The sequence below is a fragment of the Amphiura filiformis genome, chromosome 4 (genome assembly GCF_039555335.1).
Source record: "Amphiura filiformis chromosome 4, Afil_fr2py, whole genome shotgun sequence".
In the NCBI taxonomy this organism is placed as follows: Eukaryota; Metazoa; Echinodermata; class Ophiuroidea; order Amphilepidida; family Amphiuridae; genus Amphiura; species Amphiura filiformis.
The window spans coordinates 16,034,505-16,106,593 of NC_092631.1; the positions used below are offsets into that span (position 1 = coordinate 16,034,505).

The 72,089-nt window shown below is 37.0% G+C and overlaps 3 protein-coding genes and 2 non-coding genes across 5 annotated transcripts; all 5 read left to right on the forward strand.

Moving 5' to 3' along the window:
• The first annotated feature begins 313 nt into the window (after window positions 1-313).
• LOC140150609 (carbohydrate sulfotransferase 15-like) lies at window positions 314-14,877 on the forward strand. Its single transcript, XM_072172659.1, has 8 exons — window positions 314-365; window positions 5,065-5,619; window positions 6,312-6,522; window positions 8,905-8,991; window positions 9,508-9,652; window positions 11,171-11,318; window positions 12,823-12,970; window positions 13,771-14,877. The coding sequence occupies exons 1-8, from the start codon at window positions 354-356 to the stop codon at window positions 13,974-13,976; spliced, it is 1,512 nt and encodes a 503-aa protein (XP_072028760.1). The 5' UTR covers window positions 314-353; the 3' UTR covers window positions 13,977-14,877.
• Window positions 14,878-23,504: 8,627 nt separating this feature from the next.
• On the forward strand, window positions 23,505-23,577 carry Trnak-uuu (transfer RNA lysine (anticodon UUU)). The gene has a single exon. It is a non-coding gene; the product is annotated as a tRNA-Lys (tRNA).
• A 1,683-nt stretch (window positions 23,578-25,260) lies between these two features.
• On the forward strand, window positions 25,261-25,333 carry Trnak-uuu (transfer RNA lysine (anticodon UUU)). The gene has a single exon. It is a non-coding gene; the product is annotated as a tRNA-Lys (tRNA).
• Window positions 25,334-27,926: 2,593 nt separating this feature from the next.
• LOC140150610 (uncharacterized) lies at window positions 27,927-37,284 on the forward strand. The gene is made up of 3 exons (XM_072172660.1): window positions 27,927-28,497; window positions 29,784-29,980; window positions 35,694-37,284. The coding sequence occupies exons 1-3, from the start codon at window positions 28,345-28,347 to the stop codon at window positions 36,697-36,699; spliced, it is 1,356 nt and encodes a 451-aa protein (XP_072028761.1). The 5' UTR covers window positions 27,927-28,344; the 3' UTR covers window positions 36,700-37,284.
• A 12,790-nt stretch (window positions 37,285-50,074) lies between these two features.
• On the forward strand, window positions 50,075-60,181 carry LOC140150611 (uncharacterized). The gene is made up of 7 exons (XM_072172661.1): window positions 50,075-50,776; window positions 52,897-53,087; window positions 54,933-55,127; window positions 55,719-55,824; window positions 56,251-56,447; window positions 58,277-58,358; window positions 58,504-60,181. The coding sequence occupies exons 1-7, from the start codon at window positions 50,443-50,445 to the stop codon at window positions 60,036-60,038; spliced, it is 2,640 nt and encodes an 879-aa protein (XP_072028762.1). The 5' UTR covers window positions 50,075-50,442; the 3' UTR covers window positions 60,039-60,181.
• The last annotated feature ends 11,908 nt before the right edge of the window (window positions 60,182-72,089 follow it).

Here is a 72,089-nt window from a genome sequence, read left to right on the forward strand (position 1 = left end):
TGTATTTGTTCATCTGTGTATGGAGAGGATTAGCGCCATTAAACGCCCTAAACGCCATTAAAACTCCATCAGTATTAGGGCGTAGTTCAGTGAACTCACCGGATTGCTATTCCAAGTACTTTGATAATAAAGATAATATGTATTAATGGGTCGAGGCGATTGCATTAAAAAACCTAATAAATTATTCATAACAGTTACGTAATCAATCGATAGTGCGGACACTTTTCATTTGCAAACCACCAAAATTCGTGATCTTTAAGCGTTGGAAAAGAAACCACGTGAATAGAGTGCCCTCTCAAGAATATCAACTCTCTGCATGAAACCTGGGTATAAAACACGGTGACGTGGTTTAGATGGCTTTCCTGGTAAGTTTGCTAGGTTTTACTTTAAGTTGAATGTTGCGTGATTCATAATGACATTTGTCTGCCAATTTACTCGAGAACTAAGCATCGGGACTGATTCTAGCTTCGAATTTGCACAACATGCGTTGCTAGGACGCCGATCTACTGAAAAACGATAGCTTGATGGGCTGTAAGCTTCGAATGCCTAACAATGGTAACCGCTCACTTCCGGTAATTTTTACCGGCGTGACCTCTGCTGTTACGTAACGCAATGTTGAAAATCAGGTGGCAAACTACGGTTTTTCAGAAAACATCAAAAAAATGGAATACACGAGTCGTTTCTCCCTTCATTTCCATATTGAGCCCATAGAAACATGAGTATAAGGCAAAGAAAAGTTGAATTATTGTGGAAAAAAATGAATGCTTTTGGTGCGCGAATTAACCTAAAAAATGAGAGAAAATGCATGTCACGATCACTAAAATGCTTATATCTACAGCTTTGAGGAAACGCCGGTCTAATGCTTTTCTGTTATGATAAACATTAAATTAACCACAGCTTGTATTAAAATTTCAGCGAAAATGATCGGTGGAATAACCTAGTCATAGGTTGAAAAGTTGCGTTCTTTGAGTCCTCGTGTCGTAAGCACACGTTGCAAGTGTCACGATGCTTCACGAAATGGATCCCAGCCGTTATATAATTATGTTATATTGATTAATATAGCAATTAAAAACGTCTATTGTTATATATTTTATAAATGCAAAATACTCTATTGTGTAACAAAATATTGTAGTCGTCAAAGAAGGTAGTATCATCTCATTTAACTGAAGTACAAGCAGTTTTGAAAAGATTGTTGTTGAGTGAGATCCTTGAACATGTTGAACGAGAAATAAGATAGCAAAAGAATACCCTTTGCCCGAACAAGTTGCGATGGCTTAGTGGACAGAGCGAAGGTGTGCAGTGCGGAAGGTTGAGAGTTCGATTCCCATGTTATCTTATCGATGATGTGGAATTTTTAAGTTCGTTTTTCTTTTCTTTTTTCCTCTCCCTTTTGTCTTTAATAATATAGGCCTAATGAATGTCAGCTTGAAGGCCCACTTTTTTCATGATTTATTTCTTGTTCATCTTTAAGCCTAATCCTACATTCGAGTTGTTTTCATATCTTTAAAAAAAATGCATTTAAGTTCAGTAGCATTCAATATGAAATAATAAAATAAAGCATGTCAAACTTAAGTAATTTTTAACAGTTCAAGAATATATATAGGCCTATCAAATAAAGGAACGTCAACACGGATTTTCACGATTTTTTAATTGCACTAGACCCCTCCACTATCGGCAACATATTTTTTGAGTTTTTATGCATACATATCAAATCATGAGATGCACGAATTTCAAACCTAATATTTTGGCATATTTGTAATTTTTACACAATGTCCAACTTACACCTCGGATTACACCTAATTGAATCAGCCAAGTTCGTTGTCTAGATAGAGCAACTAACTTTGATGTCTTATTAAGACTAATCCCCATAGAACACCACAGTTAAGCGGTCAAGATATTAAGTGTTTACTTTCATTTTTATCTCGCTACTTCTGCTTCAAATGTAACGTGAAAACCTTCCTGACAGTTATTTACTAATATTATAAATATTGTTATAATTTTTGGAATAACAAAACTTCAAATTTGCCCGATATCGTATATTATGGCTTTAATAAAAATATGAAAACTAGGATTTAAAAATATGAGTTAAAATCAAATCAAAAATCAAAGGTGCTTGCGGGGTTCGAACCAAGATCGAACTTCCAAATGCATGTATTTACCACTAAGCCATACCAGAGATATGATTAATTCGGTGACAATAATAGCAATGTTATTCTTACTCAGTGGCTCACTCGTGATTCTATTTCTGGAATGAATTAACACCGTCCAAATAATGTAACACAAACCTTTATGCTGACATTTAAAATTGCTTGAACGTTGGGAGTATTATTTTCAAGTTAAATAATCAACAATGGACAATGAACAATGAAAGTTTCTTTGCAGGCAAAACATCGGCCGTACAATATATGGCGTGACAGTAGTCACGCACAAAGATAAACATTTCAACATGTTCAATATGCGACTAGAAATATACCCCAACCAAAAATCACGAAATTTTCAGGCAAGCTAACTTTAGTTATTCTATAACATGACACCCATTTTTGATTCCGGCGCTTTTTCTTGCTTGATGATATGAACATTTTTGTTTTCGTGACCTGCTATTTTTCTCATTTTCCGAGCTACTTTGGACATGTTCAAGCTTCTTTTTTTCCATTTAATTCAACTTTTACACGTTATTTGTTGCTTTATGCAAATGTTTGATATCTTATCTGTGGTCAGGGTACATAAATGGAGCAATATACGACCCGTGTCTTCCATTTCTTGAGCTATTTTGATAAAAAGCATTTGCCGGCTAAAATTTTAACATTGTGTTACGTAACCCGTGTTCACCAACCCGTATAAATTTTCTGTCGAACAAAAGAGGTCACAAAGTTGCTGTCGTACTGAACTGTACGTGATAGTTAACGCATTCGAGGCTCGAGTCCGAAGCTATCGTTTTTCGGTAGATCAGCGTTGTTATTTCTGTAATGCTTGTTAAATATTCCATGTTGTTGTTCAAATTTGGATGATTGTTATTTTGATAAGTCAGATGTATCTTGAGAGCAAATGTTGCCTATTTTGAAGTAAAATTAAATTGAGATGCAATTTTAACATTGAACTAGGGGGTGGCGGCAAATTTATTTGTTCTGGTCTTACTGGGCAGACTGTTTAATTTTTTTTTAGTATTTATCGGACCAGTGCGCGGGAAACGCGCAAAATGTTGCAATTTTACTTAATTTTGACTCAAAACACGGTCTTTTCTTTGTTCTATTAGGATTTTTAGGGAAGGTCTCCCTTGGAAGAACGTTGGGGGGGGGGCGTGTCCCCCGCTTCCGCCGTCTATGGTTCCGCACTTGCATTGCTTTACACGGTGTCATACTTCACCAATTTCTACTAGATTGCGATTGGAATGGCCTCTAGCCTAGAATGTGAAGCTACCGGTGAGCACATTCGTGGCTAGATTTCTCGAGTAACGTCAAATGTAGGCCTATATCTTTTAGCAGTTTGTTTTTAAACAGTAAGTTGAAGTGCAATTTTAGCAACATGGCCCGTCGTAATTGTGTTTACAGCCGAACTTCCATTGCTTTGTCATACTTCATCGATTTCTGTTAGATTTAGATAGTTTGCAAATTTGCTCACCGATAGCTTCGTATTCGAAGCTAGACGTCTCACCACATGATTCATTCCACATGCACAAAAGTGTTTGATTTAGTTACTTCAAAATGCCTTTTTTTGCAACAAACAACATAGCAGAGTGACACCACATTCACACATGCATTTATTAGCCAGTGCATATGAATTGGTCATAATTTGGGGGTCAAGGGTCATTAAGTGTTCGCTACCGGGGTGAGTTGAACTTTTAAAATGCCTCTTCTGTCACAAATAACATCGCAGTGACGCTTCTTCTACACTACATTGACATTCGTATAGTTTCTATGGGGGTGTTCACATATTTGGGGTCAAAGGTCATTTAAGGGTCACTTCAGGTCTGAGACGAAATACCTTCAAAATGCATCTTCTGCCACATGTAACATTGCGTAAGTGCATGACGCCACTTGCATGCACACATGCATTGACATTGGCAGTGCCTATAGAGTGTTCACAAGATTTGGGGTCAAGTGTCATTTAGTGGTCATTTCCAGTCTAAGATAGGGCCTACCTTCAAAATGCTTCAAAAAACTACATGTAGGATTGTCGAGTTCCGTCTGATTTTGCTTGATCGCATCACATTTCTAGTTTGCTTGGAGAGATAAGCTACTTAAAACCGCTACTATTGCTTACGGTTCGTTATGAAGTTAACGCTTTTGTATATTTGCCACCGAAGTTTTTCATAATCTTTTTCATATTCTTTGATGTCACGGCTTGTGATATCATACCATAAAGTCGATTCTGGACCTAAATCTCAAGAAGATCGCGGGGTGTTTGAATATGTGACCGTCCACGGCGAATGAGCCGTAAATTCCTCCCCGGTCAATTTTGTTTTATTTCGTGTTTAAAAATAAACATCATAAACTTAAAATGGTATATCATTTGACTTCAAACGATATCCAGAAGCGGGGTTATGGTTTGTTAAACTTTGCTCCTTCAACAAAATTATAGCTTTTTACGTTTTTACATGTGTCTCTTTTTCCACATTGCTGGCAATATATATATCAAACAGTCATAATTGGCGGTCATTTCAAATCATCCCCAAGTCAACGAGGTTTAAGAAAGTTTTCTCATTGTTAATTGTTGGTTATGCATACCTGCACAAAATACAATGCCTGGTAACCCACCACTTGAACAGGATTTAGCAAAAGCAAACAAAGACCAGAGCTATTAAAAGTTCTATAGCCGGCCATCTAAGGTAGAAGCTTATTATCCACTTCAACAATAGGATTATTGATTAGTTTTTGACTATCAAAATAAGACGGATGTCGGGCCAGCTTAAGTGTTCGATGAATACGACCTTCGTACACATTTTACACCGTAACACAGAATACAATTTAGGGAATTTACGGCTCGTTTGTGCTGCCGGGTCACATATAACGTGTAATGTCAATGTGAAATGTTAATTGTGTTTTTATGAATGTTATACCATTTCAGTTTTTCAAATATCGTCGTCGTCGTCGACTTGTAGTGCTGGTTGTCTGTAGCCTTGTCATTGCCAATTACATCGCCCTAAAGTTGTATGGATACGACCTCACATCATTCAAACAAGATGAGAAACGTTTCGACCAGTCTCCATGGCAACAACAAGATGCAGGGTTGCCAAGAGCTCAGAACACGAGACACGAGAATATTGTAGGCCTACTACAAAACCAGAGTGATTTGGAGCATGTTGAAAGTCATCGAACTGAAGCTGAACTGGATTGGGATGTTGGTGCTTTATCAAAGAATATGACGACTGTGTCTATTCAACAAAATATGACGTCACTGTTGAATATCAACTTCCGGGCTGATAATTTGAAATTAGGAAATGGGATAAAGGATCACGCAGTTAAAAGTCTTGAATTGAAATTCGTGTTACAGCAGTTCGAAGCTTGGAAAATAGAACATTTCAATGTTATAAGCAACAGAGAGGTGCCGTTGAAATTACCGCCTCCACCCCATGTTAATAATAGTTCCATATGGGATAAAATGTTAACGATATTTCCATTGGTGAGTATAGAAATAATGTGGCAGGGTGAGTTTTTTGGATTTAGCAGGCTCAAATTGGGCAAAGGATACCTACAAGCCAGGAAAAAAATAGTTAACACACTTGCACTAAACAATGGAAATGCGTGCCCTATCAACATTGGAGAGGCGAGTGAAACATGCATGCAATATATGTGTAGTACAGACTCCCCCCTCACCCTTCCCCACTCCCCATCTTTCAATGTTGGAAGGTTTCACGGACCTGTTGACAACATGGCTTGGTCCAACATTGAATTGGGGGAGCGGGCCGGGGCAGAGATATACCAAAAGACAGGCAAAGTGTGCCAACCTTTTTTTCCTGGATTGCAGGTTATCAACTTTTACTAACAAATGCATATGTATGAAAGCTGAATTATTGAAACTTTCTCTAGACTATAATAGTCTAGCCAAAGAGAATGATTTTTGAATGATATGAGAATGACAGGCCTAAGAAGAGTTTGGGCCCAATGATACTCATCCATTCGGTCCACGGAAGAAGGATGATGATGCTGCTGCTGCTGCTGCTGCTGCTGCTGCTGCTGCTGCTGCTGATGATGATGATGATGATGATGATGATGATGATGATGATGATGATGATGATGGTGGTTGTGAAGAGAATGATGACGATGGCGACGACGATGCTGCTGCTGACTAGTTATTTCTATGGTTCTTTATAGGTTTTCCGGCGATTAATGAGGCCATTCTTGACAGACTACAAGAACCCATGTTTTCGAGAAGACGACGGCAGTCTAAGATGTCTGCCTTATTTCATTGAAATTGGAGCAGCAAAATGCGGCTCCACAGATTTATACTATCACATTACCAGACACCCACAAATAGTACAACTCTACAAAGAACCTCATTTCTGGACGCATATGGCAAAATCTGGTAGGAAACTTGTCAACGTTTTATTTCATCTATATCATTGATTCCTATAGTCCCTTGCACTACCTCTGCCCCCGCCTCTGACATCATCAAATAGTTTGAAAGAGAACCAACAATGACCGTTATGTCCGGGTATAAAGCCTTATATGCAATTTAATGGAATTTGGTGGCCATTTTGAAATGCGCCCTCTACCACGACTTCTTCATTATTGTTAATGATTCACACTGCCTCACTACCTCTGTCATCATTAAACAGTTATGAAATGGAATAATAATACATGTTATAATATTTGATTTATTGAGGTTTATAGTGGCTATTTCGAAGCAAAAAACGCCCTCTAGCAGAGTTGTCCAAGTACCGGGTTACAAAAGTCTTACTTGCTTTTTGTACCGGCCAGGAAATTGTACCGGCCAGGAACTGGCCGGTACTTATTAATTGGCTCAAGTTTGTTGTTGTTTCTAACTTTCTATAGATAGTGTATGAACAAAACAGAAAATATTGTCAAAACATGATCGAGTTGTCAAGGCAAATAGAAATACCAAAATTGGTGTGTGAAGACAACAGAAGTTTTGTGTTGATGTTGCAATATTAAGGTAAAATCAGTATAATATTTTAGGAACTTTCTTTCTAAATTGAAAATTTGGCAAATTCGCTGGTCCTCTTACCATGCACATTGACCTTATTAGAGTATAAAGCACAGGGGACAATATAATACTCAGTACAAGTTCCAATATCTGTGGTGTCAGTGTGTGGTCAATGGTCATAGTGCTTTTCAAGCAGGGTCAAGGTTATCTAGCAGCAATCTTGCTATAAGTTTATGAAACTGTTTTGATGTCATTACACATCTATTCCAGAAAACTTACACATGAAAATTAATTGGCAATTGGTGGGAGAGAATAATTGGCAGGACAATTGGTTCTACATTTAGGAGTTTCACAGGATAATAATTAGATGTTAGGATAGAAGAGGGTGTAATGTTATGCCCTTAATCAAAAGTCTGCTGCAAAAGCTATTTGCACTCACACATGATAAACAATTATCTTCTTTTGGATATGTTGATTAACTTCATATATTTTGGTATAATAATGATGACATAAATCAGAAAAATGGAGCTCTAGTGCAGATGTAACGAATTATGTTCCTACGTATATCACTAGTCTTTAACCATGCTAACAAAATTAATACAATAGCTTTGGGTTTCAGTATGTGTAGGCCTATAATATATTTGTTGTTTATATAGTCCCAAAAATTATTCTTGATATAGTGTTTAATATTCTGTGTGTTTTAAATTTTCAAAACCAGATTGTTATGAATTAATCTATACTAAAAGATGCGAATGTTGTTTGCTTTTACAAATTTCATTTGTGCAATCACAATTATACTCATAGACAGTTTTGACGTAAGTATAGTGTGAAAGAAGAATACAAAACAGGGTGTAACATAAACTATTGGGAAAATTGCTAATGAATTAGCTTCCGAAATTCGTAAGGATGTAGAAGGGATCACATCACATTTGGTACCAAATGAGCACATTTGTGATGCGATCAAGCAAAATCAGTCGGAACTCGGAAATATTGATTTTGAGATGTAGCCATACAAAGGAAATATTTCCTTTTGTTTTCTTTTGTTTTGGAAACTCTTTAATTGCTCATATCTTTGGAACTGGTTGTTCAATTTCAATGGGGATTTCTGCAAAATGCAGCTCTGTAAATGCTTTTTACTATACGATAAGAAACTGAAAATTTTATATTTCCGAGTTCCGACTGATTTTGCTTGATCGCATCACATTTCGATAAGAAACTGAAAATTTTATATTTCCGAGTTCCGACTGATTTTGCTTGATCGCATCACATTTGGTGCCAAATGTTTGGAATTTATTTCATCTTATTTCAAATGTATCTAACAACGTAAAGACTGATTTTGAGAGAATAGCAACAAATGGAATTTGGCTCAAAATACAACCATAATCTTTACACTTAAAAATTATTTTTACTATATATTTATATTTTAAAACGAAATCTTATGTTACTCATTGTAATTCATCCTTTTGCCGGTACATCCCTTTTTAAAGGGATTTTTATTGTCATGATGGTCTAGTTCATGGATGTGAAGAGTAACTTATATTGGGTCATTCATGCACACAGGGTGTGCCTCAGTAATGAACTATATCAATATGATAACATATTTCGTAATCAGCTTCATTTTATGACCAATATATCAGGATGTATGGGGACCTGCTAGACTATTAGATTTGTTTGATACCACGGCTGTCAAGCTGGTATATGAAGTTCCAGGATTATTGAAAGTTTTATCAATTTGCTACTTTTCTCATAGTGAGTGTGTTATTACTATTACAATAACATCTTGATATGTTTTCTCCTCAGATAAGTCAATAACAAAATATTTGAACACATTGAGAAAATTTAACAAAGCCTTGGTGACACAGAGAGATAACAAGTCACTGATATTCGGTAAGAGCCTTGATAAATACCGTAGTGCAGTACATAAGTTAGGGTCATCGCAACGCGTCGGACGCGAATATATGCGTGTTTACACATGCGCAGATATCTTTGGTCATAAGCCCACTTGTTCCTATTGTCAAGGTCGATTATCGTGACACACGCATTGCACGAAATTGATTATCCATCAGAGGGTGGGGCTACATTACCAGTCGTTTTTCACGGACCCAAGGGTTGATTTAGTTAAAAGCAAAAATCTCACCTCAAGTTTGTGGAAAATTCTTTCTTACTGATCCTGGGTCAGGCATGTGTGTCAGGCGAGCATTTAGGACCACAAGAGGGTCGAACGTCGTATGCAAAATCGTTGTGTGTATAGCGTAATGCAATACGGTGCAATACATACGCACCGGTACGTTACAAACACACGTATGAACGCACGTGCCACGTATGGAACATCGCAATCTCTCTTGGACAAATATGAATGAGCAACCGCTATGATTATCCGCCATGTATTCTTTCTTTCCTCAGGAGATGCATCACCGTCCTATTTCTGGGACAATAATAGAATACCAAGGAACAAAAACAGACAATTATTATTTGTGTGGGCAGATGTAGTTCATGCCGTGATGCCTGGAGCGAAAATCATTCTTATTTTGAGAAACCCGATTGATAGGTACGTAAAAGCTAACGCAAATCATCACATATAGGCCTATCCCGGTCTTTTATAGTGGAACGGTCGGTACATGGGTGTATTTTCAGCCTATTTGGTATAAGTTTGGGTTGCAATTTTAAGAAAAACTGGTTTAGAGATGGGTGGAAATAATCAAATATCCCAAACCTAATGCTAAATAAGGCGCCTCCGTCTAATGATTTTAGCAAAATGTGTATCCAGAATTGGCCAAATATTTAAAAGAATAGTAAAATATCTTTTGTGTATTTTTTCTTCAAATTTGGTAGATTATGTCAGATATGGCTTCAACATCCCAGCCATACATCCCTCCAAGGGGAGGGGTGTTCCTGGTTGAAGGTGTACAGTGGCGTACCGTGGCCGCTCCTACCCCGGAGGGCTAAAGAAAATTCAATTTTGCCGCCCCTTCCTCAACAGCCCGAAAAGGTTGACCCATTTTTTTTCCGGTGGTTTGAAAAAGTGAAGAGCAACAACAACAACAAAAAGGATTATATGCCCAGCAAACACAAAACGTTTTTGACATCATTCGCAAAAGGTTATAAAAGGTTGTCAGAAAACGTTTAAATGTCGGGTTATATAAAGGGTATATTAAGAGTATAAAACGTTTTCATAACCTTAAAAAATATTTTTTGATAATCGACTGCTCAGCAAACAAAATGTTTTACAGAAAACGTTTAAATGTCGGGTTATATAAAGGGTATAAAAACGTTTTAATAACATTCCAAAAACATTCTAAACAGAATGTTATTTTGGGGTTGAAAAAAATATTTTGCGAAAAATGTTCGCCCAAAATATTTCAATAACGTGTTAAAAACGTTTTCATGACCTTTATATAACCCGACATTTAAATGTTATTAAAAGGTTTTGAAAAAAAACCTTTTAAGAATATTTCTGGGTTCAAACATTTTAACATAATGTTATTTAAGTATTGACACAATATTTGGCCAAAATGTTTGCAAAAATAGTTTACAATAACATTTTTTGAAAACATTAAAAAATATTGTTGTAGTGTGTTTTCATACAAAACGTTTTAAAACGTTATCATGACCTTTATATAACCCGACATTTTAATGTTATTAAAACGTTTTTACCTAAACCAAAATCCAAAATATAACTTATTTAAAACGTTTTAAAAATGTTTTTGTGTTTGCTGGGTGCGCTAGCGCCCTAAAAGCAACACATTATTCAAATTTTTGCCGCCCTTTTTTCTTTACTAATTCTTTTTGCCGCCCCTTCGTTTTTGCCGCCCCTGTTTTTGCCGCCCCTTCTTCTTCCGCCGCCCCTTCGTTTTGGCCGCCCCCTGCTTTTACCTGCTTTTCATCCTAAAGTCTGCGTGGCATATCCCCGTACATGTTTCGAAGAACCTACTGGGTCCCTCCCAAAGCAAATTCGATAAAAATTATATCCTCGGGGGCCTACACATAATTAAACTCTAAAACCGTAATAAATAAACAAACAAACAAACAAATAACCAATGATTAACGTTTCTTATAACTTTGACAGAACAATTTCCGACTATTTCTACTCTGGTAGGCATCAGTCCCCTGCAGATTTACACAAAAACGTTCAAGTCGCAACCAAACTATTCAATGCGTGCCTGAAACAACACAGTTACAGGGACTGTGCTACCGGTACCACTAAATACTACCCGGTAAGTAATGCATGTTTCATACTTACCTGCCGTTTCCCGCTTTGCCGCTCGCGACGAATTTGCTTCACCGGCGGCAATCCGATATATCGATCACTCCACTGCACCGCTTCCGCTTGCCCAAAGCTGCAGATCGCTAGGAGTTGAATACAAGTCAACTCGGAGCGGTGGCGCCCAGACGTATGAGAACAGAACCCCGGAACAGCACACGTTTTGGTGGTTTTGAGCGGCAACTTTTATAGTCGTGTCGCTGCCATTTAGCGACGTGCCGCTCCGTTTGCAGAAAAGTCCAAGCAGCATTATGAAGCGGCATATGATATTTTTATGAACGTAGTGAACATGGTCAGATGGTTAAAACTTTGTTGTCAACAATTTAATTTCTTTGGTGAACAAATTAATGCTAAATTGTCTTAATTATTAACGCAAGACATATCAAGGAATCTAAATATGAATATAAATATAGATATTGAGATTTTATTGTAGCATCTTTTTTATTTCTTTTTTTGATACTGGCATTATGTTTTGAGATACTGACCGTATCAAAATGAATCGTTTAAAATTCACACACGCCAGTCTGCACGAAATGATGTATAAAATTGGAGTATAATTGCATACTTATGCTGTATTTTATTGAGTTATCTTCAAGGAAATTATGTTTGGTTATTTTGTAGCTAAGTCGTCATTTCACCCAGAAAATGAACATTGAAATAATGACCATTGCAGTTAAAAGTGATCATATTTTTGCACTTTGATTGAAGCTCATTTGAAAATGCGACAACTCGTGTTTTTCTACCTCACTTTACATGCTTTACATGAACATCGGATAAATTCACAATCACAGCCCCTTGAAAAGTTTGACCGAAATCCAGTCAGAATTTGACATTTGAATCGGATAAACAGAACTTGCCCCCCCATTAAACGGAACCATTCTATCACGAGGTTCTTGTCCGGGTTTCTTGTGAGATCAGCGCTCCCACAGGTTGCACCGCGCATGCAGATAAGATAAGAGGGCGCACTACCAAGTCATTCCACGTTTCATGTACCTGAATGCGGTTAAAATAGACCACCGCTTATTTGAGCTTGCTGCGGCTTTATTCACTAAATGTATAGTCAAAATTCGCACGTTTTCAGCTCATTTGCTTCCTGAAAGCGTATGTACGCAAAGAAATCTGGGAAATATTTCAGAGATGAAGTTTTGGCGCAAATTTGAACAACGCAACACTGGCGTGATTGTCTTAGACACGAACAATCGACCCTCATGAATATGCGGGAATTCACAGCATACAAAGCAAGGGGACTTTTGGTGATTAGTCTGTATTACTCAATGATTTCAACCCTTAATTTTAAACAACAAACATGCATTGAAATCTTATTGCGGCTGATTTGCAACAACAAAAAGTCACAATTGGTCGAAAATATGTTTTTCTGAAGTTATGCGTAATAAACATACTTCCATTTAACTATAAGATGGCAAGTAATTTTTCATAAGCACTGAATTATCTTTCAGAGACTTCACATAAGTGTGTATATTGCCCATGTTCGTGAATGGCTCCGTCTCTACCCAAGGGAACAGGTCCTAATAATACGCACTGAAGACTGGCATGACCATGCGAAAAATGATATGTTACAACAAATATATAAGTTTCTTGAAATAGGTGAGTCATATAATATTACAACTACGTTTTTCTCCTCCTCCTCCTGCCCCTCCACCTCGGTCTTTTTCCCTTAATTTTGATTTTGATACACCCTAAAAATGACCAACTTATTTGATTTTGAGGGGCCAAGAGTCATTCCTTTCAATCCACCTTTCTCCCCCTCCTGTTGACTCTCTTCCTCCTACTTCTCGTTTTCATCTTCTTACTCCCCCTCCTCCTCATATTCCTCCTCCTCCTCCTCCTCCTCACTCTTCTTATTGTTATTGACAACTTAATATATTTTTCAATCATGGCAAAATGTGTACCCAAAAATGCAAAAAAACCACATATGGGTGAAAACAGAATTTTACGGCCAACTCGTAGAGCTAAGCGCTAATTTGGTGTTCGCAATGCGCGCGGGTGTTTGAGACTTCTTTCTTGGTTGGGGGGCTTGCCGATAAATGGCACACTTTGGCCGCAACAGGTGAGCTTATCAAATAGGCTATGCGATTTCACACCGCGTAATAAATATGATTGGATTTGCAACTTTTCAAATCGCACCAAACTTTATTCAATCATTAATTTCTAGATCATTCGAATCAAAATAATATTTTACTGCAGCTAATACAATTCTTCATATCAGTTGTATTGGTTTTATTTGACAGAATATTTTTAACTACTCAATCAAGTATGACTTAATTTTTTATGTGATTTTAATAATGTAGATCGTAATCTCTATGCATAATCCACGCAACGTTGCCGTTACAACAATTACTTTCATTAATTAAATGATATTGTGGTTGTTTATTTTTTTTACACAGATGGATTGTCCGAAGCTGAATTACCTGATTTAAAAGAAGACTCTGTTTTGAAAGAAATTGAATCCAAAAAAGCTACTGAAAAGAAAAGTAAAAATTTGGGAAATGTCCTACCAGAAACCAGAGCATACCTCAAAGGATTCTTTGAACCACATAACAGAGAATTGGCCGATTATTTAGGCGACGAAGGCTTTCTATGGAAGGATTAAAAGCTGTATTACCTGATAGAAGAAGACTCTGTTTTGAAAGTAATTGAATTTTAATAAATCTACTGAAAAGAACAGGACAAATTGGGGAACTCTCCTGACCAGAGCTTACCTCGATGCATTTTTTGAACTACGTTACAGAGAATTAGCCGATTATTTAGGCACCGAAGCCTTTCTATGGAAGGATTAAAAGCTGAATTAACCTGACTTAGAACTCTGTTTTGGAAATAAAAATTGAATCAAAATAAACCAGATGAATTGTCCGAAGCTGAATTACCTAATTTAGAAGAAGACTCTCGTTTTGAAAGAAAATTAATCCAAAAAGGCTACCGAAAAGAAAATTTAAAGTTTGGGTATGTCCTTGATGAAGTTTTTGAACCACGTAACAGCGAATTAGCTGATTATTTAGGAGACGAAGGCTTTCTATATGAAAGGACTAATCAATTTCCATTTACTTAAAGAGTAGACGAGGTATTGTTGCTCGAAGCAGCCAAAAAGTCGATTTTCATTATTTAAATCAATAATTATATTATAAAATATGAAAAATAACACTTTGATGTTTTGGAAAAGTTCATTCTACAAATCTTGAAAAACTTGCTTGATTTCTTGTTGTTAATGAGTTATGTACGTTTTACAAAAGTGTTGTTGTTTCAGCCCTTACAACATAACCCAAGAGCCACAAAGTATATTGTGATATTTAAATTCTTCTACGCACTCGCTATGAAATGATCAATAAAATTTTTGCCAAAGCTCACTACCATTAGCAAGATCCTGTAAACTACCAAATCGCAACAGTTTAAAATAGCTGCTAACCTTCAAGCCATTAACAACACCGTGTACCCAGCATACACAAAACGTTTTACAGAATACGTTAAAATGTCAGGTTATATAAATGGTATAAATTCGGTTTAAGGATGCACACAGGATCACTGAAGTGTTACATGGCCAAAATTGAGCTTTCATCACTAATGTCATCTTCAAACCGTATTTTATCTTGTCATTAATAGATTTTAAAGAAATCTTAAAATTTGAACCATAAGAAAAGCTATTTTAAAGACCCCTTTTCATTAAAAATTCGTCAAAATGCAAAAGCAAATAAATCATTGTTTTCCCGCAATAGATCGCGTTCTCGTAACGCGTACTGCGGCGTACCGCTAGCAAAGACACGCACACATGGTAAACTGGATGGGCGAGGTGATTGCTGATTGAGGCACTGGAGTCGCCAATCGCGATCACTACCGTATTTTATCGTATTGATCTCTTCCAAGGTAGGTAAAGCTTGCACCATTGCATTGCGAAACTGCGGGCCGACAGACCACCACCGTCCCCGTCCCAGAATCAGTAGGCCTACTCGATAAATTTCGCCAAAAAGTGCTGGTATAGTGGTATAAATTAGTCTTTTTTTATATGAACATAATAGTGAATTTTTTTGTTTGTTTTTGTTTTGTTTTTCAAGTTTCATTCTGAACTTGAAAAGATGAAATTTATCTGTAAGAAGTAGTTACCCGTAAGAAGCCCTGTAAAGATGACGCAATCTGGTACGATAGAAAACGTAGGCCTTAAATATTTTGCTAGTAGGCTAGACTTAGCCCGTATAGTACATCATTAGGCTTATTATTTTATGTTTAAAAAATTGTTTTATTTCATTCATTCATTCATTCATTCATTCATTCATTCATTTCATGACCATCAACGCAATGTCAAAAACGTTGACATTTCAATACATCATGTATAGACCATCTAGGCATAGGCCTACAACTCTATGTCAAAAATATTTGAAAAGCGAGCACGCGTTTATCATGTTTATGAAAGCATTTTCATGAATGGGTTAATGTTAAATAATAATTTCAAACGAGAAATATAATCGAAAATGCAAATTCGTGCTTTTTTCATAACCCATTTTAACTACATTTCCATTAGGAGGCCTATTAGGTCTACCATATGCCATGATTGCGATAAAAGCTTTTGGTTTTATAACACGTACCTTTTGCGAATGTTTTGGCCGAATGCCTTTTTATTTGCAATGTTTGTCTGGCTTTCAACTTTCACGTTTATAATGTTTTCTGCATACTTTAAAAGGTAAACTGCTTTAAAGCATTTTTCGTGAATGTTTTCATGCAGTGTTTTAAAACGCTCTTTAAATAGCATGATGCCTATATACGGTAGTCCTACTGCATAAACCACAATCTATAATTTAAAGCCATAGGCCTAAGTATTCCGTTTTCTACTTTTGAAATTCGGTTTTGTTAGGCTATGTCAATTTCCGTGTTTTTCAGTTTTCTTGTGACCTCTCCGTGTTTTGCCCGTTTAACATTATATAGGCCTACTTTTTGTCCGTTTTACAAGTTTATTCAAGACATATTACAACTTTTACCCCACTTTTTACACGTTTATTTGATTGAAAACAACAACAGACACTTTTTTATTTTTGTTGTTGTATTTTATTCACTTTTTATGCGGTACAAAATATTTTACAACTTTATTGTGGCTTTAGGCCTATAATAGGCCTATGACTTTTGTACGTGTTTGATATTCCGTAAAAAGTTAAAAATAAAGTATGATAACAACAAACAATTACAATAACAAAAACGGAATATTGAGTAATGACACGTACATCAGAATCTTTTAAAATTTTACTTGGGATTCCCCGGTGGTGTAGGCCTAGCTATAACGGGCGTTAAAATGCCTATCTTTGGCGCGGACGGGCCGCGCTGTGGTGCCTCTCAAGCACCAACTAAAAAGAAAAAGCAACGAGAAGTAACAACATCATGTTTGCGGTTCAGAAAAGGACAATGAACATAAAAATGCAATATTTGTCAACACCAAAAAAAACAACAACAAAAACACAAAAATCGATAAATTAAAAAAATTGCATTTTTAAAGCAAAATTATGAAAATTAGGACAAAACAGAAATCGCAATTATCATGATTATGTCTCAATTTATTCTTCATTTCATAAAACTTCCTGATTATCTGCTAAAATAATTGCTTGTCAGTTATTCTATGCTACTTTTTAAAGTATGTTCTGATGTCCGCAAATTTTAATACAGAGCATGATCTTTTTTTATACGGAACAGGACAAAATTGTGCTTAAATAATCATGGTTTCGTTCGCGGCAACACGATCATGCACTGTGCAATTTATTCGCGTAACCTGTCTGTCTGTCCGCGTGCCCTGTCGCTCCTCAAACGCCAACGCGACGCCGCGGCCTTGCCGGACGCTCTGCTGCACCATGGAAACAAGACTGCAGTAAATAAAATGGCTGCTCCATGTGGATAAACATCTGCCGAATGTGCACGGATAATTTTGTCATTTTGTATATTTTACCTTCTAAATCACCAAAAAAATGCCAATCTGCTGCAGTTGGACGCCCCTTCTCATTTTCTTACTTGACCAATCGTCACAAGTCACCGGATTATATATTTATGGAATAATCTTCAAAAATGGACCTAAAATCCGCTGAATTTTTCTAAATCGCGATTTTCGGCAAGTTCACTTTTGACCACTTTTAACCATTTTTGGTCCGCCATAGCGTCTAAATGAAGCATCACTGAGGTAAGTTTTTAAGTCGAACGTTTAGATATGGCCAAAATCTAGATAGTGTTTTTCATTTTTTTAAATTAGGGTCTAAAACTTTTTTTTATCACCCATGATTCAAAAATGTGAACACGGGTCACACGTTTTTACTCATTTTTTGCCTATATTTTAAAAACTAAGCAAAATTTCGAAAAAATAAAAAACACTTTCTAGATTTATTTGTCTAAATTAATAAAATTCATGTTTTACAGTTTTGATTTTCAAATAATTTTTTATGGCGGACCAAACATTTTTGGTCAAAAAAGCCGTTTTTTTTGGGATTTTCTCGAAAATTGTACTTTTGACCCAAAACTGACATTTTAAATGGAATTATGAGCTCATTTCCTTTCAAAAAATGTATACTTTTATATACTTTACATAAATAGTTTTCGAGTTATGAGGTGAATAATAATGGATAATTAGTGATCCTGTGTGCCTCCTTAATAACATTCAAAAGAACATTATTAAGTGTTGACAAAATATTTTGCAAAATTGATTCCCAAAAATATTTTACAACAACGTTTAAAAACGTTTTGATCACCTTTATATAATTATATAACTCAACTTTTAAATGTTATTACAACGTTTTGAATAAACGTTTTCATGGTTTTACGGACATTTTTGTGTTTGCTGGATATATCATACTCTGAATCACCTGAGAAATATTCAAGTTGTGATTATTTTAATCTGGTCAACCAGAAAACTCACTTTTGGCTAGATGAAATCGCTGATGTTGCGACCAAAACCTTTGATCTTCAGCTAGGTTGATGACTGACTTCGTTTGACCTCGAACGACCTCAGGTCATAATGTTTTGGTTGCAACGTCTGTGACAATGACAGTGATGGGTGCATAGCGTGCCGTGGTTCGGAGAGTCACGTAAAATGGTGGACCCGTGTACCAGAAGTTTTTTGTTTCGGGTTGACCAAATTAAATAATTCACAATTTGTATAAATGGGGGCCACGCAGGGTCACTCTAAGTAGGAAATTTTGGATATTGTTTGACATTGTATTTTTAAAAGTAATGATGATAAGTGCATAAGAGTATACATTTTAAGAAAAGGAAATGATGTAAAGGTTGGTCTTAAACTTTCGGGCCTCAAAAATGCTTAATAAATACCCAAAAATCCACATAGTAAGGTTTAGATAATATTTAGCTTGTACTCCAGATTCTGAAAGCTTAGACTTGTTCTTTTTTATGGCAAATTATAATAAAAGTTATATTTTTGACATTTAATATTCCTCGAAGTAAAATTTATCAATCTGATAATATTTACTTAAAGTGTATATAGCTGGGAGGAAAAGCTGACGATCATTTGAAAATTTCGACCTTTCGTATCATTAAAGATATACATTTTTTTTTCTCAAAAAGATCCAAGGGGTGGTGCAATAATTATGTGTACCCCCAGGGTGGTGGATTATAGGGGGAGGCAAAGATATTTTTGCAGGCCAAAAAAAGGGGGGGGGGAACCATTTTTGGCAGCCGGTAGAGCATCAGACTTTTAATCTGAGGGCCAAGGGTTCGAGTCCCCTACCGGGCGCAATTGTTTATGCACTTATAGGCAGGTATATTCCAGAACCAAACTTGACACACACTCCTCCCTACGCCGTAAATAAATTCACCTAGCCTCATTTCCCTAAAATAAAAGTGTTAAAAAATCACACTTGCCGCCTGCAACTAACATGGCTATTGAACTAAACGTCAGTGTCAATACACAAACATATTAATTTCACACGGTTGTTTGATGGCATGAAGAGCTGTATTCATTTTTAAGCAAAGTTAAACAGTGATGGCGCTATTTATCTCAAATCTTGTTTGCATCTTTACAAGGGTTAGACACTTGTATAATTCGTATTTTTACACACCATTGATGACATCATGTGTTTTGACCTGTAATAAATTACAGGTCAAAGGTTATCTTTGCCAGTTGAAAGATCGTTCCAGTTGCATTAATAATTGTTATATTGTATATAGGTTATATCAAGGTTCTGTCAGTGAGGAGATTGGTGAAGAATCAATTAAAAATGTTTGTTTGCATTTTACATTGTTTAATTGTGTGTAAATCAATGGTGTGGATTTAACCAGAGGATGATTTAAGGAAGCCCCATCATGCACTGTAAAGTGTTATCACTAGAGTTTCAACTGCCACTTTACTTTTCAAATCCCATTGAACTCTGTGCAAAAGATGTTGTTTTAGAATTGCCCGTGTGTCATTATTAGTTGGTCGATTTCAGATCTAAAGTGATGTATGCATGAAGGATAATCCACACCTTCTGTAGATAACATAAAATGTGAAATCGACCAACCTTTAGAAGGCGTTTTTATTGTAAATATATCTGTCCAAATTCAAATTTAACCATGCACGTGTGTATGCAGTGGGCGGGCAGTGGTGTGTGTTCACTCACACAGCTGTGCTAACCGCAAGACTTGCTGGGAAGTGCTTAAATCATCCTCTGGGATTTAACGTAGGTTTACAAAAAGGTATTAAAACATCATAAAAATTAGTAATATACAGCAAGGAAAATGGCAAACTACTTTTTATCCTATAAGATGAAAGGAATAACTCATTATTTGGCTAAATTAAATTTAAAATATATGTAAATAGCGCCCTCAATTTGTATACAAATAAACAATTTATTGAAAAAAAATTTCCACAAGAAGGAAGAAAAGGATGAAAATTTGATAATGGAAAGAAAATCTAAGTTAAAATTAGCTAAATAATATGAGTGTATATCAGTGTGATAGCTGTTGGCAGCAAATGTAAATGTCTAAATTATGTGATGTTTTGTTGGAATTATTAATAAATGATCACATCAAACAAACGTTCCCAAATGGCTGCCGTACTGTACAGATCAAAAATCATTAAACATATTTTGACATCTTATGTGATGGAAATGGCACTACTTTCAACCTTAAATGTATAAGTAAAATATACAAACTGGTTAATTTTAGTCAATGTCTCAGCCACGCCTCGAAATATGAAAAAAAAAATCCAAGGGTCCTCCGGACCCTTGCCTTTGAAATTTCAAGGGTCCTCACCAATAGTCAAGGGTCCGACCCCGGAACCTTGCCTTTGAAATTTAAAGAGAGAGAATTAGCTACGGCGTTCACGATATGTGGATTATAGAAAATTGACAATCAGGGTTGAAAACTTGATGAGAAATTAAAATAAAAGTGTACTCAGGGAGCTGGACGTATTATGTGAACCAGTGGAACAACAAAAATAGGATTTTCTGCTCTTTGCTTGGTTCAATTTTTACGGGTCACGCGGACCCGTACCGTAGGAAATTTGCGGGTCCGCGCGCCTTCTTTCATGTGTATTTGACGCGCCTTATTTCGAGCACTGGTCTCATCACCTGACTTTGAAATATTCAAAATGGCTGCCATTTGCACTGTACAGCTTAAAAATCATTAAAAAACACGTTTTGACATCTTTATATGATGCAAATGACCGTTTTCGCCTAAAATGTCTCATGACTTGACCTTGAAATATTCAAAATGGCTGCTATTTTCATTGTGCAATGTTAAAAGTCAGTAAAAAAACACATTTTGATATCTTTATGTGACGCAAATGACACATGTTCCCCTAAAACGTACAAGCAAAATATACAATCTGAATAATGTAAGTCAATGTCTAGTAGTCTCACCACGTGACATTGAAATATTCAAAATGGCTTCCATTTCCACTTTACAGGTTAAAAATCATTAAAAAACGCTATCTCTTCAAAAGCGTTTTTAAAAGACATAAAGGCATTTTTATTAATTTCGTATTTCAAGCGTTAATGCCCGCTGTATTAGAACTGCTTTACTTGCATTAAATGCGTATTAGTAAATAGTAATAAAATCAAAATCAAAACCAAGCAAGTTGTGTTTTTATTTCTAAACTGGGCATATTTTTAAGCAAAGCAGTTACGAAGTAAATCTAGCAAGACCGAAATTAGAAGCTTTTTACAAAGTCATGCCAAATATAAGGGGCCCCGCCGAAGCGGTCGCCCTAAAATGTCAAAATATATTTTTAATGTTTTTAACCTGTAGGATGCAAATTGAAGCTATTTTGAAGATTTCAAGGTCAAGTGATGAGACGTTGACTGAAATTAATCCGTTTGTATATTTTGCTGATACATTTTAGGCGAACATGGTGCCATGCGTCACATAAAGATGTCAAATCATGTTTTTAATGATTTTTAACCTGTACATTGACACATTGATGAGATATTAACTGAAATTAATCAGTTTGTATCTTTTGCTTTTGATAAATGGCATGTTTGTACTTATTATTGTATATATACTTACAGTTTAAGCAAAATGATGCCATTTGCGTCACATAAAGGTATAAAAACATGTTTGTTAATGATTTTTAACATGTGTAGTGGAAATTGAACCCATTTTGAATATTTCAATGTCACGTGGTGAGACTAGACATTGACTTACATTATTCAGATTGTATATTTTGTTTGTACATTTTATGTGAACATGGTGCCATTTGCGTCACATAAAGCTGTTAAAATATGGAGGTTTTTTTATTGAATTTTAACATGTAAAGTGCAAATGGCAGCCATTTTTAATATTTCAAGATCCGGTGATGAGACATTGACAGAAGCTTTGGTGTGTTTATTTTGCTTATACATTTTATACGAAAATGGTGCCATTTGCATCATAAAGATGTCAAAACGTGTTTTTGTTAATGATTTTTTAACTTCAGTGCAAATGGCAGCCATTTTGAATATTTCAAAGTCAAGTGATGAGACATTGGCTGAAATTAATCAGTTTGTATATTTTGTTTATACATTTAAGGTTGAAATTTCCATCACATAAGATGTCAAAATATTTTATTTAATAATGTTTAACCTGTACAGTACAAATGGCAGCCATTTTGAATATTTCAAGGTCAGGTAATAAGACATTGACTGAAATTAATAAGTTTGTGTATATTTTGCTTACATCTAGATACATTTTAGGCAACAATTTAGACATTTGCTTCACATAAAGATGCCAAAACAAGTTTTTATGATTTCTTGTACACTTGGTGATTTTGGGCACCATCTTGGATTTAAGGAAAAAAATGAGGTGGCCCCTGGGCTTATTTTATTTGAATTATCCCAAGTAACATTATGTGCCAAGTTTGGTTCTGGTAGGAAATTGCAGTAGTTTTTTCCTGTTGCAATTATTAGTTCAGAGTTAATCTTCAGTTGATTTGACTGGTATATAGTGGTAGTCTCCACATTGCGATAACTTTGTAATTGATTGATTGATTGATTGATTGATTGATTTCAAAATGTTAACTATATTTATGTGTACACTTTGATGAATCATTTCTCGATTCTATTTTCTGTTTTTTGGCATATAACGTATTAAACCTAGGCCTAATTATTATTATTTTTCTAACCATCCTCTTTTCTGTACTTCAAATTTGTAGTAAAACGTCTGTGTTCTTCATTAATTAATAATAACAATAATTTTTTATAATAATTGCCGTCAAAACTCGATAGTTAACATAATGTGCTTACTATCGAGCGCTATTAAAACATGCAAACACGAAGAGCCCCATTCACAAAAGTGTAAAGGGTTTTGAGCAATCGTCGATGCACATAGTTAATATACGAACAAGTGAACCTGCACATGTGTGTCTTAACCCCATTAGCTCAGTTGGTAAAGCGCCGGACTTTGGTACAATTTCATGTTTTCAAAAGCGCTCGATAGAAAGCACATATGCTAAGTATCGAGATTTTTACGGTATATAAAAATAAAATCTTTATAGCCCGACCAACGAAATAATGATCGACTCTATCGAAACAAACAATACAACTTACTGAAATACGTGTTTAAACACGTAGATCTGCTTCCGTTTATCCATGCACCACTGCCGCCATCGTCCATCACCATAAGCGTGTATATTGTACCGTTGCCGCTGGTAAATTATTAAACTATAATACGTAACCATGATTGTTGTTCATGAGCCCGGTTAGCTCAGTCGGTAGAGCATCAGACTTTTAATCTGAGGGCCAAGGGTTCGAGTCCCTTACCGGGCGCAATTTTTTTTCTTTAAATGCTTTATTGCATTTTTATTGTAAGAAAAATAAAATTATCAACAAATCACAAAAGAATCATCAACAGCATGCTACGCATTTTAAGATGATTACAGCATGGTAGGAAATTCAAAGTATAGGGCCTATGAATGTATATGATTTATCAATCATGATGGAGTAATCATGCAGCCATACTACACAGTGTCATCGCCCCGATATCTTCATGGCAGAAATCGTCATGGTAGATTGAATCCACCGCCACGCATGGCCATTATACATATCGACCTGTTTAATAGTTCAGTCGCATAATAGGCTGAAGGACATCTGACTAAGGCTACTGACAATAGCCCCGATTAGCTCGGTGACTAACCTCGCTGTGTGTCAGTCAAGCATGGTATGCCATAGGTCATATTCTTTTAGACAACCTTCACGATTGGCCTATACACTGCGCTATATAATTCGGCACATATAAATCAGAATTATTGCGGAATTACTGTCAGTTTTTGACTCAAGACGCAAGCTACTGTCTCAAAGCGCACGCAACCGACTATCATATCTGTTCAAAATATATATTCATGTGCAAGGAACCACATCTGGTTTCTTTATACGAAATCATTTAGGGGAGATATTCATCATTTTCTACACCGGTATCCAAAGATTTTCTTCTCATATCAAACTCGTGCATAGCAAATTCACGTGTATCGATCCCGGGTATTTATTTTAGTATCCCTGCTGTACCAAGTAATTATTTGCCAGGCGATGTCGGTGTGTACTAGCACATGGCGTTACGTAGAATTATCATAAGTCAGTGCAAAATTTGCTACGCTGGTTTTTTTGCACCCTTATACCCTATATAGGTAACAAGACCTGAGCTGGTTCCATTTTTTTCGAATGTGTCTTCGGCTATATTTAGCCTTTTTAAGCCGTATTCAGAGGATGATTTAAGGAAGCCCCATCATGCACTGCAAAAGTGTTATCACTAGAGTTTCAACTGCCACTTTACTTTTCAAATCCCATTGAACTCTGTGCCCCGACTCTGTGCAAAACATGTTGTTTTAGAATTGTGCGTGTGTCATTATTACTTGGTCGATTTCAGAACAAAAGTGATGTGTGTTTAAAGGATATTTCACACCTTCTGTAGATAACATAAAATGTGAAATCGACTAGCATCTTCACAACGTTTTTTATGTAAATATAACTGTACAAATTCAAATTAAACGATGCACGTGCAGTACGTCTATATGCAGTGGGCGAGTAGTGGTGTCATGTTCGCTCACACAGCTATGCTAACCGCAAGTAACATAGTCAGTGGAATGTTGGGAAGTGCTTAAATCATCCTCTTGTCCTGAAAGCGCACAAAGTCATATATTTTTCTCAATGATTATTTATACTTTTGGTTGTCAAAATCCACTAAGAACATGATAATTAGTATCATTTTCTAGAATCCAAGATGGCTGCCAAATCCAAAGTGGGACACAAACCTGGGTATGAGATATTAGGAATTATTTCCTAGCCGCTTAACCGCAGGGTTGATGGGTCTCCGTGAACAAAAACGTGTTTATTTGCATCTGCTTCCGTTTATCGATGCACCACTGCCGCCATCGACCATCACCATTCCCTGTAAGCGTGTATATTATATCGTTGCCGCTGGTTATTATTAAATTATAATACCACCGTTATTCATGAGCCCGGTTAGCTCAGTCGGTAGAGCATCAGACTTTTAATCTGAGGGCCAAGGGTTCGAGTCCCTTACCGGGCGCAACTTTTATGCACTAAGAGGCTTGTTCTGTTGCAATTATTTCCGATTACTGATTTTGTCACGCAATTTGATGGAGTTTTAACACTATTTTTTTTTATAGTAGGTCTATCCTTTCAGTCTGTAGAGCATCACTCTAAGGATCGAGAATTCGAGTCCCTTATCGGGCGCAAATTTTGATATTGTTAATTTATAGTAGCTAGCCTATGTCTACCCTTGTTTTGTTTTTTTCACCTTCAAATAATTATTACAGAGTAAAGCAAAATCATATGGTAGGAGACCAAACAGAGCAGAGCTCGACAATTTTTGGCCACCCTTTACAATATTAAGTTAAACATTCAGGACGAAACACAATCAAAATTATTGATGTTTATTTTCTACAGTCCATGATTTTAGGCTCAGTCGGTAGATCATCTGAGGACGGTCCCTACCGGGCGCTAAGTTTTGTGCGCGTAGAACCTTCTGAAATTTGACTGTATAGCGCTGAATGAATTTCTTAAATAGTTATTTGCTACAATTGATATTATTATCATCATCATCATCATCATCATCATCATCATCATCATCATCATCATCATCATCATCATCATCATCATCATCATCATCATCATCATCATCATCATCATCATCATCATCATCATCATCATCATCATCATCATCATCATCATTATTATTATTAGTGTTATTATCATTAGTGTTATTGTCATTATTATTATTATTATTGTAGTAGTAGGCCCTATAGTATTTATAATAATAATAATAATAATATTATTATTATTATTATTAATAATAATTATTAATTATTATTATTATTATTATTATTATTATTATTATTATTATTATTATTATTATTATTATTATTATTATTATTTTTACTATTAATATTATTAATTATTATTATTATTATTATTATTAATTAATTATTATTATTATTATTTATTATTATTATTATTATTATTATTATATTATTATTATTATCATTAGTGTCATTATTAGTGTTATTATTATTATTATTATTATTATTATTATTATTATTATTATTATTATTATTATTATTAGTGTTATTATTATCAATATTAATATTAAGCACATGCTGCTATAGCAAACCCATCCATGAACATGATGAAGTGAAACTATGGATATCAAATCTCAACAAAATCACCCTTTCAATCAACGACATAATGATGATCATTCTGAACATTATAAAAGTAAAAATCCAAAACTGGACAAGGCTGCGAACACGTTTTATCTTATTATACATGTACTTTTAAAAGTGTGTTTTTAGCAACACTCCTTTTAAAAGGATTTCTTTTTGCATTTTTATTAAAACCACAATATTTGTTCCGTGTCAATGAGCTTGAAAGAGTTCTTTTCTTTGGCTCATTACGTGACAATACCTCTTAAGGTCACCAATACAACTGTACTACATGTACATAAGAGTGTTAGATGTGATTGTGTCGTCGTGAATTCAGTGTTAAATAAAATACAGTTTTAAGTCTTTCGTAAAAGAATGCATAGGAAATATATTTTGAAGGATTACATGAGATTAAGAGGAAACTGGTTTACATATTACTAGTAGTAGTAGTACAGAGGTACGTATGTTCAAAAGTTTGTAACTTATTACTAATGGACAATTGTGTTACTCCAGTACTCCTAAATAATTACTCAGTCAACTTAAAGTTGATGCCAATGGGTCCTATATTTGGCATGCTTTACAATAACATGTATAGGCCTAAAACAACACGGTGCGCTCCCGGGATGCGCTAATAATATTTTACTTAGCCAATTTCCTTTACGGTTTCTAAACCAAACAAAAGAACATACTAATAAGTATACATATTAACCGCAGCTTCAATCTCTCTAAACTTAAAGTGATTATACCTCTGTATAACACAATTCTTATCCTTTGGTCTACCATTGTCATGATTGTACAAAACTTTATATAACGTAGGTCTACGTGTCAGATATAGCAGAAAGCTCCAATATCTGTGGTATAATACTCTGAATCTGGCCAACAATAATTTTCAACGGGAGAGCATTTTATTTTTATGATAGGGATAAGTTAAACCAACAATGTGGTCCAATTTTCTGTTATTCTAAGAATTGTTTTTCAGCCAACTACAGGATTTAACCATGTGGTGACAAATGTGAAGAAAAACATGATTAGCTTTCAAATAATCGCATGTTTTTAGTTTCATTAGTTTGATGTTTTTAATATTATACATGTTATTACTGTAGTTTCGTTATTTTGAAGAATATAGTTTCATTATTTATACAGATCATACTAAATAATACCCCCTGATAATCTCGCTCAACATGGCTCAATATCTAACAACCAATAAGGAGCGTAAATCACTGACTAATAATTAACTATGCTAACGAAGTTCAGTTCGGTGATAATTTAATCATTAACCCTTAACAACTCAATCCTGTATCAATTTGCATAATTAAGTTAATAAGCCAATTAGCTCTTTGTCATTCGTAATCAGTGCTGTATTGTTGTAATTAATAATATTGCAGTGTCAGCAATATGTATCATCATGATTGCCTAATTAATGTAATTATTAATACACAACAACGCGTCATAATAAAGAGGGCGGAGTTGGTAAAATATAATTAATGGGATGTACTAATTTGCGTTTTCTTAAACAAAGGGCGTGCCCTGGTAAAAGCTTGGAAGCAGCTTGGTGCTGGTAGAATATGCTAATTAGGAGTGACTTATTGCATTATCATTGCTGCTATCCCCGGGCTGCTATTATTTGAACGATGATGTCTATATTCTACACGTGCATTTAGATACAGGAGACTTACAGGCTATCTGCAAGCTTAATGTTTACATTCATTTTCATCATTGATTTGCGAAGTTGGATGACAAAATATTATTAGATATCAATAAATTTATCAAGATATAAATAAGTCTACCACTATATAATATTACCCTGGTATATGGTATACGTACTCCATGCACTAGTACCAGCCCAGGGCTTAAGGCTCCAACGTTAGCCTGCATTTTGATGGCACGGTTGGCGGCAAATACAGTGATGGAAATATGCTCAAAAATACGCTATGGTTTATCATGTATTGGCAGTATTGTATTCCCGTTTTGTTCACAGACTAGTGTGACTGATGACCTGAAACAATGCGAGGATACCAAATACAAACAAAGGGTAAGTGCTTTGATCTTTTCTTCTTTTATTTTATACCCTTATTTGTTTTGTTTTGTTTTTCCCTTTTTTTTCAGAGGAAAACACGTATTATGTAACGTGTTTAATGTACAAGGTGTCCCATAAAAAATGTAACATGTCGAAAATGAACGATGGTACGACAAAACACCCATTTTCAGCACATTAATTTATCTGTCTTTCTTGTAATTGTCCGCGAAGTTTGTACTTCGTATCTGTAAATTTAAAGCAATTTTAAGTGACTGACCATCAAAATATCGTCGAACGTAAGTTGAACACATGCGCCCAGCTTTGTTTTCATGTTTTTTCTTATTACTTTTTATTTTTCTCTTATTTATTTTCATAGTAGACCTTATTGCACTAACCATGTTAACAAATTAAATATTGCACATCTGAAAATAATTTAGTTTTAGAGCTTCTTCTTAATCACAAGGCCACAAAAAATTACTAAAAACGCAACGTTTGCACAGTATTTTTTTGTGAACATGAGAGCACATCAGACATCGAATTGCATTCTGAATACAAAGAATGTCCGTCTGATATCAAATAAATTTGACGTTTTGAAATTGGCGATATAATATAAGCCTACCTTTTGTGGCAACTTATAAAAAATTGATTTTTTTTAAATATTTTATTTTATTTTATTTTTCATATTTATAAAATTTAACAAACATTTATAAATCTAATGATATGTACTTAAAGTGCACAGTAAAAAATATTTTAAACAACTGTTTATAATTTTTAAACAGCACTGTTTACGCCGGTCACTCTAACAACTTCTGTTCAAAGATCAGCACTCGACCAGCCTCTTGGCGAGCCTCGCGAGGCGACTCCGAGCCCCGAGTCCTGTTTATTTTCGTGAAATATTTGAGTTAACTTGAAATTCATCTAAGTAAAAAACGAACTGCTTTTAATGCCTCAGTTGCAAGGTACGAGAACTCGGGAAGCTGGCCCTGTATGACTACCACTGACTACGATGGTTTATTGTGGTATGGCTATGGTGTGCGCTTCTTAGCTGCACTGAAGTTGCTGATTGTTGCTCAATGGCATGGTGTGTCTTGAGCCACAGTTGTCACGAATTCCTGCAAAGTGTGCCGATGCTTATGGGATTATTATGCGCACTTTAAAATTTTAAAATCACTTTAAAATCATAATTAGGGGTAGAATTAATATTAGTGTTAGGTTTTAAGATAATTGACCTTTTGGCTATACGTTAGGGTCGCGATCGCTATCACTATTCTGATGTTTTTTTCTGATTTTATATCTTTCAGGCACATGGACTTGCGAAGATGAATGAAACGTTATGCACTCCATCGTCTCTCAACCAAACCCGCAATGGCGCCCTCAATGGCATCGATAATTGCAGTTTTTCCATGTCAGATGAAGGTTTCATTGACTGTCTTACTGACGATGCTTTACTTACTGTGTTCTCGTTCTTGTCCCTCGTTGACAGAGGAAGAGTAGCCAGGTACGCCAATTAGAGTCACGCGGTAGCATGACCAGCAAGTTTTTAAAAAACGACTGATAAAGAAGAATAAGAAGATGCACCGCGGGACTATATTTACACGAAACAAAACGCTATTGTTCTATGATATTTTTCGCTGGGTACAAAATATATCTAAAACCATGCTAAATCGTATTTACTATCCAAAGTGTAATATTTTAACAACTCATTAATTCAAAAAGTTACACCAATCATACAGTCAATCCGATTGTTTGATAATAAATAAACATTCTTGCTTTATTTCACGCGGTATTTCATAGCCAAAATTAGTGGAAAATCATAGCTAATCATACTGATATCCACAATCTTTCGTCACTGCTACAGCCATACATGGCTGTCACTGTCGCACTACTTTTTGAGATTCACTTTCAAATATACCCTAGTATATTCCTGGATACCCTACATACAAATTCTGGATCCCATTCGCCAAAAAATCAAGTTTTTCGCAATTCTTTTATTCTTTCCGGACCACAGCATACATTCATATTAATAAATACTCCACTTTCACACGTCGTTATAACGGCTCGTCCCCGTGGCGAAGCGGTTAAGGTCCTGGACTTCTAATCCATTTATGAATTTTTGCTCAGGTTCGAAACTTCCCACCACTTTTTTTTCTTAATGTTTTATTAACCAATGTATTGTCATAAATCAAGAATAACACCATCTCGAACATCCATTGCTATTATGATATTTTTTTTTCATCAAACAAACATGTCTGATTTTTTATTCTCATCTAGGCCTAGGCCTAGGCCTACTTTCACCATCCAGATGCTTTCACCATGCCTGATCGACTATCATGACATCTTCGTTATTTAAAACACATTTATCATTGGCTCTGTTCACAGTTCAATCTGAAATTATATTTGCAATAAATATTATAAATTGTCACAAATTAAAATCACAAACCGCGAAAGATCGCCAACAACTGCCGCTGAATATTGATATCAAACTAGATTTCACCGCAGGGCTATAAAGAACCACAAACCACGACATTTGGATATCCAACTAGATAGCCCAGCACGGCCCTGATTTGGTAAAACGATCTAACTTGAAATTTGGACATTTTGAGATAAATCCATATCTTGGGTAATGTGAGGGTGCTCTTTCCATTGGTGATATCCTCAAATCACCACCGTGCTTCATTTTGAAGATAGCAGAACCTATCTTGACACTTTTTTGTCACTTTCCGTGTATTTAATATGGTAAAATGACCTATCTCAAAGTTAGATCATTTTACCGCATTAGCCAAGACCCTAGGGAGCGCCAGACAAAGCCTAACACATTAATGATAACACGGCAAAACAACCTATCTCAAGATAGATCATTTTACCAAATAAATGAGTCTCGCTATGTTTATTTTTGTTACAAGGTAAAACAATGTAAAAGAATCTAACTCCCTAAAAATGGTTGTTATTTCAAAATTACTCAACCAAATTAGCCAAATGTTCGCAAATAAAAAGATTTTTATATTTTCTAAGATATTAGATGTGTTTGATAATTAATTTTATTCAAAAAGAAAAACGTCACATGTTAAAACTTAAAAGCTCTTTTTCTCAAAACAGCGATTTTCAAGTTAGATCATTTTACCAAATCAGGGCCGAGCAGGGCTACAAAGAATCACACACCACGAAATATGGATATCCAACAGGCTTAAACTATAAATTAGCTCCCGATAGAGGGCAGGGCCTGATAAGGGTAATTAAAATCACAAACCGCGAAAGATCGCTGACAACCGCCGCTTAATAGGGATATCCAACTAGATTGCCCCGCAGGGCTACAAAGAACCACAAACCGCGAAATTTGCATATCCAACAAGATTGCCCGCAGGCTTATCGATTATAAAGAACCACAAACCGTGAAATATGGATATCCAACAAATTAAGACCACAAACCGCGAAAACTTAGATATCCAACTAGATTGCCTCGCAGGGCTATAAAGAACCACAAACCGCGAAATTTGGATATCCAACAAGCTTAAACTAATTAACTGCCGATAGAGGGCTTGATAAGGAAATTAAAATCACAAACCGCGAAAGATCGCCGACAACCTCCGCGTAATAGGGATATCCAACTAGATTGCCCGCAGGGCTACAAAGAACCAAAAACCGCGAAATGTGGATATCCAACAAATTAAGACCACAAACCGCGATAAAATGAAATGAAATGAAATGAAGAGCCACAAACCGCGAAATTTGGATATGCAACTAGATTGCCCCACAGGGCTACAAAGAACCACAAACCACGAAATATGGATATCCAACAAGCTTAAACTATAAATTAGCTCCCGATAGAGGGCAGGCTTGATAAGGGAAATTAAAACCACAAACCACGAAAGATCGCAGATAACCGCCGCTTACTAGGCATATCCAACTAGGTTGGACCGCCGGGCTACAAAGAACCACAAACCGCGAAATTTGGATATCCAACTAGATTACCCACAGGCCTATAGATTATAAAGAACCACAAACCGCGAAATATGGATATCCAATAAATTAAGACCACAAACCGCGATAAACGAAATGAAACGAAATGAAGAGCCACAAACCGCGAAATTTGTATTTGCAACTAGATTGCCCCACAGGGCTACGAAGAACCACAAACCACGAAATATGGATATCCAACAAGCTTAAACTATAAATTAGCTCCCGATAGAGGCCAGTGCTTGATAAGGAAATTAAAACCACAAACCACGAAAGATCGCAGATAACCGCCGCTTAATAGGCATATCCAACTAGGTTGGCCCGCAGGGCTATAAAGAACCACAAACATTCAAACACGATTATCTTGCCTAGTCGGGGCATTTAGACGCTTCCGTAGTATAGGCTTAAATATATGCGCATTTACCAGTTCCAACTTGGAAGTAAATCGGACTTACTCTCCGTATCTCTCTGGCATTGTCAACATTGGGTGTGTGCTGTTTATATTTACATTTTCTGTACATATTTACGTTGCCTTGAATAATTAAAGTATATTAAAATATATATTGATCATTGTGTACGCCTCAGTCACGCGTGACGAGCAAGTTTTAAAAATAAACGACTGATAAAGTTTTGTTTAATTATTTATTGTCATAAATCATAGATAGCCCAGCAGGGCTACAAAGAATCACACACCACGAAATATGGATATCCAACAGGCTTAAACTATAAATTAGCTCCCGATAGAGGGCAGGGCCTGATAAGGGTAATTAAAATCACAAACCGCGAAAGATCGCTGACAACCGCCGCTTAATAGGGATATCCAACTAGATTGCCCCGCAGGGCTACAAAGAACCACAAACCGCGAAATTTGCATATCCAACAAGATTGCCCGCAGGCTTATCGATTATAAAGAACCACAAACCGTGAAATATGGATATCCAACAAATTAAGACCACAAACCGCGAAAATTTAGATATCCAACTAGATTGCCTCGCAGGGCTATAAAGAACCACAAACCGCGAAATTTGGATATCCAACAAGCTTAAACTAATTAACTGCCGATAGAGGGCTTGATAAGGGAAATTAAAATCACAAACCGCGAAAGATCGCCGACAACCTCCGCTTAATAGGGATATCCAACTAGATTGCCCGCAGGGCTACAAAGAACCAAAAACCGCGAAATGTGGATATCCAACAAATTAAGACCACAAACCGCGATAAAATGAAATGAAATGAAATGAAGAGCCACAAACCGCGAAATTTGGATATGCAACTAGATTGCCCCACAGGGCTACAAAGAACCACAAACCACGAAATATGGATATCCAACAAGCTTAAACTATAAATTAGCTCCCGATAGAGGGCAGGCTTGATAAGGGAAATTAAAACCACAAACCACGAAAGATCGCAGATAACCGCCGCTTACTAGGCATATCCAACTAGGTTGGACCGCAGGGCTACAAAGAACCACAAACCGCGAAATTTGGATATCCAACTAGATTACCCACAGGCCTATAGATTATAAAGAACCACAAACCGCGAAATATGGATATCCAATAAATTAAGACCACAAACCGCGATAAACGAAATGAAACGAAATGAAGAGCCACAAACCGCGAAATTTGTATTTGCAACTAGATTGCCCCACAGGGCTACGAAGAACCACAAACCACGAAATATGGATATCCAACAAGCTTAAACTATAAATTAGCTCCCGATAGAGGCCAGTGCTTGATAAGGGAAATTAAAACCACAAACCACGAAAGATCGCAGATAACCGCCGCTTAATAGGCATATCCAACTAGGTTGGCCCGCAGGGCTATAAAGAACCACAAACATTTAAACACGATTATCTTGCCTAGTCGGGGCATTTAGACGCTTCCGTAGTATAGGCTTAAATATATGCGCATTTACCAGTTCCAACTTGGAAGTAAATCGGACTTACTCTCCGTATCTCTCTGGCATTGTCAACATTGGGTGTGTGCTGTTTATATTTACATTTTCTGTACATATTTACGTTGCCTTGAATAATTAAAGTATATTAAAATATATATTGATCATTGTGTACGCCTCAGTCACGCGTGACGAGCAAGTTTTAAAATAAACGACTGATAAAGTTTTGTTTAATTATTTATTGTCATAAATCATGAACAGCAACTTCAAACATCTATTTTTCGTTTTATGGAGCACTTTGTAACCTGATGACTTTCCAAGCTTGGAGCTACTTGGTTACATTCATAAAAGAAAAGAAATCTACCAAAAAAACGTTGACAACGTAAAGAAATCAGCAAGTTTAAAAAACCCACCTCGGCTCACTTTTTTGAAACTTGGTCCCATTTTGAATACCAACAGCAAAGCAGTGTTTTTATTTTATTTCAACAGAATACAGCGTGTCCAACAAGATTACAAGCCTACTACACTTCTGGAAATGTTTTAAATTTATATAAATATGATGAAGTTTAAATTAATACCTTTTACAAATGGGACCAAGTTTCAAAAAGTGAGCCGAGGTGGGTTTTTTTAAACTTGCTGATTTCTTTACGTTGTCAACGTTTTTTTGGTAGATAGTCCATTACAAATGTGATGCGTTAGAGCAAAATAAATCGTTTGTCTTGTAAAAGACATGTTTCTTTTTTTACTTTTTACTTTTTAGTCTAGGCTAAAATAATTAGCTTTCATTATAGAACATTAGGTGGAGGCGGCATATTTAGCGTTAGCTTTAGATATTTAATTGTTACCGACTAACCCGGGTGAAAAATAAAGAAATAATTAAATGTCCAAAGCTAATGTTAAATACGGCGACTCCGCCTGGCGCCTAATGAACTTTCATAAAATTGAAAATAATTCGATCTTTTACTTTGGCCAACTCAAAAGTAATTTGTTTCGACAAACGATGCATTTTTGGTTGATCACGTCGCAACAAAGAGATTTAAAATCCGAACCCTCTCCACGCGGGTGTCGACTGCAGACGACAAGTTTCAATTTTTCTTTAAAAATTAAAAAATGTAAGAACTGTGCATTTTCATGACCATATTTGGAATCAAAATGAAAATTGTGCAAAATATAATAATAATATTATGAGACGACGAATGAGCCTAAATTTCAATTCTGTATCTCACTCCGATGCTATAATATAACGAAACCTTCCGATTGCTATACACCATCCTGTTTTTGTTTGAAACATGCGGAAAAAATACCACAACTCTATGTGTTACCATTTCTTAATAATATTTTTTTCCGTTTTTCTCCGATTTCAGAGTATGTAAAAGATGGAACGAGGTCATGAGAGATAGCCGGCTCTGGACATGTATTAATTTTTGGCAGACATGCGACTCAACTCCATGCAGCCCTTGGACCGACGAAAAGAACGCCCTCAGACTTTTACAAACTTACGCCAATGGCGGTCTACGGTCGATACATCTCAAAGTCATCGGTACCGACGTTTTGTTGTTTTTACGTCAGCATTGCCCAAATGTAGAGGTTTTTAGTTTTTGGCCTCCAACATGGCCTCCGCGTCTTGCCTTAGACTCGAAGCTTCGCCCAGTGCCTTACTTTGCCAAGAACTTAAATGATGATTTGACGGATAGTTTACAAATATCAAACAGGGTTGTCAAAGTTCAGCTCACGTTCATGGGCGTGGAAGCACCGAAGGGAGGATCGTTCTTTGACTTCCAATGCGGTGGCTTCACACACGCCCTCTTATGTCGACTGAGTCGGTGTCGTCATCTGCGGCATCTGTCTCTCGCACATTGTGATGGACTCGACGTCAAAGGTATTGCCAAATTGAGTGAGAGTCTACCTGATTTGGAAGAATTGTGGCTGATGAATTTCAAACTCGATGAGTCATCGAAACAGGATGATCCATCCGAAGCCATACTAGATTGCATCGCGAACAATTTGACTAATTTAACGAGCTTTCGTTTTATCACGGCAAAACTTGAAGCTGATTTTGACGCGTTTATGTCGACTGTAAGCAAACGCGGGAAACTCAAACAACTCTGGCTTGGGCGTGGTCCGTATTGTTTTAGCGAGGAAGTGTTTTTAAACTTTTGCCAAAACCTGCCGGGTTTGGAAGAATTAGTACTCGAATCGTGTATTTGTGTCACGGATGAGATCATTAAGTGCATAGGACAACATCTGAAGAAATTAAAGATTTTGAATCTGCTAGGAAGTGGTTTCTACACGGTAGAAAGTGTCAGTTATTTGCATAAACATCCCACACTTCAATATACTAACGTACCAAATGTACAATTGTTAAAATGATTATGATGATCTATATACGTGAGATGGATCATTCGCCGTATAAGAAGTGATGTAACAGGATTAATTACCATATAGGTTTACACTATTTTTTTAATGTATTGCCCTGCACTATAAGAAGGTTGCACTCATCACCTGTGCATGTGTGCAATCAAACTGCTTTTTCAAAGACACTATTCTTACAGGGGCGAATGAAACAAGCATGGACTCAGGATAATGTAAAGTGTTTATAGAATTACGACCAAGGTCTTCATCCCTGTTCATTGATAATCCAGGGTGCAATGAATTGGAGCAGTGTAATTTCTAGTTCGATACGTCTGTGGTGCTCTCATGTCCCACAAAAAATACTGTCGAAACGCCATTAACGCTCATTTTAGATCCCTTAAGGGATCTGGAATTAGTGTTTTGAGCATTTCGACATATACGCTCATTCTAGATCCCTTAAGGGATCTGGAATTAGCGCTTTGAGCATTTCGACAGTATTTTTTGTGGGACATGAGAGCACATCAGACATATCGAATTGCATTCTGAATACGACGAATGTCTTTCTGATATCAAATAATTTTTGAAATTCACGATATAATACAAATTTTATGACAAATTATTAAAATTTGATATTTTTCAAATTTTGATATATAACAGTCCTCGAAGTAAATTTTATAAATCTAATGACATATTCTTAAAGTGTATGTAGCTGGGAGGAAAAAGCGACGATCAATTGAACATTTTGACCTTTCATATTGAAGATATGGATTTTATCCCAAAAAGACCTATTTTTATTTGGTGTTTTGGGAAAAAAATCAATATCTTCAATATGAAAGGTCAATATTTTCAATTGATCATCGGCTTTTTATCCCACCTACATACACTTTAAGTATAAATCATCAGATTTATAAAGTTTACTTCGAGTACTGTTAAATATAAAAAATATCAATTTTTAATGATTTGCCATAAAATGTGTATTACATTGCGAATTTCAAATAATCAAAATTATTTGATATCAGAAGGACATTCTTCGTATTCAGAATTCAATTCGATATGTCTGATGTGCTCTAATGTCCCACAATAAATACTGTCATACCTTAACCCTTAAGGGTAGCAACTAAATAATTATGTACTTTTTGTACGTTCATCTCATTAATTAGACTAACAAGCGCATTCTCAGAATTGTAAGTAATTAGTCTAAAAAAAGACAAACAAAGAGATATTGTATTCTTTCAGGTTTGCAATGATTAATATATGACTAAAAGCAGTCATTTGAAAGTATTTAATCAGCTAATTAGCACTAATTATACCTTTTGAATAAATAATTAGGTCTGATAATGAAGCAAATTTTTATCACCCTGTATACGCCGTAGAAGTGACGTCATAATCGGATTAACTACAATAGCAATAGATGAATACAATTTTTGAATATACCGCGTTGCACTGCAGCAGGTTGGCACACATCACCTGTCTTCAATCATATAATAGATTAAATACAATACCGGTCTTTTCAAAGAGACTAATCTTACAGGTGCAAGTGATTAGCATTTCTTTGACATCTATGGTTCAATGCATCGGTACCGCGTGAACGTTGCAGTGCGGGGCGATATAGCCAAAATTGTACTAATCTATTGCTATGGTAGTTAATCCGATTAACTATACGTCACTTCTACGGCGTACATATAGAAGCAAGCATCGCACCCCTTTAAAGTATATATTTTCTGGTGGGCCTTTTCAAGTCCTGTTTGATTTTGTGGTCCTCAGGGTCTTTTTATCTTTTCAGTTTCGGTTTTTGTTTTCCTTCTCGGTTTCAGATCCCATAATTGAACTTTTAACCCTTCGTAACTCAAGTAACCGTTCGTAAAGTTACGAATACCTTAAACTAGACGTAACTTTAGTAGTAAATCTCTATACTTACGAAGGATATCGTTCGTAAGTAAGTTTAGTTAAATTGAACTTACGACTCGTCGTAAGTTAAGAACAATTTCGAGACTTAGCAAAGTTTGGTGAAATGAACCACGGGTGTGGTTTTGCGAATGAAACATTGTAGTTACTTTTCGGTCAGATTGGTCGGACGCAATTTAGTGGTGTGATCTCTGCATTAACTTTTGTAAAACTGCGATACGAGGAAAAGGGGTCACTCCTCCCCTTTGCATTATTTTCTCGACGTTTATTTATGTCGCAGCAACATAACCAAAACACCAAACAAGTTCATCCACAGGCGAGAAGATTCATGAATGGAACGAAAATAATGAAATCATCATGTTCTCTGTCAGTGGAGTCCATTTTTTGATCTACATTTTACAATTTTACAAAGATGTGCAATATATTTAAGTACGGTAACAAAGACTGAATACGTGTATACTTTGGGCTATGTCTATATTTTACTTCTTTTACTTATTGTCATTTGTAAAATTGCATCATATTTGTCACCTCGCTAGGCCTTCACTGCAAAAACAATTACTGATGTTTATGTTAAAACACGATAAAGGGTATATTAACGTAACTTGGTGTCAATACACATAGTTATAAACACTAATTATTAAGTGTTACTTTGAATCAATATACACAATATCGTGTTTACATAAAAATAAACATTTGTTTTTGCAGTGTATAATGAGGTTGTAAAGTCATTCCGTCCTTTGCGTGAAATAAGTTTAATGAATATTTAGCGATTATCACTATTTAAGGCCACACAACCAAATTGGTTCGATCCTTCGATCGACCATCAATACTTGGTCGATCCTTATTATTAATGAAATCAATTAGTTGATTATTGTCAATTGTGATAAGATATGAATCTTCACATAATAATGATATTGACCAATACATCTTTACCAATAATTCTGATTAGATCATAGTTCATTAATAACAAACATTGAAGCAGCCCCGAAGAAAGATCGAACAAAGGTGGTTCGGGTGTCTAACAGGAACTAAAATATTAGAGCTATATAGATATGAAAAACTTGTTTCCAAACCATGTTTCTGATTTACCTGTGCAATATTGCAATGGGTTGTGATGCCATAGTTATAGTAATTTCAGTTGGATGCACCATTACAAATCAAACAGTGGATGGATGTACAGTAACAATACTGTGTGAGGCCTTTGGTTCCCAAAATGAGAACAATGCCGTAAACGTTCGCCTAACTAATGGCGCTATGGGCTCCCTTGTCATAACTGGAATTTTAGACACAAACTAAAAGTGCCCTCATATAAAAATCCCAAAAGCAAATAAGGGCACATACCCTTAATTCTTGTTGGGATTTTTAGAGGAGGGGGCTTTCTATTTGTACATTAAATTTACCCCAAGGCAAAGGAGCCCGTTTGCGCCATTAGGCGAAAGTTTACGGTAGTCTGAATATTGTTAAGCAGCATCGTTGTGGTAAATAATGGCTTGTTGATGGTACAACTCATTGTTGCCCATGTCAAACTTGTTAAAGTATTTGTGATTGCATCACACAAGTAGATGAGAAACATGTGGTTTGGACTTAGCATGGTTTGGAAACAAGCTCTTCATATATTTTACGGGTCAAAATGTTTGTTTCCGTTTCCACAAAATCGATATAACTTTTAATAAAGCCATATTACTTTCAAATCCAAGTTTTCTGTTAGAAGCATGTCAATATCTATGTCAGTTAAATATCCAGGGTAAACATGCAGTTCACGAATGTTAGGCAGTGTTCCTATGGTCCGACAAAGACCGCGTGACGAAATATTAGGACACAAAGCTATCTTGATTGTCTTTATACGAGGATGAAAAGATATATGTTTAATACCAGTATCTGATATTGGACATTGCCGAATATCAATGGATTCTACTTCGGGTAAATATCTCGCTATCAATGCAAGGCATCCATCAGTAAAGTCTTCACATTCGTGAAATACAAGTTGCTGCAACTGTGGACATTCAATGACCATACCGCGAATACCATATTCGGAAAACACACTATTTGTGAAGCGCGAAAATTTAAACTCCAAACATCGCATGTGGCTAATCTCTACTATGCGTTCCAGAAAGAAATCAATTTGGAGCGGTTTGAATCGAAAGGATGTATCCATTAGTGTGATGTTTAAAGTAAAATGGGTTAATTGTTTAAGATACGCGATCACGTGTTTTAAGAATAGTTCCAACGTCGCAAATTGTTGGCACTTCATGAGGTAAATTAGTTGAAGACAGCGCAGATTGGTTGATAATCCTCGACAAATAATTTCGAATCCGTCGCTTGATAATTCGTGACAATTTTCAAAAATTAATGTGGTAAGTTTTGGTAAGTTTGTGAAAGATTCGTGATATATTTCTTTGTTTAGATACGCCCCTGAAAGTGATAGAAACTGGAGTTGAACCAGGGTCCTAATATTTAGATACTCTCCGTCAGCGAAAGAGTCATTTGTTTGTTTCGCGTATTTTACGACGCATTTTGTTACGCTGGTGGGTAACAAACGTAAGTCGATGTACAAAGGTACTCCAACCAGTGACACATACGACAACTGGATACATTTATATCGTATACTTTGCAGTATTCCATTTGTTGTAACGTATAAATGAAGTTCTTTAAGGCTTCTTGTAGCATAGGCATCAAGAAATGAACGCACGTGAGTTTCAGAAAGCGGAAATCGCCAGGTAGCTGTAACCTTCGTGGTTCGATTCCAAATTGTTATTGGTCGCCGAAAGTCAATGTGTTTCCATAGGCTACCGGTTTTCATTAGCTTGTTCCATCGCTTGCAAACTCTGAAATAAAAATGAAATGAAAAGAAAACTGATTATATTCAATATTTTTAATAATTTCTCTGATTTTATTTACCAATTTACAGCGTCGTGATTCTTTTAAGATCCACGACGCTGACTCAATAAATTGGTTGTGACAATTCTACGTTATTTCACGCACAAACTGGTCGGCCACATTGACCGGTAAATGACATTCCAATGGCTCAAATTCGTAAAGCAGATCTTACAGCATCGTAACTACTTGCAATATGAAAATGTTGCTTCTAAGATCCCGGACAAGCCCCCATAAGTTGTTACACGTTAGGACCCCTGTCGTACCCCATGGCCTCAAATGAAGTGACATATTAATGTTTAAAGAGAATTTCTTGACTTGGGCCCTCTGATTCTTCGTCTGTGCCCGTCTTTGCTGCCCTCTCAATAATAGAAAGTCTGTGACTACACCTTTATAAATTCGAATTTATAAATATAGTATAGATGACTGTCTGATGAACACCATTGAGACAAAAAATAGTGAACAGTTTGTTTGGCTTGGAACTTGTGGGCTGCCTTTTCACTCGCATCGGCATTAAGCCCTCTAGAGTTGGTTGGCATTCACAGCCGATGTGATGTTTCATATTCTTAGTCAGTAAGAGTGGTCTAGTTCAGGCGTAGACACATTTCTGATTGGACAATCGCATGATTTCGGGTGCCGTCTATCAGGTCGTAGACGACCCCACGTTATCATGCGTCTTGATAATGCGTAACACGCGTGTAGAGGTGCGAGTATGTATCGCGCTGGATGCGTACACTAGTGCGGAATACGCGAACGCGCTAGTAATACGTGCAACAGAATACGTGAAGTTGTAAAGAAGTTTCGTTCATTTTATAATGAGCATGATGAGGGGAGTTTTTATGACGGTAACTTAGTTTTTGCTTAAAAAATTTGTTTACAGTTATTAAAATAATATTTAACTGATTAAGAATGAGAATAAACGATAGGAATTTTTATTTTGCCTATCCTCTACCTAATAGACGACAGGCAGGTCCAATATTTTTATCGTAGTGGATACCGGCTGCGCCGGCATCCACTACTCAAAATATTGGACCTGCCTGTCGTCTATCACACGGTAGAGGATAGGCAAAATAAAAATTCCTATCGTTTATTCTCTAAATATGCCTCCTACCTTGCTGTCAGTCCCCTATCGACCACATTCAGAGAAGAGAAAATCTCTAGCAAAACATCATCGTTGAGATCTTCTATTAAAATGCTACTCCTAGCTTGTCCCATGATTTGATATGTACGATATCCAAAACAACAATTCTTTTCGGAATTATCAGACGCTGCTCATGTTGCTCATAACAATGTCACCATTCTTATTTTTCATTTTTTTATTGGTCGAAACGAAGCAACCATGTTTGAATAGCTTAATTACATAAACAATTACAGGCCTAGAAATCAAATGACATTGAAGTTATTTCTTTATTTTGCTGCTGAAATAGACTCAATTCCCTGTGATAACAATGACAAGCATATCGCTACTAAACTTTGACCTTTACTGATATCCCATCCACAACAAGAAATCAAAGTCCCCAAAAGTCAATACAATAAACAATCTTCTTTATTTTTGTATACAGGGTGTCCCAGAAAAAATTACCGAGGGAATAAAATTGAACGTAAGTCGAGTATTAGACATCAAACTCAAAAAATTTAAAATGTACCGTATAGCCTATTTTGTTATGCATCACATATGAAAATTTTATTTGATTCGGTTGACTGGTTGCGAAGAAATGAACGATTACATAATGCGTACATCAATGCATTTCATTCCAAGTTTGATCAACAGGCGCTTTTTTTTCATACTCGCTCACCGCTTCCCAAAGATTGTGATTAAATCCACATTATCTTTTTTATAATCCGACGGTGTTATGTCATTCATGCTTTCAGTTTGTCCGAGAAAACTTTGATTCTGCAATTGGAAGCTTTCCAACTTTAATTCTCTATGTTGTGCAAATATGTTGTATTTTAACATTCCAAAGAACATTTGAGCCAAAAATGACAATGATCAAGTGCTTACAGCTTACGTGTGATTTTTGATACCATGCCACATTAATGTTGAAGTTTTAAAAGATTTTTAAAGTTTAAAAACTTTGCATTACAATTTCGTGGAAATATTCCAAGAACATTAGTGTGTGTGAGAATTTTTTAAACCAGCTGGAATTCTTTATGCAATAATTCTTTATCCAACATTTATATCAACATTAAAGAAAAAATATATTAAAGTACAGAGCACCATCTTAAGGTCCGTTCATACTACCACCGCATTTGCGATGCGTTGCTTTGCGATGCGGTGCGTTGCCGCACTGTATCGTACTGCAAACTACTGCATTGCGATATCGCAATGAAGTTAAATACATTTTAACTTGGAAATGCGACGAGTTGCGTTGAGTTGCGGTAAAAAGTAATCGATATATCGGCATCGCAAAGCAACGCAACGCAAATGCGGTGGTAGTATGAACGAACCTTTACATGGAAGCTTTCATTTTTAATATCGTGTAGGTTTTTAAATTTGAACAAAAGCTAATTAAATGTTTTGCAAGGAACAGAATGTTTAAAAAGATGAAGCTCATTGAGAGATAACCACCAGTGCGCATTGTGTTGAATGATATTTCTTTCAAACTTGGAATGAAGTGAATTGACGCATGCGTTGTGTAATCACTCCTTTCTTCGGATCAGTCAACCAATTCCAACAAAATTAGCGTATAAGATGCAGAATAAGATGGCCTACACGCTGATGTTTAGATTTTTGGATTCTGATGTCTATTTCTCGACTTACGTCCAAATTCATTCTCCCGGTAATTTTTTTCTGGGACACCCTGTACTGTGCTGAACCAAAATATAAGCCACCAGTAATTGTTTGCAATTTTCAACCACCTCCCCCAAAGGCTCGGAAAGTTGGATAGTCCACTGTCAAATGTGAGGCCCCTAGAGTGTGGTGTGCGACAGATTCCATGTTAAAAATAGTGGTGTACCCAAAGAGGGTAGGGGGCGCGGATGTTGGGAGGGGGAGGGAGGAAGAGGGAGGAGAGGATATGGAGAATAAGAAAGGGTTGGAGGACGGGAGAAAGAGGAAGAAATGAAGAGATATAATAAAGACAAGTAGATAAATAGAAATATAAGGAAAATGGTGGGAATGAGAGAGGGAGGGTGAGAGGGGACAAGGAGAGCGAGGGAGTGATAAAGTATAGGCCTAGGAAAGAATAAGTACAGAGAAGGGAAAAGAAAGGAATGATGAATTACATTTAATAATTATTATTAGGCCTATATAACTAAACACGTAACAGCACGGGGCAGCCATTCGATGATGTCATTGCCTTTATTCGTTACGTAATTAAAACGCCAGTCAGACGAATTTCACACCTGCCAAACACAAGTCACCCAATTGATTGGCGACATTTTCCAATATGTCAACGCTCTAATCGGAAACAATAGAACAATAGACCCTGCAGAGCGTTGGGTTTAGCTATCATAATGAGTCATACAATTTCAGAGAACCGGTTTAGAGAGGAAATGCTTTTTTCCATATTTTACAAAATGTTTGAAAAAAAAGTGGTGTTTTTTTTTCGTATGTTTGTTAAGGCGAGTAAGGTGGCAGGAGCCATTTTGTCTGGTCGAGGATATCACTGGTCTGGTGTTATCCACATTTATCATGTTTAACTTAACTGCAGTGTATTTCTAAATTTAATACATTATTGATCTAATAGGAACATAGTCAAGGTTGCCAATAGTTGCATTAATATTTCTATAGGTCTTGCGGTTCTTGAGTTATGGGCAAAAATATATCAAACTGACAGTTTTGGGCAATTTCCGTCTCCCGAGATAAGTCATGCAAGTGATGGGGCGAAAACATCACCCCTTATATCATGTATATCATAACATGATTTCTTTTATATACCATTCCTCTTGTTTATCGAAACTTGATTGCAAATACCGATATATGACATGCTCCCCTCCGACGCACCTTATAAAAAACAAAATGTACGAAATTTCCAAAATTATGTTCGCATATTTAGTTTTTCGTTAGATTTTGGTATATTTTCGGGGCCAGTTTTTCAGATTCCCAGCCCTTCTTTCCCCCCTCTTCTGAGGCAAAAAAAGAAACCAAAGTCACATACATTTGGATTTTGCCAGCCCCCCTATGACCATCCCCCGAAAAAATCCTGGTGCCGCCACTGATCTCAGCTGGACATAGCTGGACATCTTCACCCAAATGCCCAAAACAAAAAGCAAGAACCATGGCTTTCCATGGACCTAAACGTACGTGTGTCCGGTCCCCTATGGACAAACCTAAATACACAAAGAAACAGACAAATTAAAGGAGTTGCGATCCTAGCATCCTCTTTTTATGACATTTTAGTAGATTTCCACGAAAAAGCTTATTCCTAAAAAGCCAGTTGATTCTGATTTTGCGTTTGCGAGTGTAATGCACTGCTCAGTCTGTAGGCCACCATGCTGTAATTTCTGCAGGCCACTTGTGGGGATGAGGCTGTGGATCACGTTAATAGGCTACCGTGATTTGAAATTTGACGAGATTTTTGCTGAACGAATTAAGGCGTGGGGTATGAGCGACCTTGAAGTACAGGTATCTGGAGAAGGGAAGCAACGAGTTACCCCAAATCACAGCGACAGGTAGTGACTTGGCCGCCGAGTGTTAATATATATTTATTTTGGAAGGTTCGTGTTTGTTTTAAATTTTGGGGCGTTTTTCCAAAATTTTATATTTTTGGTGATATTTCAAAAAAGCGACATGCCAAAGACAAATCTTTTTGCACATACTTTGTTATTGCTAATACAACTCTTTTCAGCGTTCCTACGTTACAATTCGTTTTGGTGATTTAGTAATATTATAAATTTTGTGACTGCATTTTGGCGTTTTCGATGCGATTTTAGGCTTACCGTGATTTAACGTTGATATCTGGTCTTGCTCCTTTTATAATTTCGCTTTGATCGTCGGCTTTTGTAAATAACAGAATGTAGATTGGCTCTGAATAAGTCTCGTAGTCCTCTTGGTGGGTTTTTTCATGATATATTTAGTTTGTATTTGCATGTAACAACCCAAAACCGACCTCTGATTTCAGGGTTGAAGGCTGTTTTTGGAATGCCCGTGGACTCAAACAAGTGCACGAGTGGCGACTATGGTTTTATACTTCCCGCATTGATGATTTCGTCTACGCCTAACAATATACTTCTTTTTATATGTTGACTGTAGCTGGTACTATATCACGGGTATACCAAGAATTGGTTACATGTACATATGACCATTAACTTCAGGGATAGACCCTTCGATTATTTATGCGCCTTTCTATCATGCAGTATCTTTACCCGCAGACATGTGCCCGTGTCATGTGACAATATTGCGTAACGTTAAAGGTTAATACATTTCTTTGACTTCGAAGAAACTGTGTGATTCTATGGCCTAGCGGTCTAAGGCGCGGCGTTGAGGTTTCTGTTGCTGTTCTTGGGGTCGCTTGTTCGAAACCGTGCGTCTGTCACTTTTCTTATGCTGCTTTATTTTTCCAACGTTAGGGCCTAGAAAAACTTATTTATAATTTCTTTTTGTATTATTTATTTATTTATTTATTTATTTATTTATTTATTTATTTATTTATTTATTTATTTATTTATTTATTTATTTTATTTATTTATTTAATGACGTTTTGGGGCTCGAGAGAACGGACACATTTATTTATTTATTTATTTATTTTTCGATTGATTATTTGATGATTGAGTGAGCAGATTTATCGATTGCTACTTTAGTTGTGGGATTTCTATTTGATTTTGAATGACATCGTACATTAGTATTGATTTTTCCGTTAAGCATTATCAAGAATTAATATCACAGGTTTTAGGGCAGATAGAAAGTTTGCTTAGTGATACTATCCGTTGATTCAGAACCGGAAGGTGCCGGGTTCGATTCCCACCTATGCCTATTTTTTTTTTTTTTTTTTGGAAAATTTCTGCAGTAAGTTTATTTGGCGCGCGATCTCAGTTATTCATTTTCTGATGGCTGTGCCTCTTACAGACACCCTCCCTCTGGAATCCAAACCACGGTTCGCTCATTACACCTCCCTTAAGGGATCTGGAATGAGCGTTTTGAGCGTTTCGATTGTATTTTGTGGGACATGAGAGCACATCAGACATATCGAATTGCATTCTGAATACGAAGAATGTCTTTCTGATATCAAATAATTTTCATTTTTGACATTCACGATAAAATACAAATTTTATGACAAATTATTAAAATTTGATATTTTTCACAGTTTTGATATATAACAGCCCTCGAAGTAAATTTTATAAATCTATATATTCTTAAAGTGTATGTAGCTGGGAGGAAAAGCCGACGATCAATTGAAAATTTTGACCCTTCATATTGAAGATATGGATTTTTTTCCCAAAAAGACCTCATTTTGTTTGGTGTTTTGGGAAACAAGATCCATATCTTCAATACGAAAGGTCAACATTTTCAATTGATCGTCGGCTTTTCATCCCACCTACATTCACTTTAAGAATAATTATATCATCAGATTTATAAAGTTTACTTCGAGTACTGTTAAATATCTAAAATATCAATTTTTAATCATTTGCCATAAAATGTGTATTACATTGCGAATTTCAAAAAATCAAATTATTTGATATCAGAAGGACATTCTTCGTATTCAGAATGCAATTCGATATGTCTGATGTGCTCTAATGTCCCACAATAAGTACTGCCCAAACGTTCATACCCCATCCCTTAATCAGCAAGAAGTTTTTGTTATAGGCCTACATAAACATTATGCAGCCATGAGGTTTCCAATGGTATAAACTTTTTTGAGAAAAGTGTGGGAGGGATGAGGCTGCGGATCACGAATTGCCCCTTTAAGCAAAAACATTTAAATAAAACCGAGATTTATAGTATCAGAAAATTGAGGTTCTCAGACATTCTGCACAAAATATTGCGTGCTTTTTGTTTTTGTTTTTTGACACAACGTACAATTCATCACAAACACAAACCAATGCTATAGTGCGTTAACCGGTGCAATGGCTAAATACAGAATGCTGTTACAGGGTTCGCAAAATGCAAGTTCCCCATAAGACATTTTGATATGATCCAACTATATAAATTATCTTGATTTCAGCACAGACTGGTTCGTTGTGCATAATTTTGAGTGACCAGGATTTTGGTCATACCTATATTTCACTGAAATAAAGCATTTTATGATATTTCCGGCCAGACAAAAAGAGTTTAATTTTTCTCTTCTACATTAGGCTTTTAATGCATAATTGTTTGGTTTACAGCATTTTTCTAAGAAATTGTATCTAAGAATATTTATAAAAACAATTATAACTTAATTTAAAATGATTTTTTAATTTATGTATCACACATGTTTATGGCTTGAACAAATGAATGCTAACGATTACATAAATAAATAAATAAATAAATAAATAAATAAATAAATAAATAAATAAATAAATAAATAAATAAATAAATAAATAAATAAATAAATAAATAAATAAATAAATAAATAAATAAATAAATAAATAAATAATGATAAATAAATAATGATAAATAAATAAATAAATAATGAAATAATGAAATAAATTATGAAATAATGAAATAAGTTATGAAATAAAGAGGTAATTTCATTTTTTTATGTAGGGGAACGTGCATCTTGTGAACCCTGTGTATACTTTATCTCCCTGTCTATTTGGGAGATCTTGGATAAAGTTTTGATAAAGGTTAATACCCTTCTTGCCCTATACGATGCCAACGTGTAAAACGGGATGCTAATAGCACAATGTGTGCAAACACTTTATCGGGCAAAGATCACCGATCGACGATGCATTGCAGTGTTGCAGTAAAATCAAAACTTGTTGTGCGTTTGAAGAAACGCCCCTCTTTTAGGGACTGGTCACACTTGCGAGTGAACCGAGAGTCATCTTTTACGTCTTATTGAATCAATGGAAATTTCAAAGGGAGCTACTTTGACCATGTCCACTTCAATCATTTCATGAAACAAAAAGTTCAGAAGAAAACATGTAAAGTAGGAAAAAACATTTAACAGCTAGTGAATTATATAAATCGAGTTTAAACTATTAATACATCGACGAATACAGAACACGAGAAACGGCACCAAGTATATATATATTCATAGATTTGTTCATTCATCAAGCCGTGAACTAAGATCTAGCAGTTGGCCGTATACTGTAGGCCTATCTCATTGGTTTGGAAGACGTTTCAACCAACAGTAGGGCCTAGTAAAGGCCTATATGTATGCTACAACCATGCACTTACATGAAATTGAACTCAAAACGTTTACGTTTTTAACATTTATTTAAACACCCCTATATATGTAGCTGTAACACTTTTTATTTTAAACACTACCATGTGTTTGTTTCGTGTGTTTACAAGCTACACACTTTGGATTTACACATTATTACTTTATTTAGTATATAAACATTAGTGTTTATAATATAAATAAACACTGTAGGCCTACTCATATACACAAATAAACACTTAACTATAACTATTCTGTTTTATTAAAGTGGTCAACACTTCAAATGTTAACACGTGCATGTATTTATATAGGCTAGGCCTATAAAGAGTGTCCAATCCCTGAATGCTACTTTAGTGACAAAAATACCAAAAGCTCTACTATCATGACAGTAAGTTGACCCACCAGGATCTCTGTCAACAATATTAACTGTACATGCCCGCTAGATACGATATGGATTCACCAGATACTGGTTCTATTCTTATCTTCAACATACTTTGAACAAGAGCAAAGATTTGAGCTGACTTGCTAGATAAAGTTGCATTTTTACGCCTGGAATGCAGTGTTTACAATTGGCTTATTGTTTATATATAATTGACCTACTGCAACGTATACGTACTAGCTGTTAGTTACACGCAAAAACCAATCTTGAAAGGAATTAATCGACATATCTTCAGCCCTGAAGTAAATGTTGTCATTATCAATTTTTGGAACTATACATGACACATACAACTAATTCGTCATGGCAACGACCAATGGACAGCAGCAGCAGCAACAGCAGCAGCTACAGCAACAACAGCAACAGCAGCAGCAGCAACAACAACAACAACAACAACAACAACAACAACAGCAACAGCAGCAGCAACAGCAACAGCAACAGCAACCTCAACAACAACAACAACAACAACAACAGCAGCAGCAGCTTCAGCAACAACAGCAGAAACAACAGCAACAACAGCAGCAGCAGCTACAGCAGCAACAGCAGCAGCTACAGCAGCAGCAACAGCATCAGCAACAACAGCAGCAACAAAAGCAACAGCAGCAGCAGCAAGTTCAAAAACCTCCTAAAAGTAAAGGTGGGTAGACTTATTTAAACTTTTAATGGTACTAAAAAGTTTGTAATTGTTCAAAATGTTCGGTTCGTGAGAGTATACACGTATTCCAGTGTTCCATCATGCATCACCAGATACATAACATGCACTGTAGGCTATATCAAAGCAACCTGGTGCCTGTCACGCACATAAGATTTTTAACTCGAGTCTCGAACATGAATGTAACCATTACCCAATGATCATTCAACAGAACAGAAATATCTGCAAGATCTGAAAAAAGAAAAAAAAAAACACACTAAAAGGAAAAGGCTTACATGCACGTAGACCATAGGCCTAAATGTAGACCAGTGATTTCGGGTGCCTGCAATAATATTTTAATTCAAACATGAATTGTTATAGCCATTTATCATTCAACAGAAATAGCTGCAAGATCATGTAAAGTTACTAAAAAATACGTAAAACGAGAGACAATCTAAACATGCTAAACATTTTAAAGTCTTAAACACGTTAAAGCAATTATGTGCGATTTGATCACATGTGTCATGTGTGCTCAACATTCTCAATGTAAATACTTCCAACTAAGTGAAATATAATTGGTCCATCAGTCTACTACGGATAGACTTGATGCATGAAGAAAACTTGGGCCTTCCAGATTGTAGATACATTAAAGACTTTTGACCTAAACCAAGTTTAGATTTCCTTCTTAGAAAATAACTGTGACGTGATGTCTGTAGACATGTAACAGTAAAAATAATACGTTCAATAAATACATTTAGGCCTAGACGCTACGTCTGCCAACTTGTAGGACTATTTTTATGCATCGTATTGCCCGTAGGCACTAGAAGTATTAAAGCCAATATTATAAAATTTTCATACAAAATAGATTAATATTTCTTTGCCAGAAAATGTTATAGCTTTTACTGTCATATATATCCCCTTTTGATTTTGAGCCGAACAACTAAGGCAAAACAAAGGAAATTGGAATTTACTACCAGCGCCGATGTCGTCATTACATATCACTCCTTCGGGCGTGTTACGGTACGATCCTTTGTTGATTACTAGTAAATCACCGTCCCACACCACTATGTACGTACTGTGTTATGAACATCGCGTATGCGTTCGACTAATATTTTTCATCGTAATAATAAAACGACGGTTCCTGCGTTTTATTCGAAATCTCGGATTTTGACAAAACTGCAGCACCTAGGATCTTGATTTTTGCAGGGTATGTTGGTTTAATAAAGTACAATAGCATCGTGTAAAAAAACAGAATTTTGAAAAATATTGATGGCGTCTCCTCAGTAAATGTTTTAATAGGCATATGACTTTAAAGGCATGTTAGTTTTACGAATAGGTACATGCCTGAGTAATTGTTGGTTCATTATAATATATAATTGAGGGCATTAACAATGATCATGTCTTAAATATTAACGAAAAGCCTGTTCATATTAAAGCTCTCATATAGACGTACCTGACTATTGATGGTTGTTAACAGTTAAAGACATTATTGTAACATTTCAGAGGAGGACGCCCTCAATTGTAATATACCGTAATTTATTAAACTAACATCCCCTGCCAAAATCACGACTTTAGATGCTGCAGTTTTGTCAAAATCCGAAATTTTGAATGAATCATTACGATGGAAATATTAAAAGTCGAACGGGTACACCATGTTTATAACACAGTACGTAAATGGCATGCTGGACAGCCATACACAGATCAAAGGGCCGTGCCGTTGCACGACCGACGGAGTGAAACGCATTAGCGACATTAGCGACATCGGCGCTGGTAGTAGGCCCGTAATTTCCATTTTTTTTCCGCTTTACCTCAGTTGATCGGCTCAAAAGTAAAAGGAGACATATCTGACTGTAAAATCTAACATTTTATGGAAACGAAATACTAATCTATTTTTTATGGAAATGTTACAACATGGATTTAAGGACTGCTAATCGACCAATCACGCACACCGTTAAATCGTGGGTAGGCTATAAAGAAAAACAACCTTTCAAAAGTTCTAAAACGAATTAAATTCATTGCAATTCAATGAAGACAATAAAACTGGAATCCAGATAGGGCCTATCATCGGTAACATCGAAACGAATGCGTTTCAATGAACTTGTCATTTGCCTCATTTTGTTTCATAGGTCTTTTGGAGCGATTACGGGACAAAGAAGCCGTTCTATGCGCAGAAGGTTATGTGATGAGTTTTGAACGTCGAGGATACCTACAAGCGGGTCCGTTCCTTCCCGAGGTTGTGTTGGGACGTCCAGATCTTGTCCGTTTGCAGTATGAAGAGTTTGTGCACGCCGGAAGTGACGTAGTAGTTGCGTTTACAGTAAGTGAAGACTTGTCCTGCAAACCATTCAAATTAAAAAGGCGCTATTATATCGCTCGATATATAGGCTAAAACAAAATAAAAACTTATTTTTTATTTCTGGAGTCGGGATGTGTGGTAACGTATGCCTCAAATATTACTTAATTTATTGTCAAATCAGTGCAGGGTAATATAGATATATATAGTTTTAGGAAAATTACAGCTTCATTTTCACAGGATATTTAGTGATTTCATATTGCTTGTAAACAAATACGGTAAAAAATATTGTTAGTTCCCTAAAACCGAAATGTGCGCGCGACCTACCGTAGCCTATACGGGAAACATGTGTACACTTGGATTTTTAATTTTAGGATACAAATGCCACACATGGTCTAAATCGAGCACAGGCCGGGTTTTTAAAAGCTCTCTTGTTAATATAATGTTCCAAAGTTCCAGCAGTACTAATATCGCCGAAATTCGGAGAAATTGCTAAATTTCTGTTGGTGTTTTTTTAGCAAAAATCATTCCAAAACTCCAAACCATAGGTACAAATTTGGGTCTTCACTTGCAAAATTGTGTGCACTGAAATTCGTGGTCGGTTTTCAGACCCGCATTCGCACATTGCACCAAAGCACCCATTACCTATCCTGTAATTTTGACAGTATTATTGCCATTTTAAAGAGATATGCCACTTATGGATGCGAGTCTTGGGCTATGACCAAGAATGATAGGAAAAGAGTAGATGCTTTTGAGATGTGGTGTTACAGGAGGCTTCTACGAGTGACATGGAAAGACAGGAGAACAAATTCCTGGATCCTTGACAAGATTGGTACAAGTCTAACCATCAGAAGCGGCATAATGGAGAGAAAGCTGAAGTACTTTGGCCATATTGTCAGGAAACATGGAGGTGTAGAAAAACAGATTTTGCAAGGGGCCATGGAAGGCAAACGAGGAAGAGGACGTCCACCAACATCTTGGACTAATGACGTGAAGCTGGTTTCTAACCAGGGAATGCAAGGTGCAACACACTTGGCATCGGATCGAGTGAGATGGCGTACTCTTGTGAAGACCACAGCAGCGCTACACAGCGCCACCTGACACAGAGAGAGAGAGAATGCTATAAAGGAAAATATAAACGGTGTAAAGATCATCAGCACCCATTGTAAAATCAAGTTGTGCAGTATACAGGGTGTATCAAAATGATTAGTACCCATTAATTGATGTTTATTGAAAAGCCGGCCTCTTCCAAATACAACGTTGAATACATATGAAATATCCAGAATGTATAATTTATGACTTTATGAATTTTGATGTGTCAGGCTAATCCATTTAATATCGATGAAAACTGATGGGTACCAATCATTTTGATATAGCCTGTATATGTGTTTTTATTTGTACAAGCATTGTTTATCACAGGTCGGTCTTTGCATAAATGATCTTATCAAATGGGTCATGTAAACCAATACTTTACTGATATGAGAAAAGTAATTAACCTTGTTCATCTTGTTTATATTTAGACAAAATAATACATACCATAATGCTATGGAACGACATTTAAATCTTGCCTACACGTCTAATATAGGCTTACCAATATACCGTATTTTGGGATGTATAAGCATGACATGAATGAGGGGATCAAAACGTTGGTGGCGCAAATCCTATGCAAAATAACTCCAAATGGTTAAGAATTGATTTGAGCCAATAATGTGTTGTTTGTTAGATTTGGCTTAATTTTGGGACTACTCATACAGATCCATGCGTAGTGCGTTATGATAGACAAATAAATGATACCACAGATTGGGCAGTTATTGTCAGAAACCATCTAAAACATGACTTTATTTGTTTGTTTCATTTTTTTCGTTCCAGCATTATACCCAGCGTGCAAGATTGAAACATGTCGGCAAAGAAGATCAACTAGAAGCGATGAACCGATACGCCTTACGTTTAGCTAAGGGTGTGGCCATGCAAACAGGAACACTTATGGCAGGAACCATCTGCAACACATCGCTGTTTATACCCAACAGTTTTGACAGTAAAGAAGCAGTCAAAGCAATATTTAGGGTAAGAAGTAGTCAATTGAGAACCATGTAAGCGTAATAATATTTATTCATAATTATGAATAATCGGATCCCTCGCGAGAGCCATACAGGGAATCAAACAACGACAGTTGCAAAGTGAATTAATGGCTTTATGATGTAGCACTTCCATTTAGCATGTTTAGGAACTTATTCCAGGCGTTTCTACGAATGGTGTTATTTATATACCGACAGTATTTAGGTTTGAAAACATTTCGGAGAAATGATCTTCGAAACGCACGAATAAATAAATAAAATATGCAAAACAAATGTTGACTGTCAGAATAACGCATAATAATAATACATTGACTTAGGAAGATATTCAGAATTGAGGGGGCGGGCCTGACCAAACAAACATTTTTGGTGACCCATCAGGGGTTTCCCCCTCGGTGTCAGGACATTTTGCGAAAAATATGTCAAAAACACCCATTTTCCCAGTATCTGATCACATTATGTTTACTTACTGCAATCATAGGGGGGTGCTGATCACCCACATCAAAATTATTGAGGGGGCTGAGCCCAGCAAGCCCTATGGTTCCTAAGCCCATGTAATTATAATTTCTATCATCATTTTCAGGAGCAAGTTGGATGGGCAGTTCAAGAAGGAGCAGACTACGTTATTGGAGAGACATTTGGTCATGTTGGAGAAGCTATTCTAGCGACTGAGGTCATCAAAGAAGCGGGTAGGTTGCAGAATGCATTTCCCTGAAAGTCATAATGGTATATAAAATAACAAACGTCACATGCGGTGTCACGGGGTCAAGTTCTTTGAATTATGACCAACATTGCCAATAACTGTGATTTCTCTTTAAAGTGTGTTTGCTTAGTTTTTTAAGAAACGATTTGAATGTAGACAGATTTTGAACAGCTTGAACTTGATTCGAAACTTTCCAAAAAATTTGAATCTTTTCCTTGCTTTTTATGATAGGATTTATAAGAGGCCTACCAGCTGTAGAATTTCAGGAAACAAACATTACTATCAACTATCCTAGTCCAATGTTTTTAAATGCGATTTGAGTATAGTGTCACTCACGATTTTGAACTAGATTCGAAACTTTTTTCGAAATCCTTTTGAAAACGTTCAATCTTTTGCTCGAATTTTATGATAGGATTACCAGCTGTAGTGACACTCCGTGTTACAAACCAATTCTTCGTGGAAGGGAAACTAGCGACCTTTGATGGTATCGAGTTAGGACAAGCCTTACAGATGCTACAGAATGCTGGTGCCGATGTGGTTGGATTTAACTGTTCTACTGGTCCAAGAACAATGGTATCTTTGTTGGCACAGTACCGACAATATGTGCAGGTAAATGGAGGTGGAAACCTGGTGATATTCTAAAGGATTTTCTCTGAATAGGGCACGTTGGCGCAGCGGTACGGACTCTGCTTTGTAATCGGTGGATTGCGAGTTCGAGCCCCGGCGGTGCCATCGTGTTGTGCTCTTGGGCAAGGCACTTTACCTTACTTGCCTCTCTCTACCCAGGGGTAAAATGGGGAGCTGTTATGAATATTGTCCATTGAGCGCCGCCCATAAGGTATGAGCATGCCTTAATTGGGCGTTGTATGGCAGCTGACATAGTCTAACGACAGTGGAATAAATGTAAAGCGATTTGGTACATGTACACACGTGAAAGGCGCTGTATAAATACCAACAGTTATGTTATTTTATTTTAACTATGTAGGTTGTTGGAGAAATAAAGTTTAATCTATGTGGTAAATTAAATATGAGCAAGGTTTTTAAGTCAAGTCAACACATACATAACTGACAGCCAGTGAAAAAATTTCACTGACTATCCAGGATTTGAACCTGGGACCTTCGGATCACCGGACCGATGCTCTACCAACTGAGCCGAATAAGTCAGATGGAGAAGAGCAGTGATGTTATTATCTATGGCCTTCAGTTCAATACCTGCCCTCTATCATCTTCTCATCCAAGAAGCTTTAAGAAAGAGTTTGAAATCATTCCGAATTATATTCGAGACGGATTCGGAAATAAATTTAATCTATGTCTTAAATTAAATATGAGAAGGTTTTAAGTCAAGTCAACACATACATAACTGACAGCCAGTGATAAAATTTCACTGACTATCCAGGATTTGAACCTGGGACCTTCGGATCACCAGCTCAGTTGGTAGAGCATCGGTCCGGTGATCCGAAGGTCCCAGGTTCAAATCCTGGATAGTCAGTGAAATTTTTTCACTGGCTGTCAGTTATGTATGTGTTGACTTGACTTAAAAACCTTGCTCATATGTAGGTTGTTGTTGTGGTTGTAACAGCTGTGTTGTTGACATTTCACCGAACGTAGTGTAAACCTTTCGCAGAAACGACCAGCCGGAATATTAAATAAAAACCTTTCTGAAGAAAAACTTGCCGGAATATAAACAATTATAATACTGTAATACTATCCCTTTAGTTGGTCCTTTCCATGTGAGGACTGGCCGCTAGTTTTAATGTTCGCTAGTCCAAATATTCACCCAATCTGAAAAATAAGATAGGGGCCAGTAATCCAAAAGTTAAGCAACCACCATGACCACGGCCGTGGCTCCTTTAATGTCAAAATACTTCCCTTTGGAAGTTAATAAGGCAATTCATCATGTTTTATGCTCCACAGTCGAAAGCTTAGCTGTTTTAAATGTTAAACAGAAAATGTTCGAATCCTGTACGCAGGGGGTTTAATTGGCTTGATCAGTTGATGAGATTATGAGGTCAAAACCTGAAAATCTTTCAATTAGGAAACGGATATACCGGGTAGGATGGATGCTGAAAGTCAGTATTAACCCTAACACCCCAAAGGTTTTTGGCAACTGGAATGGACAGAACAAGCAAAGAAGCAGTTTTCTCCCATCGGGATTCGAACCCGAGATCCCTCACATGCCACGCACTAGGTCGGCGACTAGTAGCTACGGCGCTTTCGCTGGCCCGGCCAACAAAAGCGTGCCTATGTATCACTTAAGGTAATTATATTATGTAGTATTTTGTAGTACCTGGTAGTGTTAGGTTAAGAGGTGGTTCTCCAGTGGCCGGCCATGTTCTCAATGGGTTGGGTAGATGAGATAAGATCCAAATCTGACCAGTGCATTCCACAAAATACATGTATGTTTAGCATTTTAACCAATGATAACATCTTTTGTACAGGTTCCTTTTGCCGCTCTTCCAGTCGGGTATCGAACCAACGAGAATGAAGTCACTTACCAAGATCTTACCGACCCACTCACCGGTTAGTTCGTACTTGCTCTTACGCATATTGTTTTTGATTTACATAGAACACATAGGCAATAGAAATTTTCACTAATTTCTTTCGACATCTTCCTGCCCGTATTATATGTTGTAGTAACTCTATTCACATTTCTGTTCTTTAACAGGCCGAAAAGTCTTCCCTGATAACCTCGACTGCGTAATGTGTTCACGAGATGAAATAGCAGAATTCGGCAGACAATGTGCACAACTAGGCGTACAATATCTTGGTCTCTGTTGTGGAAATAACTCTGGATTTACAAGAGCTCTGTCCGAAAGTATCGGAAGAATATCACCGGCGTCTAGATTTAGACCTGATATGTCTAAATACGTATCTGATCTTCAGAGACGACTGATGTTTCTTCAGAAATTAAAAGAAATTGAGGGTGAAAGCGATGATCAAGAACAGCAAGTAAGCTCTGATGAGGAAGAACACAAAAATGCAGATTCTGGTAAGGGATTTGATGAACCTGATGAAACTGTTGAACAGGTCAAAGAAAATCAACCTTCAACATCAAACGGACAGTCGCCGCAACAGAATGGCAAAGAACAAGAAACTAGCGTGCAAAAGTCCACAGAGAAATTGGAGAAAGACGAAAGCGAACAAGTAGCAAACGGCGGAGGACATGTACTAAGCTCAGAAATATCACCTCAAGAACCTTCAGGCACGCCTGCTGACGAGTTTGCTATCAGACTTCCGCCACCTCCTGGTGGCTTAAAGAGAACAGATTCGAAAAGGAGTCGCTCGTCTCAATCACCGGCAACGTCTGAAAATAACGAGGCAGAAATTCGCTTACCACCTCCTCCTAGTAGTGGGGCAACAAGAAAAGATTCTAGAAGTCGAAGAAGAAAATCATCATCGTCGTCATCATCGTCTTCCGATAGTGCTCCTGGGAGCAATGATGCGGATTTCCACCTTCCGCCTCCTCCTGGTTTTGGTGTATCAAATAGAAACAGTGGAGAAGTCGAGTCTGCTGTTTCGGAGGAAGGTAATACCGAGAACAATCAAACCGCGGTTAACGGGAATTTGCACCATCCCATTCCTGATCCTGCACCTGATGCTGACAAAGGCTCAACCAATATTGATACTGCAAGCCAAAGTTCTCCGTATCCTGTAATACAAATACAAGCTAATACAGAGAGTGCTCCTACAGTACAAGAACAACTTGAAGAACAAATTCTTAGAGAGCAAAAAGCTGACAAAAATGTAGAAGAAACATTATCTCAAAGTACGCCGGTGGAAGCACTTGGGGTTGATTTACAAGAACACCCTGCGCAAAAAGATGACCAACCTTCACTTCACCTCGTGCAGGATAACGTAGACAACGAAGGGGAACACGCATCTGCGTCCAGTGGAGATGAAGTTGCATATTCCAGACTTGAGAAAGATGAAGATGACGATGAGGAACAGTCTCAACAAGAGTGGGCCAGTTTTGCGACAAATACTACCAATGGAAATAATGGCTCTGTGTCAGAGCCACAAATTAACATTGAGGACAATGGTAGTAATTGGGCTAATTTTGAGTCCAGTAAGCCTAGTGAGGCATCAGAAAATCAATGGGCTGAAATTTCGGCAACCAAAGACAAAACTGATGACACAGAAACAAATGGAGCAGATGGTAATGGAAGCAGTAAAAGCGGTGCTCCGACAACTGAATTATAAGATTTGCACCAGGGACTGTTTATGTCATGGAATACCTAGGATATAGCAGGGCATTATTTGTATGAACCAGTACGACTAGAACACTCACATTGTGTGCCGATATAATAATATATTTCATATAAAACTATATAATATAACTATAAAACTATAAAACTATTTTACAGTAATTTTTAGACCAACTAAATCATGCTGTCTTCTCGTCGCTGCTGCATACGTCTATGTATATATTAAATTAAAGATACGAGGGTCATTCAAAATATCCTGCTTCAACATGCAAAGAATAAGATATTTAAATGATGTCCTCTTGAACCCTGCGTGGTTATATGATTGAGATACAATTCGCAGCATGTACAGAGCGAAGGGAGAGCGAGTGATTTTTTGGCGATTTTGTAGCTGACCTATAACTGAACAAGATTTGTTTAAATCTTTGCTCCGACTACTATTGTTTGGCAAAACGGTCACTGACCGACCACATTAAAAATAACGAAAGGAATAAGCGAGACTACAATGATCAATCTAGAATATCGACATCTTATCTAAGCATCATTTTTAACGTATACCTGTTGATTTCCTTGTACCACCTATATGTCCACCATGAGCACTAGAAAAACCTGTATTGTCCGTCAATTTTTCTCAAATATGGGTCATTCCATATGAAATCAAGGAGGCGCCCCACCTGACCCCTCAGATTTGCTTTATATTTTAGTCATATGTTGTACCTGTAAAAATATTACAAACCTGCAAATTTGAGGTCTGTAGCTCTTACGGATTTTCTGTGGCAGCCATTTGAAGTTTGAGTAGGGGGTCTAAATTTGGACCCAAAAGTTGCCCTTTACATAAATTTCATCTTTGGGAGTCTGTGCCTTCTTTATAAAATGAGAGAGAGGTCTGAAACTTTGTATACACACTAACTGCATGCCCAATTTGTCAAAAAATAAAAAAATAAAAAAATTCTGTAATTGCGCGTTGTGTCACGGGGTCATTAAATATGCAAGAAAAATAGTATTCAAAATGAAATGGAAATACAAGTAACTAGACTTAGCTGTGGTCTAAGACCACGAACACAGCCGTGTTGTGACCCCTTAATGACCTTTGACCCCAAAATATATGAAACCCCATAGACATGCATTGGCTAATGTCAATGCACATTAGAACGTGGCATCACTATGCCATGTTATTTGTGGCAGAAGGGACATTTTGAAGGGTTTTCGTCTCAGACCGGAAGTGACCCCTTAATGACGTTTGACCCAAAATAAAAAAATACCACATATACACTGAGTAACCACAATTCATATATGAACATACCGTCACTGTCCTTCGTTTTTCTTAGCTAATAAATTTTTTGAAGGTATTTCGTTTTATACCGGAAGTGACCCCTTAATGACCTTTGACCCCAAATCTGTGTACACCCCATATACACTGGGTAACACGAATGCATGTGTGCAAGTGGCGTCACTGTCCTACGTAATTTGTGGAAGAAGATGCATTTTATAAGTATAATCTATTTATACCGGAAGTGACCCCTTAATGACCTTTGACCCCAAATTAAAAAATACCACATATACACTGGGTAACCACAATTTATGTGTGCATATACCGTTACTGTTCTACGTTTTTCTTAGCTAATAAAAATTTTTGAAGATATTTTGTTTTATACCGGAAGTGACCCCTTAATGACCTTTGACCCCAAATCTGTGTACACCCCATAGACACTAGGTAATTATAATACATGTGTGCAAGTGGCGTCACTGTCCTACGTAATTTGTGGGAGAAGATGCATTTTAAAGGTATTTCGTTTTTATACCGGAAGTGACCCTTAATGACCTTTGACTCCATATAAAAAATATCACATATACACTGGGTTACTACAACTCATATGTCAACATACCGTTACTGGCCTATGTTTTGTTTAGCTAATAAAAATGTTTGAAGGTATTTCATTTTATACCGGAAGTGACCCCTTAATGACCTTTGACCCCAAATCTGTGTACACCACATATACACTGGGTAATATCAATGCATGTGTGCTAGTGGCGTCGCTGTCCTACGTAAGTTGTTGGAGAATATGCATTTTTAGTTGAAATCACGTTTTTGACCCCATGACCTCTGCGTGACCTTTGACCCCATGAGTTTCATGTAACTTGTAGGTGCACAATGAATGATCATTGTGACCAAGTTAGGTCAAAATCGATGTAAGCATGTGAGTGCTAGAGCAATGTAAAAATTGACAGAAGAAAGAAGAAGAACTAGACTTAGCTGTGGTCTAAGACCACGAACACAGCCGTGTTGTGACCCCTTAATGACCTTTGACCCTAAAATATATGAAAACCCCATAGATATTGACTAATGTCAATGTATGTGTGCACGTGGCATCACTTTGCCATGTTATTTGTGGCAGAAGGGGCATTTTGAAGGTTTCATGTCTCAGACCGGAAGTGACACCTTAATGACCTTTTACCCCCAAATAAAAAAATACCACGTATACACTGAGTAACATCAATTCATGTGTGAATGTACCGTCTCTGTGCTATATTTTTCTTGGCTGATAAAGTTTTTTGAAGTTATTTCGTTTAAGTGACCCCTTAATGACCTTTGACCCCAAATCTGTGTACACCCCATTGACACTGGGTAATAACAATGCATGTGTGCAAGTGGCATCACTGTCCTACGTAATTTGTGGGAGAAGATGTATTTTAAAGGTATTTCGTTTTATACCGAAAATTACCCCTTAATGACCTTTGACCCCAAATAAAAAAATACCATATATACATTGGGTAGACATAATTCATGTGTGAACATACCATCACTCTCCTATATTTTTCTTAGCTAATAGAAATTTTTCATGTATTTCGTTTTATACCGGAAGTGACCCTTAATGACCTTTGACCCCAAATCTGTGTACACCCCATAGACACTGGGTAATAACAATGCATGTGTGCAAGTGGCGTCTCTGTCCTACATAATTTGTGGATGAAGATGCATTTTAAAGGTATTTCTTTTTATACCGGAAGTGACCCCTTAATGAGCTTTGACCCCAAATAAAAAAAAATACCACATATACATTGGGTGACTGCAGATCATATGTGAACATACCGTTACTGTCCCATGTTTTACTGAGCTAATAAAATTTTTGAAGGTTTTTCGTTTTATACCGGAAGTGACCCCTTAATGACCTTTGACCCCAAATCTGTGTACACCTTATAGACACTGGGTAATTACAATGCATGTGTGCAAGTGGCGTTTCTGTCCTACGTAATTTGTAGGAGAAGGTGCATTTTGAGCTGAAATCACGTTTTTGACCCCTGTGACCCTGCGTGACCTTTGACCCAACAAGTTTCATGTGACATGTAGGGGCACGGTCAATGATCATTGTGACCAAGTTAGGTCAAAATCGATGTAAGCATGTGAGTGCTAGAGCAAATGTAATGGTTGACAGAAGAAAGAAAGAAGAAAGAAAGAACCTGTAAGAAAAAAGACACAGCCGTGACTAACGTCACGGCTGTGTAACTAGACTTAGCTGTGGTCTAAGACCACGAACACAGCCGTGTTGTGACCCCTTAATGACATTTGACCCCAAAATATATGAAAATCCCATAAACATTGGCTAATGTCAACGTATGTGTGCACGTGGCATCACTTTGCCATGTTATTTGTGGCAGAAGGGGCATTTTGAAGGCTTTTTTGTCTCAGACCAGATGTGACCCCTTAATGACCTTTTACCCCAAATAAAAAATACCACGTATACACTGAGTAACATCAATTCATGAGTGAATGTACCGTCTCTGTGCTATATTTTTCTTGGCTGATAAAGTTTTTTGAAGTTATTTCGTTTTATACCGGAAGTGACACCTTAATGACATTTGACCTCAAATCTGTGTACACCCCATAGACACTGAGTAATAACAATGCATGTGTGTAAGTGGCATCACTGTCCTATGTAATTTGTGGGAGAAGATGCATTTTAAAGGTATTTCGTTTTATACCGGAAATGACCCCTTAATGACCTTTGACCCCAAATAAAAAAATACCATCAATACATTGGGTAAACGCAATTCATGTGTGAACATACCATCACTCTCCTATGTTTTTCTTAGTTTATACAATTTTTTGAAAATATTTCGATTTATACCGGAAGTGACCCCTTAATGACCTTTGACCCAAAATCTGTGTACACCACATTGACACTGGTTAATAACAATGCATGTGTGCAAGTGGTGTCATTGTCCTACGTAATTTGTGGGAGAAGATGCATTTTAAAGGTATTTTGTTTTAAACCGGAAGTGACCCCTTAATGACCTTTTGACCCCAAATAAAAAATACCACATGTACATTGGGTAACTGCAATTCAAATGTGAACATACCGTTACTGTCCTATGTTTTCCTGAGCTAATAAAAAAATTTGAAGATATTCCGTTTTATGCCGGAAGTGACCCCTTAATGACCTTTGACACCAAATATGTGTACACCTTATAGACACTGGGTAATTATAATGCATGTGTGCAAGTTGCGTCACTGTCCTACGTAATTTGTAGGAGAAGGTGCATTTTGAGTTGAAATCACGTTTTTCACCTCTGTGACCCCAGCGTGACCTTTGACCCCACGAGTTTCATGTGACATGTAGGGGCAAGGTCAATGATCATTGTGACGAAGTTAGGTCAAAATCGATGTAAGCATGTGAGTGCTAGAGCAAATGTAATGGTTGACAGAAGAAAGAAGAAAGAAGAAAGAAGAAAGAACTAGACTTAGCTGTGGTCTAAGACCACGAACACAGCCGTGTTGTGACCCCTTAATGACCTTTGACCCCAAAATATATGAAAACCTCATAGACATTGGCTAATGTCAATGTATGTGTGCACGTGGCATCACTTTGCCATGTAATTTGTGGCAGAAGGGCATTTTGAAGGTTTATGTCTCAGACCGGAAGTGACCCCTTAATGACCTTTTACCCCAAATAAAAAAATACCACGTATACACTGAGGAACATCAATTTATGTGTGAATGTACCGTCTCTGTGCTATATTTTTCTTGGCTGATAAAACTTTTTGAAGTTATTTCGTTTTATACCGGAAGCGACCCTTAATAACCTTTGACCCCAAATCTGTGAGGACCCCATAGACACTGGATAATAACAATGCATGTGTGTAAGTGGCATCACTGTCCTACGTGATTTGTGGGAGAAGATGCATTTTAAAGGTATTTCGTTTTATACCGGAAATTACCCTTAATGACCGTTGACCCCAAATAAAAAAATACCATATATACATTGAGTAAACACAATTCATGTGTGAACATACCATCACTCTCTCAAGATTTTCTTAGCTAATAAAAATTTTTGAAGATATTTCGATTTATACCGGAAGTGACCCCTTAATGACCTTTGACCCCAAATCTGTGTACACCCCATAGACACTAGATAATAACAATGCATGTGTGCAAGTGGCGTCACTGTCCTACATAGTCTGTGGAAGAAGATGCATTTTAAAGGTATTTCGTTTCATACCGGAAGTGACCCCTTAATGAGATTTGACCACAAATAAAAAAAATACCACATATACATTGGGTGACTGAAGATCATATGCGAACATACCGTTACTGTCCCATGTTTTACTTAGCTAATAAAATTTTTTAAATGTATTTCGTTTTATACCGGAAGTGACCCCTTAATGACCTTTGACCCCAAATCTGTGTACACCACATAGACACTGGGTAATAACAATTCATGTGTGCAAGTGGCGTCGCTGTCATACGTAAGTCGTGGGAGAAGATGCATTTTTAGTTGAAATCACGTTTTGACCCTTTGACCTCTGCATGACCTTTGACCCCACAAGTTTCATGTGACATGTAGGGGCACGGTCAATGATCATTGTGACCAAGTTAGGTCAAAATCGATGTAAGCGTTTGAGTGCTAGAGCAAATGTAATGGTTGACAGAAAGAAGAAAGAAAGAAGAAAGAAGAAGAACCTGTAAGAAAAAAGACACAGCCGTGACTAACGTCACGGCTGTGTAAAGAAAGAACCTGTAAGAAAAAAGACACAGCCGTGACTAACGTCACGGCTGTGTAACTAGACTTAGCTGTGGTCTAAGACCACGAACACAGCCGTGTTGTGACTCCTTAATCACCTTTGACCCCAAAATATATGAAAACCCCATAGACATTGGCTAATGTCAATGCATGTGTCCACGTGGCATCACTTTGCTATGCTTTGTGGCAGAAGGGGCATTTTGAAGGTATATCGTTTTATACCGGAAGTGACCCCTTACTGACCTTTGACCCCAAGTGTGTGTACACCATATAGACACTATGTTATAACAATGCCTGTGTGCAAGTGGCGTCATTGTCCTACGTAATTTGTGGAAGAAGAAGCATTTTAAAGGTATTTCGTTTTATACCGGAAATGACCTCTTAATGATCTTTGACCCCAAATAAAATAATACCACATATAAACTGGGTAACCATAATGCATGTGTGAACATACCGTTACTGTGCTACGTTTTTCTTAGCTAATAGAAAATTTTGAAGGTATTTCGTTTTATACCGGAAGTGACCCCTTAATGACCTTTGACCCCAAATCTGTGTACACCCCATAGACACTGGGTAATAACAATCCATGTGTGCAAGTGGCGTCACTGTCCTACATAATCTGTGGAAGAAGATGCATTTTAAAGGTATTTCATTTTATACCGGAACTGACCCCTTAATGAGATTTGACCCCAAATAAAAAAATACCACATATACATTGAGTGACTGCAGATCATGTGTGAACATACCGTTACTGTCCCATGTTTAACTTAGCTAATAGACATTTTTGAAGGTATTTCGTTTTATACCGGAAATGACCCCTTAATGACCTTTGACCTCAAATCTGTGTACACCCCCTAGACACTGGGTAATAACAATGTATATGTGCGAGTGGCGCCTCTGTCCTACATTATTTGTGGAAGAAGATGCATTTTAAAGGTATTTCTTTTTATACCGGAAGTGACCCGTTAATGAGCTTTGACCCCAAATAAAAATAATACCACATATACATTAGGTGACTGCAGATCATATGTGAACATACCGTTACTGTCCCATGTTTTACTGAGCTAATAACAAATTTGGAAGGTTTTTCGTTTTATACCGGAAGTGACCCCTTAATGACCTTTGACCCCAAATCTGTGTACACCCCATAGACACTGGGTAATGACAATGCACGTGTGCAAGTGGCATCACTGTCCTACGTTATATGTGGGAGAAGATGCATTTTTAGTTGAAATCACGTTTTTGACCCCTATGACCCCTGCGTGACCTTTGACCCCACAAGTTTCATGTGACATGTAGGGGCACGGTCAGTGATCATTGTGACCAAGTTAGGTCAAAATCGATGTAAGCATGTGAGTGCTAGAGCAAATGTAATGGTTGACAGAAAGAATTAGCTGTGGTCTAAGACCACGAACACAGCCGTGTGGTGACCCCTTAATCACCTTTGACCCCAAAATATATGAAAACCACATAGACATTGGCTAATGTCAATGCACGTGTCCACGTGGCATCACTTTGCTATGCTTTTTGTGGCAGAAGGGGCATTTTGAAGGTTTTTCGTTTTATACCGGAAGTGACCCCTTAATGACCTTCGACCCCAAATCTGTGTACACCCCATAGACACTGGGTAATAACAATGCATGTGTGCAAGTGGCGTCTCTGTCCTACAGAATCTGTGGAAGAAGATGCATTTTAAAGGTATTTCGTTTTATACCGGAAGTGACCCCTTAATGAGATTTGACCCCAAATAAGAAAATACCACATATACATTGGGTGACTGCAGATCATGTGTGAACAAACCGTTACTGTCCCATGTTTTACATAGCTAATAAAAATTTTTGAAGGTATTTCGTTTTATACCGAAAGTGACCCCTTAATGACCTTTGACCCCAAATCTGTGTACACCCCATAGACACTGGGTAATAACAATGCATGTGAGCAAGTGGCGTCTCTGTCCCACATAATTTGTGGAAGAAGATGCATTTTAAAGGTATTTCTTTTTATACCGGAAGTGACCCCTTAATGAGCTTTGATCCCAAATAAAAAATACCACATATACATTGGGTGACTGCAGATCATATGTGAACATACTGTTACTGTGCTATGTTTTATTTAGCTAATAAAAAATGTTGAAGGTTTTCCGTTTTATACCGGAAGTGACCCCTTAATGACCTTTGACCCCAAATCTGTGTACACCACATAGACACTGGGTAATAGCAATACATGTGTGCAAGTGGGGTTGCTGTCCTACGTAAGCTGTGGGAGAAGATGCATTATTAGTTTAAATCACGTTTTTGACCCCTGTGACCCCTGCGTGACCTTTGACCCCGCGAGTTTCATGTGACATGTAGGGGCATGGTCAATGATCATTGTGACCAAGTTAGGTTAAAATCGATGTAAGCATGTGAGTGCTAGAGCAAATGTAATGGTTGACAGAAGAAAGAAGAAAGAACTAGACTTAGCTGTGGTCTAAGACCACGAACACAGCCGTGTTGTGACCCCTTAATGACCTTTGACCCCAAAATATATGAAAACCCCATAGACATTGGCTAATGTCAATGTATGTGTGCACGTGGCATAACTTTGCCATGTTTTTTTTGGCAGAAGGGACATTTTGAAGGTTTTTTGTCTCAGACCGGAAGTGACCCCTTAATGACCTTTGACCCCAAATCTGTGCACACCCATAGACACTGGGTAATAACAATGCATGTGTGCAAGTGGCATCACTGTCCTACGTAATTTGTGGGAGAAGATGCATTTTAAAGGTATTTCGTTTCATACCGGAAATGACCCCTTAATGACCTTTGACCCCAAATAAAAAAATACCATATATACATTGGGTAAACACAATTCATGTGTGAACATACCATCACTCTCCTATGTTTTTCTTAGCTAATAGAATTTTTTGAAGATATTTCGATTTATACCGGAAGTGACCCCTTAATGACCTTTGACCCCAAATCTGTGTACACCCTATAGACACTGAGTAATAACAATGCATGTGTGCAAGTGGCATCACTGTCCTACGTAATTTGTGGGAGAAGATGCATTTTAAAGGTATTTCGTTTTATACCGGAAATGACCCCTTAATGACTTTTGACCCCAATTAAAAAAAATACCATATATACATTGGGTAAACACAATTCATGTGTGAACATACCATTACTCTCCTATGTTTTCCTTAGCTAATAAAAATTTTTGAAGGTATTTCGTTTTATACCGGAAGTGACCCCTTAATGACCTTTGACCCCAAATCTGTGTACACCACATGGATACTGGTTAATAACAATTCATGTGTGCAAGTGGCGTCGCTGTCATACGTAAGTTGTTGGAGAAGATGCATTTTTAGTTGAAATAACGTTTTTGAACCCTATGACCCCTGCGTGACCTTTGACCCCACAAGTTTCATGTGACATGTAGGGGCATGGTCAATGATCATTGTGACCAAGTTAGGTCAAAATCGATGTAAGCGTGTGAGTGCTAGAGCAAAGGTAATGGTTGACAGAAGAAGAAGAAAGAAAGAAACTAGACTTAGCTGTGGTCTAAGACCACGAACACAGCCGTGTTGTGACCCCTTAATGACCTTTGACCTCAAAATATATGAAAGCCCCATAGACATTGGCTAATGTCAATGCATGGGTGCACGTGGCATCACTTTGCTATGTTATTTGTGCAGAAGAGGCATTTTGAAGGATTTTCGTCTCAGACCGGAAGTGACCCCTTAATGACCTTTGACCCGAAATTTAAAAAATACCACATATACATTGGAAAAACACAATTCATGTGTGAACATACCATCACTCTCCTATGTTTTTCTTGGCTGATAAAATTTTTTGAAGATATTTCGATTTATACCGGAAGTGACCCTTTAATGACCTTTGACTCCAAATCTGTGTACGCCACATTGACACTGGGTAATAGCAATGCATGTGTGCAAGTGGCGTCAATGTCCTACGTAATTTGTGGGAGAAGATGCATTTTAAAGGTATTTCGTTTTATAACGGAAGTGACCCCTTAATGACCTTTGACCCCAAATAAAAAATACCACATATACACTGGGTAACTGCAACTCATATGTGTACATACCGTTACTGTCCTATGTTTTCCTTAGCTTGTAAAAATTTTTGAAGATATTTCGATTTATACCGGAAGTGACCCCTTAATGACCTTTGACCCCAAATCTGTGTACACCCCATATACACTGGGTAATAACCATGCATGTGTGCAAGTGGCGTCACTGTCCTACGTAATTTGTGGGAGAAGATGCATTTTTAGTTGAAATCACGTTTTTGACCCCTATGACCCCTGCGTGACCTTTGACCCCACAAGTTTCATGTGACATGTAGGGGCATGGTCATTGATCATTATGACCAAGTTAGGTCAAAATCGATGTAAGTATGTGAGTGCTAGAGCAAATGTAATGGTTGACAGAAAGAAGAAGAAAGAACTAGACTTAGCTGTGGTCTAAGACCACGAACACAGCCGTGTTGTGACCTCTTAATGACCTTTGACCCCAAAATGTATGAAAACCCCATAGGCATTGGCTAATGTCAATGTATGCGTGCACGTGGCATTATTTTGCCATGTTATTTGTGGCAGAACGGGGCATTTTGAACGTTTTTCGTCTCAGACCGGAAGTGGCCCCTTAATGACCTTTGACCCCAAATCTGTGTACACCCCATAAACACTGGGTAATAACAATGCATGTGTGTAAGTGGCATCACTGTCCTGAGTAATTTGTGGGAGAAGATGCATTTTAAAGGTATTTCGTTTTATACCGGAAATGACCACTTAATGACCTTTGACCCCAAATAAAAAAATATCATATATACATTGGTTAAACACAATTCATGTGTGAACATACCATTACTCTCCTATGTTCTTCTTAGCTAATACATTTTTTTGAAGATATTTCAATTTATACCGGAAGTGGCCCCTTAATGACCTTTGGCCCCAAATCTGTGTACACCACATTGACACTGGGTAATAGCAATGCATGTGTGCAAGTGGTGTCACTGTCCTACGTAATTTGTGGGAGAAGATGCATTTTAAAGGTATTTCGTTTTATTCCGGAAGTGACCCCTTAATGACCTTTGACCCCAAATAAAAAAAATACCACATATACATTGGGTAACTGCAACTCATATGTGAATATACCGTTACTGTCCTATGTTTTCCTTAGCTAATAAAAAATGTGAAAGTATTTCGTTTTATACCGGAAGTGACCCCTTAATGACCTTTGACCCCAAATCTGTGTACACCATATAGACACTGGTTAATAACAACGCATGTGTGCAAGTGGCGTCACTGTCGTACGTAATCTGTAGGAGAAGATGCATTTTTATTTGAAATCACGTTTTTGACCCCTATGACCCCTGCGTGACCTTTGACCCCACAAGTTTCATGTGACATGTAGGGGCACGGTCAATGATCATTGTGACCAAGTTAAGTCAAAATCGATATAAGCATGTGAGTGCTAGAGCAAATGTAATGGTTGACAGAAAGAAGAAAGAAGAAGAAGAAGATCCTGTAAGAAAAAAGACACAGCCGTGACTAACGTCACGGCTGTGTAAAAAGAACCTGTAAGAAAAAAGACACAGCCGTGACTAACGTCACGGCTGTGTAAAAAGAAGAACCTGTAAGAAAAAAGACACAGCCGTGACTAACGTCACGGCTGTGTAACAAGATCTGGCTGCGGTCGCCTGCGACCGCGAGCATGCACAACCGCCAGGTATTTTAGAAGGTATTTTGTTTAACACCGGAAGTGACCCCTCATAACCTTTGACCCTAAATAAAAATCAATAATGTAAACGAGATCTGATTGCGTTCGCCTGCGACCGCGAGGATGCACAGCCAGCAGTGACAAATGAGTTATGACTCCGAATCTGTGAGAACCGGAAGTGATCCCTTAATTACCTTTGACCCCGCAAAAAATATTACATAGTGCTTAGGATGTCATAAGGAATATTCCTGGTGAATTTTCAGCTTTATCGGAACTTATACATGGATTATGATTTTTTAAAATTTAT

Excerpts from the sequence above, each read along its gene's own strand:
- LOC140150610 (XM_072172660.1), top strand. The coding sequence starts at position 28,345 with ATGGCACGGTTGGCGGCAAATACAGTGATGGAAATATGCTCAAAAATA. Across the intron at positions 28,498-29,783 it reads ATACCAAATACAAACAAAGG|GCACATGGACTTGCGAAGAT; the intron begins GTAAGTGCTTTG and ends TATATCTTTCAG. Across the intron at positions 29,981-35,693 it reads GACAGAGGAAGAGTAGCCAG|AGTATGTAAAAGATGGAACG; the intron begins GTACGCCAATTA and ends CTCCGATTTCAG.
- LOC140150609 (XM_072172659.1), top strand. Across the intron at positions 9,653-11,170 it reads TTGAGAAACCCGATTGATAG|AACAATTTCCGACTATTTCT; the intron begins GTACGTAAAAGC and ends TAACTTTGACAG. Across the intron at positions 11,319-12,822 it reads GTACCACTAAATACTACCCG|AGACTTCACATAAGTGTGTA; the intron begins GTAAGTAATGCA and ends ATTATCTTTCAG.
- LOC140150611 (XM_072172661.1), top strand. The coding sequence starts at position 50,443 with ATGGCAACGACCAATGGACAGCAGCAGCAGCAACAGCAGCAGCTACAG. Across the intron at positions 50,777-52,896 it reads AAAACCTCCTAAAAGTAAAG|GTCTTTTGGAGCGATTACGG; the intron begins GTGGGTAGACTT and ends TTTGTTTCATAG. Across the intron at positions 53,088-54,932 it reads ACGTAGTAGTTGCGTTTACA|CATTATACCCAGCGTGCAAG; the intron begins GTAAGTGAAGAC and ends TTTTCGTTCCAG.